Genomic DNA, 63164 nt, shown 5'->3' with positions numbered 1-63164 from the left:
GTGATGGGCTCCTGTGATATGTGTCGCGGAGGTGGGGATTTTTGGGGGGGCTCCCACCACCAGCTGATGTATGACAGGAGGTGGAAAGCACACATTCAATCAAAGAGATTAACCATTAGCAAAGACTTCTCCACAGACAGCAAAGACATGGAGATGGATATACTTTTACTACTATTAAAGTCATCTGCTGCACCCTGGGTCACTTTGAGCAATGCAAATACAAGTGACATCACCAATGCTCGTTCATGCACTTGCACTGTCTGAGCTCAAGCAAGGCAATTTGTTCCAAATTTGCTCTTTCCAGTGTATTAATACAGGATATTTACTGTTATTAGTATAAAATGTGTTGCAGATTTTTTTTTTCATACCACTGAACTGAAAATAAAATCCAGTTGCCTTCAAATTTAGCACTTACAGTAATAAATACAATGACCTGGAAAATTGAGAACCTGACATATATATATATCATATATATATCACCCATTTATTATTTCTATCTATTTTAGATAACAGCTTTAACCAGTTTTTTCTTAATGAATGTTTTAATTTTAGTTAGTTAATAATTCATCCATCCACTAACCATCACTTTTTTTTTGGCTAACCAGCTACTTTACCAGCTAATTTTCACAGCTTTTTCAGGATTTATCTATTACTTTTAGTTCTTTCAAACATTAAAGATAGCTATACTAGCTAACCTCAATCATTTATCATGGTAGCCTACTTTTTAAAGCTAACAATGTAAAATAGCACATTTCAACTGCACCATTCCATCCATCCATCCATCCATCCATCCATCCATCAATTATCGTTCATTTCAGCTGTTTAACCATTATATAGCTAACCTCAACCTCACCTTTAGGCCTATCTATTAAGCTTGGAAGCTAACTAGGTATTTTAGTAAATGTCATCTGTAAATTTGCTTTATGTTTAGCTAATTATCTGACTTTTTTTTTGTTTTAGTTAGTTTTTTAGTTTAGTTTTAATTAGTAGCTCCAGTCATTTGAATACTTATGTTTGAACAATCTGTCCTTTACATTAACCTACTTTAAGGTAGCTGTTTGCGAGCTTTGAACACAGGGTGGTTTGCAGGTGTTACCACTGGCTCAATATATTCTGTAGATAGTCATATGTACAGTATTTTAAACTTAGTTGTGCTACTCTTCAATCTTTCCAAGAACCCCTCGGCTACTGAACTGGGGATTCACTCCACTAAATGACTGCTACAATCTAGTCACACAGATAAGACCACCTCTGCCCTCTTGTCAGGGCAGGATCCACGCTCCCAGACGAGAATCGAGCCAGTGTCCCTCAGCTGGCCACCACCCAACAATCTCCCCTCGCACCGTGGCCTTGGCTTTGGGTGTGTCTGCACTCGCACGGGACAGCACAGAATAGACTATTGTTGATCGCACAAGACAGAGAGCCAGAGAGCCAGGGGAAGAAGGAGGGGTGGTGGTGGGGGACTTGACTGGAGATGGTGGTGGTGGTGCTGGTGGGGGGTACATTAGCTTTTAACAAGCGAGCGAAAAAGCACATGGACAATGAAGCATGGCTCACCTCCCACATGCATGCATGTGCACTGATGCAAAATGGTTTTTATGAACACACACATGCAGACTCCTAAGTCTTCCTTCCTTTGTTTCCAGACACATCTTTGCTTTGGCATCAACATGCAGTACAAGATACTCAAACACCAGGCATTTGTTACATCCAGAAGTTTATATTGCCATTGAAAACTTTGTATCAAGCTTGCTTGTAGATAGCTTTTGACATAGTACGAGTCACCAAACAAACATCAGAGATGCATCTCGACATTTTGATAATAAAGCTTATTTGCTTTCTTGCCAACAAGTAGATGAGAAGATGAGCACTGCTGTCATGTTCATATGATAAATATGAAGCTGCTGCCAGTTAACTTTGCTCAGCATAAACACTGGCAGCTTTGCAGTGACAAGACTGCTGTGCCTGGCCAAGGAATAGTCCTGGATTACTGCCAGAATGCTGAACAACCAAATAGCCTACCCTTAATGTTTCCGCCCACAACACATATTGATTAGGGAATCATCTTCCCAGCAGTTATTTTAATGGACAGCACTATGCATACTTGAGGTTTAGTGATGTGCCCAAAAGCTTTCTAAAATGTATTCACCAATATCTAACAAAATGTTGTGGTCTAGAATGTGCATTGTGAAGAATCCATAGATTTTTTCCATTAAATGATTGTAATCCTCATACCACACGTAACCTAATCACCAGATGAGATTCCACTGAATAACCCAACTAATGGCGTGACACCAAACAAGTTAATATCTCATTATCACTGATATAAAATGCAGCAACAGGTTGTATCTTGTCATCTTCATGTTTTTGGACACATAGTTTCTCAAATAGCTGCCATCATTTTGAATGGTTGTTAATGATTCTTATTGTGTAGCTGTGTAGCTATTGAACCCTATTAGACCTCTGGTGCACAAGGGGAAGGAGGAAATTTAGAGCTTGTTTGAGTCTAAATTTTCGCTCACCCTGCCTTATTGACTTGAGCATTATTTACTGACTTCTCCTCTACCTTTGGACAAACCCAAGAGGTTAAAGCAAAACTTCGCATTTACGAGTCACTCACCCTAAACAAAACACACTTTAAGTTTTGATTAACTTTGTTTTTGTGACTTTCAAGAACACCGTTGCATATTTAAACCTCAAACTCCCTTGCATACCTTTCCCTACCACATTTGTTCCTACCATTTTCAAAGCACATCATCGATTTTTATATTGATTTTTAGCTTCTGGGCAACCTTCCATTTTCTGGAAGATAGAAACTCAATCTGAGATGGTGTGCCCGGGCAATTTGAAGTTAATGAGCTAAAACGTGCAAAACAAGTATGTGGTCCTTTATATTCTTTATTTTCTTTCTCTCTTTGCTATGCACCTGCATGAATACATAGATGCTTGCAACACAGAGATGTACTCTGAAGTGAGAGAGCAGATGAGAAAAGGTAAAGAATTTCTTTGTCTCTTATAACCACAGGTGACTGTTTGCCGTTAACACCAGCAAACAGTCATTAGCACTTATGTGGCTCCAATTGTCTGTCTGGTCGAGATTACTGCTTTTGACTACATGGCAAAAAACAGATCCTCATATGGTAGAAAGTATCACCGTCATAGCAACAAAAACAACCCTCCCCAATTACAGATTCTCATCCAGTCTGGAGAAGATATTCACATGTAACCCACTGCGGCAGAACTATATTTGGGCTTTAGAAGTTTTGGAGACGTGAGAAACTACTGTCTTAGTAGAAATGGCTTCTATTACTAAGGTTCTCTGTTTTTAATCATGCTGTTTTTAGATGTTGGCAACAATTTCTTTTAGCTTTGTTTGTCCCCAGAGGTTTGCATCGCTTTGGAGCTTTAGTGAACATTTTCCAGACTTATAAAAAAAAAAGTAATTGGGCAGAGGTCAGGTTTATTGGCATTGGACCGTGAATTCAAAATAAAATAAAACTTTTTCTCTCTTCGTGGTATGTCACGTTGGTTGGACTGGTGACAATAAAATATAATTCACGGAATATATTATTTTTTGTTCAATGTTCACATTTTATACAGCATTAATGGTGACCAGTGTTGTATAAAATGACTAAACCGATACATTAGTCACTTTATACGACAGTGACATGAGCCACCCTCTGAGGTCACATGCTGATGCTCCAAATGACCAGTTGCCCACCCGCCGTATTTTAACAAAGCCGGTCTCGGACACAACTTCATTGGTCACTTTAAACTGTAACAAAATCAATAAATCAGCTCTGAGGTCAGGGAGGGGCTTGAGAAAACTCCCAATTGTCTGAATTCCCTCTCTCCTTGCTAACCTTTTGCATGATGTGAGGCGAGCTTGCCAGGTCCATTCTCTCCTCTCTAATGTCTTGACCTTTCTGTCTTGTTGGATGATCTCAGAGCGAGAACGAGAGAGAGAGAGAGGGAGAGGGGTACAGCTGGTGTGCCACGACACAAAATACATGCAGGGATTATGTAAGGCCTGTGACATTTTGTTGTGGCCTGTGACCTGCTCCGCTCCTTTACAGCTTTGAGGATCAGTCAGACGTTGGCTCAGACGGACCCTCGAGGTCGGCGCCACTCGTGGGCTGAATTGATGTCTTGATGCTGCGGCAGTAGAGTTACAGTCGAGAGGTTCGTCATGGACTCGTTCGGTGTGATGTTACACCACAAAGATGTCATTATCAGTGCCTCACAATACTCACAATGGCAAATTAGCATCGCTCCTCATCACTCAGAACTGTGTTTCGCTCATTGTTGCTTCCCTTCATGTATGAGCTTCACTGTGCAGAGTGATGAATGTGCGGATACTTGAATTGGACCCCAATCGTGGTCCAATATGTGACTTTCTCATGACTTCAAACCCCTAATACACTCGCATCAAGAATAAACTATTCAGTGAAGAAGGAAACAGAAACATCTTGTGTCCAGTGGTTAAACCTTTGCAAGGAAACATATTTGGATATGCATATTATCAATTTAGACTTTACTAACATAGTTATTTGTAAAATGAGAACTGATCAAACACTGTATTTTGAGGACTGACAGATTTCACCCTACCACATGCAGGGAGGATGTGACTGTATCCCTGTAACTTATGAGCTATAATGAGAACTTCACTTCATGCTACAGAGGAATAATTTCAGGATAAGTCATTGTGTGCATTTACATGTGCATCAGTATCCTGGTTTGGACCCTCATCCTGTTTTTGATTATATTCAGGATACATGAGACATGAAAATCCTGGGATTCATATCCCTGTATACATGATCATAACAGTATCCAGGTTTCTGATTCCTCACCATCTCAGTCACTATGAGAGATGTTTCACACACCTGGATAAGGTGTGTACATGCAACAGTATTCTGGTTTCTATGAGACAAATTAAGGCGGAATATCCACGTTTCTCAAAACTGGAAAAAATGTGTCTACAAACACATGAAAAACATAACTAACTAACATAGCTAACATAACTATGAAAATGGGGAAAACAAAATTGGCATCACCACCAACAATTAATTGTTATTGAATCGATCATTATTCTGTCCATATAGTGTAAGTTATTGTAAAACAATAATGCAGTTTTACTATTAAGAAATAGTGTATTCCTGGCCTATCCTGTCATACTTTAACATTCCAGTAAAAAGTCTAAATAAAAACTTAAGCTGTACTTGTATGCGGTGCTCTCAATGTATTTTGTCTAAGAGTACATTCCCTATCATAGTTGGACATGAGCAGATGTCCACTGAACTGGCAGCTCACCAGAGATCTCTGATGAACCTGAAGTCCAATCCAAGGCTGGGCCAGGCCATGGGAAACTTGACGTCAAAGAAGTTCACCCTCCAAAATAAGTAACCTTTTTTCCCCTCTCCTCTCCGGTCTGCCCTGCATTTTCATATTTCACTGGTATTTCCGGATGGCTCCCACATTTGCAAAATAAAGGCCATCAGAGTAATCATTATAATGTTGAACAATAATAACTGGGGGAACTGAATGAAAGCCTGGAGAGGCTTGTTGACCTTTCAGAGCTAAACTGGTCCTGGCTTCTGTCTGTGCACTGCTGAGCCCATTGTGTTCCCAGACCTTATCATTGTGTTGCAGTTTCCTCTCCCCCGCTGCGTGTGTGCACATGTGCATGTGTTAGAGTGAGTGTATGATTTGATGCATGTGCGCGTGTCTTGCCCTTGTGTTTATACTATATTTGTGTGTGTGTCTTTTAGTGAACCGGCAAACTACAAAGGTAGAGAGGCTTGAAGAGTGTTACATGTCGTTTCACACTGAACAGACCTCTCTCTCCAGGATACACACACACACAAACATATACCCAGTGTTGCTAATTTCACACAGTTGGATCAAACGTTTACCTTTTCTTCATGCTTAAGCTCTTTCGTTTATGATCACATGATAACGCCATATTGTGATGTCATTTAACAAGATGTAACCACTACTTGATGTCACACTAGGTACACCTTAAGTGTATTTTTCATGGCCTCCATATTCCTTTTCTGCATTTCCCTATCCCACAGAAGAGAAAAGTGTAAGCAAGATGTTATTTCATTCAATCATGAATATGGTCTTTCTCAGATATGTCAACATAGTGTCACAGCAACAGTCACACAGAAAACAGATGACACAGAATGGGAGGAATTCTCTTCCCTTGGCATCACATCTCAGTCAGTGCTCTTTCTAAATCCCACAGAAAAAAAAAGACTTTTAACAGTGAGGCTCATTCATAAAAGTTAATAGCTGCTGATGGCTGCAGTTATCAAAGTTTTACCACAGCTCAGAGCGAGCGTCAATGAGTGACGGATTCTGCTTTCATGCGTAGCACTCGGCACATCCGTGTGTATACACTCTTCTACATACATACAGAAAAAGAGAAGGACTGAAAGAGATAAAAACAAAACAAAAAATGCTTAAAAGAAAGAAGCACTGCCTCCACCTGTTGCAGACCCCCACCCTCCTCCCCCTCCCCGACCTTCTCCACTGACTGGTGTAGGAGCGAGACATCCTATGATGTCACGGTCGGCTCTGTTCTCCCAGACAATACACCCACACCTCCGGGGCTTCCCCTGCCCCGGCAACAGGGGGAGCTGTTGTGTCCTGGTGGTATGTGTGCTATGACTCATCGCCTCCTTTCTCCCACGCAGAACACACACGCAGTCGTTCACACACACACATACTTAAAAGACATACACAGCAGCTGTCAGCCTGAGCTCCATAGTGACACACACATACACACACACAGTGCATCATTAGGTATACAGTGCAGTGGCTGGGCAAAAAGGGACAGGGGCCGCATGTAGGATGTGGGGGAGGACCGATGGAGATGTTGCCAGGGGCAACTGATATCCCAACACAGCTCTGACCCCGGTAACGCCTGTGGCTTATTGAATCAATGCTAGTATTGATACACAATGGAGAGAGTGAGACAACAGAGGGGGGAAATGCGAGAAGGACAGAGAAGGACAGTGTGTATGTGTTTGTTTAGTTGCTAACTTTGTGAGTTTGTTTAATGCTCATCATGCAGCTGCTGAGAGTTTGACATCTGGATATGTATGTGGTGACGTGTGCACACAGTATGTGTGTTTCCCATACAAATGCATTCTCTAACCTTGTCTGAATGTGTGTGTGTGAGTGTGTGAGTGGATTGGATTGTACTGGACATATGTGCCAGTAGCCTACTGTAAACTAAATGAATTAATGTATTTTGCCTGTGAAGATTCTCAGTCATCGAGGTCGTCAAGTTCAGTCGCCTCTGATTCAACTTTTCTTCATAACAACGCTAGATAACAACACAGTAGTTTATTTTCACACATATGGAGGAAAAAAACTTGTAAAAACATCACTGATAACACATTTTATCACATTATAGTTATTATAAACATGATGGCTGACTGGCACCACATTTAGCAGACAATGAGACATCCATTTGGAGTCATGCAAAACCAAAACCAACAGCTGAAAGATGCTAAAATACTACATAGTGCTGATGAAAATTGCTTACTACTTCTCAATCCATCTCACTTTACATATTGTTAATGTTGTTCTTTCTGAACAGTAAAAGTATTGATAATAATCCTTACAAATCACACTTTTAAAAAAATATAGCACTGGAAGCATAAATACAAAGCCAGGTTTTTTCTTGCATTTCTTACAGTGAAATGGTGGTAAAACTTCACTTTAAAATACTGTATGCTATAAAGCCAAGTGTAAATAACTGTGCAGTTTCTGAACAATCATAACCTCTAGTTTGGATACGTATTTCATAACTACATTAATTATCTTTGCAAACCCAAACCTCCATCCACAGGAATAGTTTATAGCTATACTATGTAGTGTATTGTATGGTATAGTTCATACACCTTTGGACCCCGCAGTACTGTTCACTCTTGTATCCACTTGTTGATAATAATAGAACAGAGGGAGCCATTTTATTGTGTCCAGTCTGTTAATACAGTTATACGTCCATATGTCCTCACATCCTGACATTGGTTGAGGATAAAGCTGCTTCATGCAGTTGGATACTGCCAAGATCTATAGCTGATCTGGTGATGTTGGGGCTGATAAGGGAGAACCTACAACAAACTACCTCTGGCCATCAAAGCTATCCTTCTATTGTTCCCCCACGCACAGGAAGCAAGGTTTGTTGTGTTATTGTTGGATGAGGGAGAAAAAGTGAAGTAGTTGTGTGTGTGTGTGTGAGTGTGTGAGTGTGCACGCTAGTATGACGTCCTGTGTGTGTGTGTGATTCAAAATATTGTGTGTGTTTTTTGTGCAACTTTGTATTATTGTTTATGTTTAACATGCGAACAGTTAGTCACAGGTGTGTACCATATTGATCCGTGCGTGTTGCGGGCAGAGGAAACCATTAGTATACCGTACCTGAGTCAGAACGGAAGAGGAGCTTAAGCGGCCCTCTGCTCAGCGGAACACGGGGCCGTGCAGGAAAACACCTGGGAGCTTGGGGAGAACAAACAAACGCAGAGGAGGGAAGAGGAAGACGAGGGAGAGGAGAGGCAGGATGAGGAGGGGGAATTAAACAGAGAGAGAGAGAGTTAGAGTGAGAGAGGTAGAGCAGCTGCTGTTGTAGCCATGTGGAGTCCAGGAAGAGGGCAGGGGAAGACAGCTCCGGTTTATACGTACGTCAGTGCAGCATCAGTATAATGGAGCTGCCAGAGAATAAGAATAATAAAGGACTCTGTGGTTCAGATGAATACAACTTCAGAGTTTTTTCAGAAGGAATTGATATCAGATTATCTGCTCCCACATGTTTTCAGTCTTTGTGCTAAGTTAAGATAAAGATGATTGGTTTTTTATATCTTATCATTTTGAGATACCTATTACAGTGTACACTGTAGTCTTGAAGCAGAACCAATCTTACTCCCAGTCAGTGCTCCAAGGTCAAATCTACAACAGTGTTTCCATATGACTCTGCATACTGTATGAGGTGTTCAGGTACAGTACTGTGTTGTAAGTCAGGCCTGTTTTCGAGCATTTGGAATGCCACACATTATCACAGTAGACTTGAAGTATAGGGTTAACCCTAACCCTAACCCTCAATATAAACTGTATATTGTGAGCATCTATGCAGCCGGAATAGACAACTGGACTGATTAAAATAGCACGTCAGGTCAGTCAGATGCGTGTGATAGGACGACTGAAAAACGCAGCTGAAATGTTTTCAGTGTAGGCATGCCATTGTGCCCTGTAAGTCATTCGCCTGATTGTGGGAGAGACCTTAACCAAATGCTGAAATGCAATGGGCTGACAGCTGTTATCTTCTGTTCAGACAACAACAACAACAAACAAGCAGACTGTGACAAAGTAATTCAGGCCCCTTGCAAACCGGCCCCTTCCAAAGAAACAAGGCCTGGCACACAATTGTATTCAATTGTAGTCCAGACATCACATCCTTGACACAGTTCCCTGGCTGCCATGCAGCTTAAATGGGCCACTCCAAAGTTTCTTCCCACTCTGTCTCTGCACATGGCATTGTTTCCAGACACAATTTTCATTGTATCTGGAGTAGGAGGGGTTGGAAATCACTGCTACAGCAGACGCCTAGCGGTTTTGTACTCCACGACCCTCACTGGCAGCAGAGAGTCAGTTGCAGGTCTTCTTGCCTGCATGTCCCCCTTCCTCTCCACCCCTCCCTCCGCAGTCTTCTGGGAGGTAAAGCCTGGATTTCCCCGTTTCCACTCTCCCTACCTCTTTAACAACTAACACCTCTCACCCTCTCATTTAGAACCACTCCTCTCATTTCCTCTCCTCCCCTTTTAAACCATTATGTCCTTTTATTTAACAAGCTTTCTCCTCCCCTTTATCTCCGTGTCTACCTGGAACCTGATCATGATCCTGTACCAGGGCCATCATATACTGGATGTTTTTATTTTATTTTTAGTTTTTATTGTACCAAACATTCAGGCCATTTTTTCACTGCAGTTTTGTGCCTAGCTTTGTTTTATAGTTGCGATTTTTGTCACATTTTCATACGTGTGTGTGTCTGTGCATATATAGTGCATAGATAAAGATCCTGACATTGTTTGCTCTTTTCTGTCTCTTCTCTCGTCTTACCATCTCCAAATCCATCAGATGAGTAATTATCACTATCATGTAATAAGCAGGTATAGCAGAGATATTTAAGACATTTTCGGATGAAGTTTTGTATTTGCTCAGTGTTCCCCCTGCACCAGGTCTGTGCTGCCTGGGCCTGTCTGATTGTTCACCTTGATTACAGGGTCCTCCCCTCAGCCAACATATTAAAACTTCCTAAGTGTGTGTGAGATAGGGTGCAGAGTTTATGGAACAGATTCATTGATGGCCCTAGTGTTTTATCAGCATGAGTGTGCGACTGTGCGTGTGTCTCTGTGCATGTGCAGTATGCGAGTGCGTACCTGTATACAGTCTGTGCATGTTTGCATATATTGTGCATGCGGTTGTGAACGCAGGTGTGCTCTGTATTAAAGCCTTCCAAGAATCAGTGAGGAGGACTTGACATCTGTGTAATTTATGGCACTCTAAGGATTTTCAACTCTTGGTGAGCAGCTGCATGGCAAAGCAACAAAGAGAAGCGCTACCAAATTACAAAGGTGTCAAGCCTGGGTGGGTCACATGAATTATCTTGACCTTATATTTTATGTCTTTTTCAGTGGATCTTTAGAGTCTCTATTTTCTGCTTAATAGGCCTAATACAGAGCCATATATTACACTGAAGTGCTTATATAAGATAGTAGGCTACTGCTGACTAAGCCTGTATGTAGACTTAAAGCAGCTGCTTAAACCCCTGCAGAGTTGTTGTTCTGTAGTGCTGTGCAATTATTTAATGCCTGATATTGCAATGAGGGCATAAATAAATAAAAACATATCTAATGGTGACATGTAATGTCTGTTTATTTCAGACAGTCATGCTGATGTGTTAAAAAATATATAAAAATATTAAGGCAGACCTGAGAGCTTAACACAGTACAAATAAAGAAATCACATGCAAATGTACAAAACACACAGCTTCAGAAAACACCCTCACCCCGTATGATGCCGTTGAGGACTCATAGCACACACACACACACAACTCAACAATTTCAAATTTGTCAGCTCGGTGCGTCACAGTACAGTGTCATTCTTTTGTACCAGGATGTGAACATGTGTAATTTACTGGCAGCCAAGACAAGGAGGAAAGTGAGTATCTGAAATCTACATTGAGAGGCTCTGTGGAGTAAGCGCAGGATCAATTGATAAAGTCACACTACACACATGCAGCACACACACACACACACACACACACACACACACACACACACACACACACACACACACACACACACACACACACACACACACACACACACACACACACACACGCGCGTTTCTGAGAGGAATACCAGATGACGGACAATGACACACTTACCACAACATCATCAGGAAGCAACCTTGTAAACAGGAACGACTGGGAGGCGGCTCAGCCTTTTTGCTGCAGAAGAGAAACAGAGTTCACGGAGGCATTTTTAGATTGACCGTTACAAATACACCTGTAATCCCGTCCCCTGTCCACCCTCTCTGATTCTACTTCCCTTTCTATTTTTGATGTGATGAATCTTTCCTCCCCTACAAGTTTGACTCTTACTCTATTGTTAACACTGCCTTTGCTGTCCAGACTGTCTGCACACTAATATTGTGAAGTCCTTTCAAATGCGCCTGTTGAATGTAAACCAAATTGCCCTCCAAGGGACAAATCAATAAAGTGAAGTGAAGTGAAGCAGACATGTTAATGTATAATACCAAATTCATCCTGAATAATTTGTATTGTTTGTTGTTGAAACAAATTAGACAGCTACTACACAACCTACAAAGAGCAAACTCAAATTAGATAAGGTAGGATAATAAAGATATGGATAGGTAGGGTCCCTACTCAATTCGGACTGATCCGATTGAATTGTGCCATGAGAAAATATATGACCTCTATTCAAAACATTGTGTTTCATGCCTAACCCAAAAATCCGTAACCAGAAAGACTACAGGTTGCGTAGGTGACGTCACACACCACATGCCGCCCTTTCCCGTGTCAGCTATACTCCACTGCCTGTTAGTCCGTAGAGCAGTCTTCACAAGATAAATTCTTCCGTTGCCGTTTTACAACAAACTGCTGATTTTTTGGCATGAAATGTGATGTTTTAAATAGGTAAAATAAAATAAAATTTTGACTCCCATTCACCTACATGGAGATTGTTTTCCTAATTTTCCCTGCCGAGCTTCTCTTTCGCTTCCGATATCCAATATTAAAGGGACAACGAGGAGTTTGTATTTGGTTATGAAAAAAGTCTCATATTAATGTGGATGAATCTATGCTACTGTTACGGGTCCCAAGGATGAGGACCGTGGTGACAAATATGTTACCTGTAAAAGCAGGTGAAGAGCGGAGTAATGAAGACACCATGCGTCTCTGTTTTCCTCCAGAATGTGTCTGAGTCTGATTTATTTTACACAAAATAAAAGCTATGTAAACACTAAACATGAGTCTTCACTATACAATTCAGCTGGTTCTTTGTTCACATCATTCACATTCAACTATTCCACAACCTCAGTGAAATATGTTCTCTTTAAGCAGTTTCAGTTTCTCTAATCATCACATTTCTTTTCATACACAGTTATATTCAATAAACAGTATCAGTAAATACATCACATGTTTGTCAAATTCAGTATTTTACCGGTAGACATCACTATTCACAGTGTATCATGAAAATCCAGCATGTTGGAATAACCCTTTAATTGCATCTGTTAGCTACACAGAAGTGCTCATAGTGCTTGTGCTACACTAGCTAATAAACTCAGTCACTGTTAAATATTAACTGTAAACATTCACATCTCAACAAAAATATACTTTAATTGGAATGATACAAACATAACCCGTGTTTTTCACAGTGTATAAAGTGCCCAGACTCTCATTACGAGTGCTTGACCTGAACGGGCTCGGCTCGTTAATGGCGGCTGTGCGGCGCATTTCTCCCGTTTTCTAGCGCATTTTACCCGTAAATAACTCAAACAAACCGTCTTAAACTCTCTTGTTTACATTAGCATGGATAAAAGGCAACAACATAAAACAACATTTTCCGGTTCTCAAACCGTTTACCGACCTGTAAAAGCAGGTGAAGAGCGGAGTAATGAAGACACCATGCGTCTCTGTTTTCCTCCAGAATGTGTCTGAGGTAGCAGCGGAAGGTGGGGCTCCTTTACCGTACCCCCCGAACACCTGGAGCAACCACAAACGTTCCGCCCCACTGCTTTTCTAAATAAAATGACTCCTTTCATATGGTTCTCTATTTTTTTTAAATAAAATAAATGAAAATAAATACATATATTAATGAAAAGTGTCCCATACATACATAGGTTTTTTACAAAATAATATTAATGTGGCCATTCCCTCTTAGGGGTGCCACACGCTCCCCGACAACAAAAGTGGCTCCTGACACTTTAAACAAATTTTCACTTAAAGTCACTGTATTCTTACCAAACCTCAAACAGATAATACTCAAAATTCTCAGGTCAAATCAAAACTTAAAAGCACTTAGGAATGTTTGGTTCTCGGGTATGTCAGTAACCAACGTATTTTATAGCTTATGTATGTGTCATATGTGCGTTATTACAGCTATTTCTTCCTAATAGCTACATATGGGATAAAGGAAAGATAGATATGGAAACTGGACAAAAGGTGGACCTTGGAATGAAGGTAAGTATGACTGTGGATGCCACAGGTCAGCAGAAGGCACAAGGTAAGTATCTACAGTATTTATAGTGGGCCTTGACTGGTATGTTGGATGACCTAAGGATGAATAGGTAAACATTTGGCCTGGACGCCTCTGTCGAGTGGACCGCCTCAGTGGGGTAGGTGGGCTAGACTGAGAGTCTGATATCTGCTCCTCACTACACCCGTGCTGAGGGGACTCAGGCTCGGCATCTGACTGAGGTAAGTTAAGCGCTGCTGGACTATCAGTCCTCTCTAAGTCATCTTGGTGAGTCTCAACTTCATCCCTCAATTGCCACTCATCTTGGCCTGCCTCCTCCACCACCACATCATCCACTAGTAGTGTGGGACCAGTCTCAGGTGCCACCTGACCCTCCCTTCCTACTTGACCTCCCTCATGGACCCCAGCCATATCTGGCAGATCCTCAACAATGTCTACGGCCTCCATTACAGGCGTCCTTCGCCCAGACTCATCATGACTCCTCAAACCCTGGACAGGTCTTTCTTCAAACTGAACCTGTGTCTGTCTCACGGGTTGCCTCCCGCTCTGGCTAACGGCTAGCTTCTCAGGAGCAACTGCTGTTCTGGGTTCAGCCCAGGTTGGTGGTATTCTCAGCCAATAGCCACTACCTGAGTCATCATCTGAATCAGAGGTCTCAGAATTTCCTGTCTGGTTGTCACGGTTCTTAACCCTCACTCGATCATTTGCCTGTCTACGCGTTGGTTTTGAGGTTGGCTTAGTTGATTGTTGTGGGAACTCCACTGGCAAATCATTGACCAACAGGAGCAGGTTTCGGTGCAAGGTTCTGGTCCTTCCCGGTCCATTACCCTCTGGGTGGACGACATACACTGGGTTATCTGAAACCTGTTCCCTGACCACATATATCCTGTTCTCCCAGTAGGAGCGTAATTTGCCAGGTCCGCCCCGCTCTCCTAGGTTCCTAACCAACACTCTATCCCCTGGTTTCAGTACTACTCCCCTCACCTTCTGATCATAGTGAGACTTTCCCTTAGCACTAGCTGAGAGGCTATTTTTGTTAGCAACCTGATAGGCCTCTGTCATTCTTTTTCGCCATTTTTCAGCGTACCCCTTGTGCGACACAGGGTCAGTCTGCTCAGCTAAACCAAACAAGAGATCTACCGGAAGGCGGGGGTGACAACCAAAAAGCAAGAAATGTGGCGAGTAACCGGTGGACTCATGACGAGTACAGTTATACGCGTGTATAACTTGCGGAAGATGATCTTTCCATGTTTCTTTTTCTTTGTCTGTCAGGGTACGCAACATCTGTAGCAAAGTGCGGTTAAAGCGTTCTGCGGGGTTTCCCTGGGGGTGGTATGGGGATGTTCGAGAATGACCAACCCCCGAGAGCTGCCCGAGAGTCCGGAAGAGCTCGTTCTCGAATTCTCGCCCCTGATCGTGATGGAGCTTGTTGGGGAACCCGAAGCGAGGTATGAAATCATTATAGATTCGCTCTGCTGCTGTACGACCGGATTTGTTCTTGGTCGGGTAGGCTTGGGCGAACCGCGTAAAGTGGTCGACCATAACCAAAATGTATTCGTACCCCCCTTTACTTTTCTCGAGATGCAGGTAGTCGATACAGACAAGTTCGAGTGGCGAGTTGGACTTCAAACTACTCATGGGTGCACGCACATGAACTGTTGGTTTTTTTTGTTTAATGCAACAGCATTTCTTAGTCACGTAGTCCTCGATGCACCTCTTCATGTGAGGCCAATAGAACCTCTCTCTCGCGAGATGAAGTACCCTCTCAGTACCGACATGGCCCATCTGATCATGAAGATGTTTTAAGACCATAGGCTGGTACAGGAGAGGTAAGACTAGTTGTTTCCTTTCCGGTGTTCGTCGGTACAAGATCCCGTTCTCAAGGTGTAGTCGATCCCACTCGCGCTGGAGTTTACAAGCGGATCCTCTCAACGACTTCCTGATACTTTCAGTGAGTCTGACATTAGACTCTTTAAGTCTGATGACTTCCTTCATTGTGGGGTCATCCCTTTGCGCCTGCATCAGATCATCAGGTTTGATTTCCTGGAGGGGTGCACTAGGCTGCAATACGACGTCCTGAGAGGAAGCCAAAAGGACAGCCACCCAAGCGACCTCTTTCTGCTGGGCTACTCGTGTTCCCTCCCAAGCCGCGCTTACCACCTCCTGCGATAGCTCTTCTGTGCACACTGACGTGAAGTTGTTAACGTCGAGAGGAACACGTGACAGTGTATCTGCATCTATGTTAGTTTTCCCTGGTCGGTACTTAATGCTAAATCGAAAATCCGACAGTTCCCCAACCCAACGATGACTGACCGCGTTTAGTTTAGCTGTGCTCATGATGTATGTAAGTGGGTTGTTGTCAGTGTAAATTGTGAAATGTGGTGCATAGAAAAGATAGTCTCTAAACTTTTCACAAACTGCCCACTTAAGAGCCAGGAACTCTAACTTGCCACTGTGCAGGTGGTAGTTTCGTTCAGCAGGTGACAGGGTCCGTGATCCATAACCAATAACACGCAACTTCCCGTCCTGTTGTTGGTAGAGAACAGCGCCAAGTCCCTGCTCGGACGCATCAGTGTGCAAGACGAACGGCTGGTCAAAGTCCGGATATGCTAGAACTGGAGGATTGGTTAGCATGTCGATCAGTTGCTCAAGTATCCTCTGATGTTCAGGAGTCCAGTCTATGGGCGCCCTAGATGGCATTTGGGGCCCTTTGTTTTTACTCTGACGGCCATGAGCTGACTGCTCTGAAGACTTGCCCTGAAGTAACACGTACAGTGGCTGAGCTATTCTTGAGAAGTTCTGTATGTACGAACGATAGTAGCTAAGGAAGCCAAGGACACGCCTAAGATCACCTACAGTCTGTGGTGTTTTGGCCTTCAGAGCCCAGACGGCCTCGAGATCTTTTGGGTCAACTCTGACGCCCTCAGCACTAACCAGGCGCCCCACGTAACGAACTTCAGCTTTAAATAGCTCACACTTTTCAGGCCGAAGCTTCACGCCCTGAGCTTGTAAGGCCTGAAGCACTTTGCGAACCACCTCGACATGAGCCTCAAAAGACTGTGAGTAGCAAAGAATGTCATCAAGGTATGGTATGCAACAGTCATCCCTCAGAGAACATAGGATCTCTTCCATACTTCTCTGGAAGGCGGCGGGTGCGTTAGTGAGACCGAACGGGATTCTCACCCATTCGTATAGGCCCCAAGGTGTGGTGAAGGCGGTGAGATGACGGGAGCCTTCATCCACAAACCCTTGGTGGTAGGCCTTACCTTGGTCGAGGATACTGAACCAAGAGTATCCACCTAAGGTGTCGAGCAGGTCTCGTATCCGAGGTAGTGGGTGTCGGTCCGGCACCGTTTTCTGGTTCAATAGACGATAGTCTATGCAGAGACGAAGTGAACCGTCTTTCTTTCGCACACACACAATGGGGGCAGCATAAGAGGACTTGGATTTTACTATCCATCCTTTCACCAGGAGGTCTTGAACATATTCTTTAACCTCCCGTAGCAGTGGCTTCGGTATGGAAGTGTATGCTCTCTGCACTGGTATGTCATCTCTTAAATTTATCACCATTTTCAAATCGGGGTTACAACCAATGTCATTTCCGTCTCTCGCGAAAGCCCTGCACTCATCAAACAACATTTTCTTGACAATCTCTTGTTGTTTCTCCTCCAAGTGATCAAGGTTCACCGGCGGATGCCACGAAGGTGGAGGAGGTTCAGCTGGCTCAACTGATACCTCGCGAACTGTCACGGTAGGTTGAGGTTCGTTTGGGGCTTCAGCCTCCACAATACGTTCAACCGGCTGCAAGGTGCCTAGGGCCGTCTTCCTTGTCACGGTAATGTCATGTTTGGTGTCGTTACTTATAGCAATTGAGACGTAGGGCTTAGCTGGATTTTGTATTTTAACTAACCCTGTCAAAACATCTAACTGCTCTAGGGCCTGGCTGCCCTCATCAGCCTCAAACAACACTAGACAATCGGACGGGTTCATGGTTGATGGAACCCGGCACCTTACCCAGGTGACCTGTCCAGCAGGGATAACCACGTCCCTGTCACCTGTTCTTAAGCGCCCTTGTGTCGTGTTTGGCTCTACCGTCTGGATGAAGCTTACCATCACTTCAGCTTTCTCAGGGGGAAGACAGATGGCATTACAAAGCAAGGTGACAAGAGTAGGTATCAACCGCTCTGGTTGTCCCTCAATGATCTGTTCCAGAACGTTGAAACCAATCAATGGTTTGTCCATGGGCAAAGTGCTGACAAGAACCGGAGTACTGATGGAGAGGCTGGGGTCCTCACCCCCAGGTAAGTTGATCATGATGGGGATCCAGCCGTCAAATGGTATGGTTTCCCCATTGACTGCGCACACTTTCAACTCATCCATTTCCTCGACGATTTCTGACAGAGGTCGCATGACTAAGTCGGGTAAGTATTTGTCTTTCCAATGTCGACTTATGATACTAACTTGAGCACCTGTGTCAAGTAATGCTTTCACTGCTAAGCCATTCAAGTTACATTGTATGAGAGCTTTCTTTCCGATTAGCTTAGCAACTGCTCCGCGCTTAGTGTGGAGTGACATAACACTAGACGTAGCAAGTGGCTCACCCTGCTGATGGTTAGCTACTTCTGGTGTGAATGACAAGGGGGAACCTGATTTGCTGTTGTTAAGGCTAGGTTGGGTCATTACCTCCCTTAAGTGCTCACTCTGGGGCTCTTTTCCCGACTCGGTCACTGGTTGCCCCGCTGCAGAGACCGGTTCGCGTTTCCCTGGTTCTTAGGTTTTTTCACGCAGCCAACAGCCCTGTGACCTTCTTCCCCACAGATGAAACAATGGCAACAATCTGAGCGGTTCTGTTCAACACAATTTGGACATCCAAAGGTTCTGTATTTTCTGTTTCCTGACCTGTTTTGTGAATATGGGTTCACTGGATCTAATGGTCGCGATAGGGTCTGCTGTCTCATTGCTTCCACCAAACCAGTGAGCTCATTAACTTTAGCTGTGAGTTCTTTAATTGGGTCAGTCTTTGTTGTGTGAACTGGTCTGTCTTGCTTACTGTACTCCTGGACGGTGCTAAGCTCAGACTGAGCACTGTGTGCGCTAGTTGTGTTCTGTCTACGTGATGAACCTATTCTCTTTTGCCTCTCGCTTTCCTCGCTCGTGATTTTCATTATGTGGCGCAAGATTGTTTCGTCACTCACATCTCCACCTGACAACAGAGGTTTTAACTCTCGTCGAATGTCACTGTGCTTATACCCTAGCCCCTGGTAGACTGAGTGTAAGAAAACATCCTGAACAGTTGCTGGACTGTACTTTATGCCTGCATCTGACAGTTTGGATGTGAAGAGGACCCGCTGCTTCAACCCTATCACACGGTAAAGAAACTGCTGCGGTGTCTCACTCTCGTCTTGTCTAGCACACATTAGCTCTTGAAATAACTCAGTGCTATTTTTCTCCCTCAGGTGGGCCTGGAGGAACCCCTTCAGTTCTATTAAGGTGAGATCGTCTTTGTTGATTAGCATATCTTTAAAAGTTCCAGGCTTTATTATTCTGAGCACACCGCGAACTATTTCTGCGTCAGGGAAGCCTTCTCTAATCCCCTCATCCATCTGTTTGCAAATATTGTTGTAGCTAATGTCTGATGAATGATCCCCAACTTGACCCCCTTGCACTTTAAACTCTCTTCTCTGGAGATAAGAGAGGTCTCTCAGAGAGATTGTCCCCTCACGGGTGGGCTGGGCCCTTGGCTGCCCGTGTGGATTGGGTCGAAATGGGTCACTTTGGGTTTGGTTAGCTTGAACTGGTAACCCTGTGGCGTGTTGTGGTGACTGTTCAGTAGGTACCATTATGCTCTGCCTAAGTCTCTTACCAAGCTCCTCATAGCTACTTAACATTTCCCGTAGTTCAGTATTAGTGATATCAGAGACAGTTTTGGCTGATGTTCTCACAGAGCTAACTGTGGAAGCATCACTGGACTTGTTATCAGTAATAGAGCTGGCTGGGCCAGCCTGACTAGCTGCACCTACAACTGGTGGCTGGTTAACCATGTTAGCTGTAGTGGTCACAGGAACAGTCTGTATAGGGCTAACACCCATGTCACCTGAAGAGTGAGCTGTTTGCACAGTTTGTGTAACTGTCTGTGTAGCATATGAATCTACAGCCTCAGTATCATCACTTGTATGTTGTGCGTGTCGATTCTTAATCACCTCATCAATGTAGTCCTTTAACATTAACAAGTTCACCATCCCACCATCCTCTGACTCAAGCAATGGCTTACTGTACATAAAAGAACTGATGTGTTCGAAGCAGTCCTCCTCGTCTTCCGCGTTGAGCTCTGGCTGATCCGGCCCTTCTGGACCCACGTTCTTGGCGACCTCGTAGAGTTCCTCCGCCGACAGGGTGAGCAGGCTTTTCCTAATGTCCCACACTAGGCTCTTCCTCCCACTCTCGGCCATGGCTGTAGCTCCTCACGGTCCCTCTCGATGGGTCACTCAGCGCGACGATGGATCAGACTCTGCTCCAGCTCACTGCTCGCTCACGCAGCATCAGCTCCAGTCCTGGTCCCAGATGTCATCAGTGGATCAGCCCCGCACCGGAAGGTGGCGCCGATCCCGGACGAGCCCCCAAGATTTGTTACGGGTCCCAAGGATGAGGACCGTGGTGACAAATATGTTACCTGTAAAAGCAGGTGAAGAGCGGAGTAATGAAGACACCATGCGTCTCTGTTTTCCTCCAGAATGTGTCTGAGTCTGATTTATTTTACACAAAATAAAAGCTATGTAAACACTAAACATGAGTCTTCACTATACAATTCAGCTGGTTCTTTGTTCACATCATTCACATTCAACTATTCCACAACCTCAGTGAAATATGTTCTCTTTAAGCAGTTTCAGTTTCTCTAATCATCACATTTCTTTTCATACACAGTTATATTCAATAAACAGTATCAGTAAATACATCACATGTTTGTCAAATTCAGTATTTTACCGGTAGACATCACTATTCACAGTGTATCATGAAAATCCAGCATGTTGGAATAACCCTTTAATTGCATCTGTTAGCTACACAGAAGTGCTCATAGTGCTTGTGCTACACTAGCTAATAAACTCAGTCACTGTTAAATATTAACTGTAAACATTCACATCTCAACAAAAATATACTTTAATTGGAATGATACAAACATAACCCGTGTTTTTCACAGTGTATAAAGTGCCCAGACTCTCATTACGAGTGCTTGACCTGAACGGGCTCGGCTCGTTAATGGCGGCTGTGCGGCGCATTTCTCCCGTTTTCTAGCGCATTTTACCCGTAAATAACTCAAACAAACCGTCTTAAACTCTCTTGTTTACATTAGCATGGATAAAAGGCAACAACATAAAACAACATTTTCCGGTTCTCAAACCGTTTACCGACCTGTAAAAGCAGGTGAAGAGCGGAGTAATGAAGACACCATGCGTCTCTGTTTTCCTCCAGAATGTGTCTGAGGTAGCAGCGGAAGGTGGGGCTCCTTTACCGTACCCCCCGAACACCTGGAGCAACCACAAACGTTCCGCCCCACTGCTTTTCTAAATAAAATGACTCCTTTCATATGGTTCTCTATTTTTTTTAAATAAAATAAATGAAAATAAATACATATATTAATGAAAAGTGTCCCATACATACATAGGTTTTTTACAAAATAATATTAATGTGGCCATTCCCTCTTAGGGGTGCCACACTACCCACACTTGTTAATGAGTCCATTTTCGATAAATATATCGTTTTGTCTTCATCGTTATTTTGTTATTATTATTAGTGGTGGAAATGCTGGGCGACGCTGCCCGGCGGGTCATGGGAATAACACTGCCGAATCGCCATTTATGGTTGGAACTACGACGGTGTCTGATCGTCTTCGAACCTCTGACTTTCATTCTTGATGAATGAAAACATTCTTGGCAAGACGTGCGTCTTGTGCCGGTCCAAGAATTTCACCGTGCACGCGGAGGCTCATGGGAAATGTAGTGTGAAAACACTTCCCTTTAATAGAAATAAAACTAATTCAACTAATTTTAAACAAGAATAGCTTATATCATATTGTTATAGGCTATAGCTAGTATTAGCATTAAAAACACATACAAGGCAAGAGCAAAAATCTGTCCAAGTCCAGCCTAAAACACAATTTCTCTATACTCACAAAGAGCTGTCTCTGGTGGAAAGCATAATCCATGTAAACTCTTCTATCTTCTACTGAAGATAGCATGCTAACCAGTTAACCCCAACCCATCTTATCACTTCCTGATCTTCCCCACTCATTGTAGCCCCAATTTTGTTTTGCAGACATCCTCCATCCTCCTCAGACATCATATTGTCACCTCTTAAAGGCAACTATTGGCCAAAGGTTTTGTCAAGTAGCAATCACCACCACTTATTCCTGTTAAGAAACCACAGTCAGTGTGGCAGAGAAAACTAAGAAATCATTTCGGAATAGGCTGTGGTTACTCCTGAGTTAAAGGAGAATTCCGGTCATTTTGACCCCTAAATCGTTGTCCTGATGGTCACCCAGCGTTGGGGGGAGTGCGACTAAAATTGATGCAGGCAAACCGCAGTTACACAACGCTAACCTATGGGGGCAATTCTTTCAACCACAACAAACACTCAAAAAACAATCAAATATCTATGGTACATGACTCGAATCCTTACGAGACACCATTGAACTCATATAGTGTACAGTACAGTATAAACAGTACAAACCTTGTGTTTGCATGTAATCACCTCAGATAGCCTAACTCTGAAACATCCTGGGAAGACATTACTATCTGATCGCAGAGCGCCTGCTCTCCCCGCCACACTTTTTCCTTGTTATGATGATTTCTTTACAAAAATAAACGGTCGAGCAGTGCAGTGGTAATGTCCATAATATCTCCGACCGTGCAGTTATATGAATTCTACAGCCATTCACAGTACAGTAGGCCTGCTGCGTGGTGTTCATTATAGTTTAGTACAGTAGAGAGCAGGGAAGTCCCTTGTGAGCCAGGATAGGGAGGGGAGGCTGGCAGAGGAATGCTGCTGTACACAGCCTCTTGGAGCTGAACAAAACCAGGCATTCCTCATGGAGGTGTTTATACTCTGCAGTGTGGTGTGGCCCATCCTCACTGCATCTGTTACTGTCTTCATAATGCCATCGTCAGCAGCGTGCTCTTCCAACAGAAATAAAACAAAAGTTACAAAAGGAATGTTGACACATGGTTTGGTTTGGCTCCCCTTTGGCACACCTTGAAGAAATAATAACGTTTCACTGTTACTTTTTCATAATTAACGATCTGTTTTTTTTCTATATCCATTTTGTTAAATATAAACCTGTTAGTGGATAACAGCGATTTACAACAGGTTTTTTTATGTGCTGTGGTCATCCCACAATCATTATTATTATTAATCATTATTAATATGAGTAGTTTTAATCAATCAATGCAATGTTTTCTGCAATGAATCTTTTCCTTTCTTTGCTCCAGCTTGAAATAGCAGGACAAGTTTGAGCTATTTTCTTTGAACAGTCCAGCCAGAAAACATGTCCTGACTAATGCTAATACTTTGGTTCATCTTTGACATCCAATAAAAGTCAGTGATGTGTCTAACAGACCAGGCTACATGTTAATACTTTATGAGGTAGACTAGGAGACAGACTGCATTAGTTTTATGGCCTACCCTAACATTTTGCACGTCTATACTATATTGGAAAGAATGAGTTAAAAAGGAAAGAAAAAAGAGTTTTACCACTGAGGACATGATGGTCCAAAGTTATGCCGCAAAACTGCTGACATACCTGCTGATGAACTAGCAGGCACTGATGATACAGGCTGACGTTAGAGTTGAGGATGTGACCTGGAAGAGCCCATGTCAGCTGTGAGAACTACAGTATACAGTATGCCAGTAGATTAGCAGCAGCAGCAGGGCTACAAACATCAGAGTGACTGCTGTTGGCTCCGGTCCAGAGGCTCTTGGAGCCTTTGGAGAGGGAAACTGACTGACTCTGTAGTTCCTCCTTAACATAATGCCTTCTATCACACATGTATCCTAATATCTTTCTGCCCTTAGTTTGCTACTTTATTTACTTTTTTCTCTTGGAGTGCGAGTCTATTCTGCTGCTTTGCACATCTCAGTGTCTGTCTGTCTGTCTGTCTGTCTGTCTGTCTGTCTCTCTGCCTTTTCTATATCTTCCCCGCTCTCAGTCCTTGTTTCAATAGAGTGCATTCCAGCAATTCTTCGCTGTCAGTCTCTCTCTCATTCAGACTCATTCGTTAGCTGCTGTTGACGGATCCTTGCTGAGACATGAAGACTTTGAGCTGCTACAACTCCGTCAAACTGGCCACAACCACACACAGCTCATTCCTGTTGGATCGATGGTATAAAACACCTGCAACCATGATATTATGATACATGTATAATCTGACTTACAGAGACTTTTATGCCACTCTGTGCACAGAGAACATTCAGTGTAGTGTTTGCCGTTTTTTGTTCTCATGCTTTTGTTGAACATGAATAACAACCACTGATTTCTGCACCTGAATTTTACCCATTTTGTTTTTGTTTCATCCGATTCAGTCACATTCCTACCTCCGGGACTGGGAAACCTGAGAGCAGGGGTGAGCGGTCATACTCGAGGCTTGAGGGGCCAACTAATGGCTTCCCATTAGTCCATTTGGTCTACACGATCCTCTATTATCTCTGAGACACGCGCTGGAGAGAGTCTATCCCCACGACTAATCGAGGGTCAATTGTCTCTCCCCTTGACACTGATGCATGTGACAGCAGTCAAATGTGCACCTCTATACATACACACACATACATAAGCAGGCTACCGTGCACACGTGGTCCTTTGTACAACACAAAAACAGTAGATTCATGTTTTTTATCTAGAAAAGCTGACCGCAGCGGGAGGACCCAACTATGCGATTACTGCGTCAAATTAACCACTGACACTTTTCAGCCAACTTCGGAAAAATGCATGAAATCAAATGGCATCATTGTTCAGATCGAGGATTAGTTCACGGTGCTGTGACCTTCTCCGGATCTTCTGAAAAGCTCTTCAATATTTGAGCGAGTGCTGTCATTTCTCATTCAGTTGTTAAGCATAGAGGGCTCTCTGTGCTCCATTCATGGTTGAACATGGTTGTCAGCTTGGGACACTGAGCATGTGTGTGTGTGTGTGTGTCTGTGCGTGTGTGAGCCAATATGTGAGGGGGTGCGATTCCGTTGAACACAAAAGTGTGCTTTAACATGTGTCAGCGCTCTTCATGTGCAGTTTCACTGAGTTCATGTTTGCATGTAAGACTTTAATTTTCCTCAGATGAAGACACTTAAATACACCTGTGAGTTTAGGTACAGATGCATATACAATAGTTTTATGAATGTTTTGTATCAAGTTGTCATCTGTGATGGATGGCCACCTCTCAGAGGGGTTGTGGTGAGACGTTACAGTCACAGGTGTGTGTGTGTGTACGTGTGTGAGAGAGAAAGTCCGCTAACGTGTGGTATGAATACAGGTCTCTGTGGGAAAATCCCTACCTCTAGTCAAGAACCTGCTCCTCCCTCCTCATCCTCCTCTTCCTTCTCCTCCTCCTCCTTTTTCCCGTTCTGCTTAGAAACCAAAGGTTTGAGAGCCACAACCTGAGCATAAAATGAAATATGTTTTGACGTGTACAGACATAAAATTATAACTGATGGGAAGAACTCACAAATGCTTGTTTGTAACTGTGTTTTACACCAAAATGATGCCACCCAAAAGTTACATTCAGCATGGTTTAGAGATTACACAATCTGTAACTAATCAGGCTGACATTTTACTGCTCATGAGAAAAAAAACTGTTGAAAACCATTAAATTAAATATGAGAAGTATTTCCGCTCAAGTACAAAAAAACATTATTTGTCATCTGTGGGACATTGTATTGAAAAAGATTTGCAACATAAGTAAAATTTTACATCCACAGTGTAGTATAGTATAAAGTACAGTGTAAGTAAGGACATAATCAGTCACTCCAGTACGCATCACCACTGTTTCCCTTGCTTTGCATTGCACCGGTATCCTAAGTCACATGTGTTATCCCATAGTGCAAATGGCCTTGGCCAAACGTGCGAAAATGAAACGCAGTGTAAATATAGCTCCGTAGCTCATGCTGTTTCCTCCATTGACTCTTGTTAGAAAAACAATGGTATCCTATTATTCACTGGGCCATGATTGAACTGGAAGAAAAGACTTCACCAACCGAAGGGACATTCTTCACAGCTACAGTACAGTGCTGTCTGAGAAACTACGAGGATCTCATAGATTGCCTTCAATCAGAAACATTGTTTTCTTTAAATCAGTTTTGTTCTTCACCTTACTTCACCTTTCGAACACTTTTTTTCCCAGGATAAAAAACGTTCTTGCTCTTTTCCCTTGTCATGTCATATTTTAAGTTCACCAGGTTGGCTGGCTGACTATTTTTGGGCCTGGTTCGGGTGAGTTTGCACATGCAGAGTCACCGTGGGGCATTGTTCAAAAATGTTCCCTAAACACAAGTGACCGTCAAAGGTCAGGAGTCTGAGAATAACCCCTGTGATATTTAGAAACACCTTTCATTTCCTGATAGTCTGGCTAGCCGTGATACTGAGGTAACAAGAGGAGTCAGTTGGCATGGCAACTATCCTTGTGACCTCTCCAGGAATGGTAGCTACATAAAGGCCAGTTATGCAATTGGCAGAATTAGCTTGAAGCATCTTTTGATTTACATAAACTCAATGAACGAAAACAGTGGGTGCAAGTTTATTCAACATTTTAAACTTTTAAAACTTTAGTCTTCATAACTCACTGAGTGACATTTCTTACATTTCTTAAATGTTATTGCAAATGTGAATTAGAATTTGTTCACAGAATATAACAACAACTTGTTCAAACTAAAATAAGTATAAAATGGAAGAGTTGTGCACAAACAATGGAAGATGTGTAAACATCCTTTACTGCACAAATGGAAATGATGGTAGCCTGCACCGTGAATTCAAAATTTTGCTCAAGTGAAATATTAATTGTGTAGAAATTGGCCCATATATTAAATTTTACCACTAGGTTGTTAATACTGATGCACAATTGTGTAAAATTATTTGAACTTTAAAGTTTTCCACTGCTATCTTTTGCCCATAACGTTGGAGTAATTTCATTCTCAAACTCCTTTTTTATTACTATTATAAAGATGAATTGTGGTATAATTTTCACAGTGATATGTTTTGAAGAGATTGATCAATAATGTTTTGAGAAGATGTACACCTCATCTATCAAGAATCAATCATTTCATGAGAAGAAGTAAAAAAAAGAAAAATCTTATTCCAACTTTATGGGCAACAGTGAATAAGTTTGTCTTAATTCAAAGTAAGAGCAATTTTCCCTCTGAAACACTCTGTAAAGTGGCATAACAAAGAGATATTATAGTACCATGAAGCCTAAAGTTAAAGTTACTAGGTACAATACCCCACTGCTCATAAACACTGTCACTATAAGTGTTTTACACACTTCTATGTGTGTTGGAAAATGTCAAACCAGATCAACAAAATTCAAATCGTCCAAAAAAAAAAAAAAAAAAAAAACACAGGACTTGGCCCAGCCTCAGGAATATCTGCATAAATGATTCAGGACAGAGGAAATATTGCTCAGAGCGGCAGCTGCGAGGCGGTTGTTTGTGGACTAATGTACGCAGATTATCACCCATTCCTCAGGCAGGGGGCGGGAGAGAGATACTGACAGACCAACAGCACACTATTGGAAATCTGCTCTTCCCCTCACCACCACCATCACCACCACCATCACCACTGCCGCTGCGTAATCAGGCAGGTCCAGGGCTGAGGCGCACCGAGCCACACAGCGCTCTGCTTATTGATAAGACTCCTTGGAAGAAGAGGACCGCAAACCACCGTCCTGATCTGCGACATTATGTCACACGCTCAGCCCGTGAACTGGACTTTGGGGACGCATCACGGTTAAAGAGACACTTAGCAGCTGGGAAAAGTCAAGTCAAGTGGAATTTAAGTTTATTATACACTAAAGAAAACGGGACACCCTTGGAATAATTCAAACTTTACTTACTTGCCGAGTCTCCTGGATAGTTTTGTGAAGTTTGGACCTTTGCTGCTTAGAAATGTCGTAAAGTCTTTTGTTCATTTAATTTGTCGTTATCATTTTTTTTTTTTTGCGCTTTTCGCCGTACACGCACACTTTTATGCGCAAGGTGAAGTGAACAGAGAGGACTGAGCATCACGCAGAAGGAAAAGTTGCAGCTTTCGTGTTTTTAACACGGTGGGTGACGCTGAGCGCTTTCCTCCCTCTTCTCCTTCTCCCTCCTCTCCTTCGGATATCTCAGCTGGAGACACCACAGTGCGGACACGCCGTCTACGCGCGCGCAGTCCCGCAGGACGAGCCGCTGTCCCCCCGCGCGCAGTGCTGAGGAGAGAGGGACTCTCGCGCGCCTCCATAAATGCCCGGTCCGTCGAAGAGGCTCGAGGCTGGGCAGCAAGATGAGCTCGTGGGTACAGCTGCTGCTCGTGTTGCTGGCGGCATGTCTGCGGTTTGGCGTAGCCGAGGTGAGTTAGCATCAATCACAGTATGGTCAACTTTTACAGTCACTTTGGCTTCTTAAACAATTATAGCTTACATTATATCCTGCTAATAGGTCAAGCCCCAATTAAGTTTTATTGATAATTATACACGAGCACTGTAGCATATGAAATAGCCATAATTGTAGATAGGCCATTCACTATAAAGGGAAAGAGTTTTGATATTCAATATCCTGTCCTTTTACTCTAGCAACTATTCCCTGAGAATTCCATTAAAAATAATATATTTGGTTTCATATGTTAATTTAAAACGTCTGTTGTATTTATTTATTTTTTATAGTGTAACTGCAAATAGGCTAACATCATCCAGAGCATAGCCACTATAGACTTTGTGTTCCTAACAATCTCAACAAAAAAATACAGAGGCCTACATGATCATGATTTTTTTTTATTTTTTTTATATAACATTGGAATTGGTGCACCTGCTTCAGTCTAGTCTCATAATAAAAGCCAGTCTTCCCCTCATTGAGTCTGAGAGGGGTGGTGAGATCCTCACAGAAAATAACTGTTATTCCTCCCATTAACTGGTGTTATGAATGGATGCCCAGAGGCAGACACATGCAGAGGTCTTCCTCTGTGGGTGATGAGGCAGGAAACAGAAACTGCCATGAAAGGCTCCTCTGCAGCTGGATGCTCCACGTGGTTAAGCGATGCATTCATGGATGCTCTTCCAGATGTTGAGTGAGGCCATTTAAATCAGTCATTGAGCACCATCACACTGCAACATCATGCCATGGAGGCCCCATGTTTGTTACAGTGGATGAGCAAGTGACACTGATGCCCAGGGTGAACTGGATCTGAGGGACAAAACAACATGACACATTGTGTTGTTGTGTGAAACGTTCATCATGCGTCAACACAATGTGAATCAAGTGTCTTGTTGATTTTGTGGGTGAAAATTTACTTTACTCTTTTAGCTGTGTTACAGCCATGGGGCATTGTGGGGCAGTTGTGTTTCCCTCCTCTCCTATCCTGGTTCTACATTTAGGCTTTTGAGATCTGTCACGTGGATGTTATCTTGGGGACAATGGGCCTCATTCACCAATATCTTCTTAAGAACCTTCTTAGATTCTTTCTTAAGTTGTTCTTAAGAAGTTCCTTAAGAAAACCCTACGTCAGATTCATCAACGCGTTCGTAAGCCTCAGAATTGTTCGCAGCTGTGTTCTTATGTCATCTCCTCATAAGTTGAGGGCGTGTGCCAGGTGAGTCTAATTAACATAGGATTAGCATAGGTAACAGCCCCATCAATGCCCGTAAAAGGGCATGAGACTGCAGGGCCGTGTGCAAACAGTACCCACAGGAGAAGGTGAAGTAAGAAAGAAAGTTGAAATGCTCAAATGAAAATCTAGGAGGGAGCACCAGACTCCAAACGTAAAAAGAACTTAAGTAGTGAAGTGGCGCTACTGCGGCAGGAATGAAACAAAGAAACAAACAAAAGGCTTATATTTAGTTTATATTTTTATATTTATATTTAGGCTATATTTAGTAGCGTCAGCAGTGGATGCAGCTCTTCGGGTTGTTATCAGAGAGACCACATTCTCACGTGTGCCATCCTAAATATCATCATATTATCACATAATTAAAAAAAAAAAAAAAAAAACTGTTGTGTGTAGTGTGAACACTTACAGTAAGTGCACTGTTGCAGCCCGCAATTAGGAAAAAAAATCATATCGGCAGCTGTATGCCCCCCCCCCCCCCCCCCCCCCAAAAAAAAAAGAAAAAAGCAACTGATATGAAATAAGTGTCTATAATGTTTTTTAAGAGACTGCAATGGTTTGTCAATTATTATTATTAATATATATGATTATTAAAAACATCATAAAAGATAAGAAAATAATTCTTATTCAAATCAAATGATATCATACAACTGCAGAACAAAAGAAAACGCTATAATCGGTTATTTTTGCAGAAGTCTCAGCACCTAAAAGTGCGTAAGTATACTCCTGACTGTTCTTAGATTTTGTTCTTAGTTCAGAACAAATTCTGGATAAGAAAACATTCATGAATGCCACAATCTTCGTAAAAACTTTGTAAGTAGGACTTAAGAACAAATTTGTTCTTAAGAACGGTTCGTGAATGAGGCCCAATGTCCTTAGTCCTTGCTGCACTCCCCAACTAACACCTCATGCACTACTTCCACATCACAGATCTGTCTGAATAAGGGTCTCTTAGAAATGTTTTTAGGGTGAACAGGCAGTAGTGAAGTATAAATGCGGATAGATGCACAAAGTCAGACTGTCTGCTTGCCAAAAGTCTTGTCTAGGTCAAGTGATGCTTGATGATAAGTGATGTGAATTTGAAATTACTTGAGTCTTGGCCTCTTTTTTTGACAAGGTTAAAAACACAGATGAAATCTGAATGGAGGCAGAAAGAAAGATAAAATCAGATTCAATGTGTGTCTGAACCCACTTCTATAAACGTCATATCCTTTTTTCGCTGATATGAAGTCCATAGAAGTAGGTTGCAGAGTCATGCCCAGTGAAATGATTTAATCTTTCTTTCTGCCTCCATTCAGATTGAATCTCTGTTTCTGACCCTGGCAATTCATCCCCACAATGAAACAGCAGTGTCAACGGCTTGTAAAACTAAATGGAGTTTAAACACACACAGTTAACAGGGCAGTTGTGGGGAAGTGGACATTTAACAAGTCAAAAAAGAGGGCACAACCCTTTTAAGGAGATGGGGTGTGATTTGTCCTAAGGACCGAGGGCTGCACATGTTGGAAACTATTACAGTAGCCATCAATGAATCAAAACACAGAACTTATGTAGGTTGGTTATGTAGGTTATGTAGTATTAATATCATCTCCCTACATTATAAAAAACAGTGTTACTCGAGGTTTTCTCCCTCCTTTCACTCCCAAAACCAACTGAACGGTATAGAATGTAGCCTACTGTATGTAGTCTACCATCACCATGACGACTTCACTTAAAGGTAGATTTTGTAAAACATAGCTATGATGGATGACTTTAAATTCCTGTCGTCAGCCTGTCTTTTCATTTTATGGCCTCTGTAGACCACATGTAACAGAAAACTCAAATTGACAGGGCACGTGTTTCAGAGGGAGAGTTTTACACAGGCTTTGAGGTATACAAGCAGGAATTCCCCCATGTCTAATTATAAAGTTATAGTCATGGAGTCTGTAGGTTCAATCATTTCCCTTATAAAAATGAACGTTATCATGAGAGAATGGGTTTAAATCACATCTCGTCTTGAGTGTGAATGATAATTTAAAAGACTGCTCAAATCTGAAGTGCTACCTATAATGAATGTATACATTCAGCCATAGACCACCAAAGATCCCACACAAACTTCTAATTATCTTTAATTGTACCCGGCGCCTTTCTAACTCAAACCTTAATTATGACAAAGGAATTAATTAGAGTCACATTTATTCACACATTTCAGCATTACGCACGTGTAGAAATAGTTTTCAGAGACTACATGTGAAGTCTCACTCATGTGCTGTGGCTACCACTGCTGCTGCTGCTGCGCCGACAGCAAACTCGACCCTCTAATTATCTACGATTAGATGTTCCCTCTCCTCCCCTGCCCACTGCAGCCGATGCCTGTACCTGGCATTCCTCAACATGTCCAATAGGCCTGCAGGGGATGGAGGCTTGCTTCAGGTGATAAGTCCTGGATTATGTCAAAATTTGGGGTTTTGGAACATGTAAAATGGCAAAGAGAATACCATAAGGTTGTTATCGCAGGAAGCTGTTCCGTTATGCCGTACAGTTTTTAAGAAGTGGTACAGCAGAAAGCCTCGTGTGTTGCTGTAGATAAACACATGGCCAACATCATAGTAACATCATAATAGCTAATCCAACAGCTGTTGTTGTATCTGTTTCATCATCAGAGGCACATAAAGTCCAACTGCTCCAGATGCAGGTGAAAGATGAGACAGACTTTGCTCAGACTCGCAGCACATGGAAATGTTAGCAGTAGACTCATTCGCTTCACCTTTTATTTTTCTCATGTTGTGGTTAGTTAATCAGCTCTTTTCAAAACCACAGAGACACTCCTGTACTTGACAGGAAGTACGGCATTACACTTTCCAGATCTGAAAATATCCCACCTTTGATAAATTTGTGTGAAAATAATTACCTTCTCAATAGAGACATTTTATTTTATGTGGTCTTTTTCTTACTGGATATTAACTTAACATTTTTAGCTTTTGGAACGTGGTTCTAGAAAACATGCAATTTCAGGACATCTCCTTGGTCTTTTGTAAAAAGTGATAGACAGTTTTCATTATTTTCAGCCCTATTGAAACACAATGATCAACAATCATCAGTCAGTCAGTGCATAATAGTCAGTTCCAGTCTTACTTTCTAGTCTAGATCTCAGTTACAGGACATATCTTTTTATTTTATTATCCCGGCACCTTAAACGTATCAAAGTGCATGTCCCCTCATAGCTACACACTGAACATTAACCAATGTGACTTTATCTATTCTGTCTGTGCGGTTTGAATCTGTTTACATCTGTTTTGTTTATCAAAACCAAAGTGTTTATTTAATATTTCCTGCTTAGACACAAATCGTCATGACAGCAGGCACCACGGCGAACAAAGGCACACATCCTATAATTAACATCAGACACAATTAGCCACGCAGGCAGGTTCGCCCCGTCGACAGAGAGAGAGGAAATAATCATGATGACTCCTCAGGGGCATCGGCGGTCCTGCAGTGGAGATGTGAGTGTAATACAGCAGGCATTTCCCTGCTGGATACTTTGACTGTATGGAAGGCCAACCAACAATGGGGGAAAGTCAGTGGCATACAGTATGGGCAGGGTGAGAAGAATACATGTTCATGCATGGATGGCTACTTCCTTTGGCTAAAACCTGCTTCCCGCCATGATTCATTATATTCTGCAGATCCTGAATGGAGCTGTACCCGGGACTGGACTTTCAATATTAGAATAATGCGTGTTTAAAATGGCCAGGCCAGATTGCTTCCCTTTGAGGTCATCTTCATCGCTTCGTCTCACAGCGAGGCGGCAAAGCAAATGAAGCACATCCACCACATTTTAACCGATGTGAGGAAGTGTGCCGACCCACGTCTGATCCTCGTCTATTTCAACCCGTCTTTTATTCATCTATTATTCCTCTTTTTTCTCCTCCTTTTTTTCAGATGCACCTCTCTTTCTCTTCTCCTCTCTATATCACTCCTTCCCCCACTTCCTGACTCCTTCCTGGCTCCTTTGACCCCTAAATGTTAGCAGATGAGAGGACACAACGCCAATAGTCATTCACCCCGCTCTTAGTGACCATTGTGTGTCTGCTTTGGTTAATACCCCCCAGCTCTCCTGCCCATTAATGACTGGGGGGGTTAAACCCACAGTCTGTCCATACAAGGACAATGTAGAGCTGCTGCTTGGTTTTTGTTGCGGTGGTATGGAAATATTTAGTTAAATGTTGATTGTTGAAGTTATAGTAGTTGTTGTTAATATCAACAAATTCCATAATCGAAAACTGAATTTCCCTCTTGACTGTGGAGCCGGAGCCTGATTCTTGTCTCGACACCATAAAACCTCACTGTCCTCCAAAAACTATCAATAATTAATTCCCTGATTTGAATCGACCAGTTAGAAAGAGCAGGTTTTGATATTGATTTAATTATTTCGACATATTTTTGTGGCGCATCAGAAGAAGTTCAGGTCCAGGTCCCCAAAAATGTTTATAAGCAGCACTCGTGACACTGATGGATTGCAAGAAATATAAAAACTGTATAAAAAAAGTAGCCTCAATATACATTTTACAGGTACATGTATGAAGCGAGCTATAAATTTATAATGACTCTGTGTTAGAACAACCAGCAAGGAGAACATTAAGAGTACATGCACATGGGGTGGTGTGTAGCTCAGTTGGTAGAGCACACGCCCCATGTATTGAGGCTACAGTCCTCACTGCAGGCGGCCCCGGCTCGAATCCCGCGTCGAGCGGCCCTATCCTGCGTGTCATTCCCCCTCCTCTGCCTCCCATTTCCTGTCTCTCTCTCAACTGTCCTGTCCATTAAAGGTGAAAAAGCCCCAAAAATATACTTAAAAAAAAAAAAGAGTACATGCACATGCTGACTAAATATTGTCAGGCTACGTTTCAAATGATAATCTATGTGTGAGGCAAATGATGCAGTGAGGTGAATGTTTGCCCCGTGAACCATGTCTGTTCGTGACTGACCGAATCGGTCGACTAAAACTCCAATCATCCACTAAAACTCCTCTCATGGACTACCGGTAATGTCTGGTCGACTATTAGGGGTCGGCTCTTGACGAGTTCCTGTTTTGTTTACTTTTCAATCACTTATTGTGCCCCAGTCATGCAACTACACATACTGAAACTCTTGTGACATGGTTGCGGAGAAGTGCGGTAGTGTTATTCCATTTCCTCAGAGGAACTGTTTGGAAAACTCTGTAATGCCTGTTGCAGGATGCAGAGGGGTGGGAAATTCTCAAATAGCTATTCTTATAGTCTTGTCTGCGGCTGAAAAAATGTCTAAATTCTTATGTGTCATCTTCTTTTCCTCTTTTCCCATCGTCACGCTCTAAGACAGTCATGAGTAATGTGTTTATGATATCTTGTGTGTTTCAGGGGGACCCTCTGCCTGCAGCCCTGGTGGAGCTGGTTAGAAACAGCCCCATCTCCTCCATAGAGGACCTTCAGCTGCTGCTGCTCTCTGACTCCGTAGGTAAAGATCAAAGCGCTCTACTATTATTTTTATGTACACTAACTAACTGCAGTAACTGTTGGGGTGTTATTATGGATTATTATGGATCCTCATGAAGTTGTACTCTTTTCACATTCATACTTTAACCTCAAAATTAAACCAGTTTTGGGTCTAAACCAAACTGAACAGGTTTTTGGTGTTTCTGCCCCTAATACTATTGTGATCTTTCATTTTCTTTATCTGTCACACATTTATTTGAAATGAATAATGTTTTGATTGCATTGTCTATTAACTGGAAACTGAAAAAGGGAATACAAGGAAGTGATTTGCATCAATCTAAAAACAAGTTGTTACTTCTTAAACAGCAGTGTACACATACAGCACATATTGTTCCCAGTCAACAAGATACATTTCATGAACATGTGTTCTCTTAAATGAAGACTTAGTCATTTGTAATTTCAGATCCTACTTAATTGGGAAAAGTGTAGACAGGATTACACCAAATAATGCTTATAAAATGCATGTGGCCAATGCAAAATCAAACTGAAACTGAACGTCAATTAGTGGTTACTTTTCCACTCTAATTGCGACTTGTAAACATGATCAGATCAAAGTCGAAATTACAACAATACTTACTTTAACTAGCTCTGAGTCTCTGTTTCGCTCTCTAAATTGCATATACTCACATGCACACTCACATCAGTCACATGTGACATTAACTACCCCCACACCCTCTTTGTTTCTCCCTCCTTCTCTTTCTGTCCTTACACACCCACATGTAAGGACTCGGGCTCATGTTTTATCTGCACACATGCAGAGGGCGCCAGAATCCTTTAGAATAAAATATTACACCACGTGCCAAAAACGGACTGTGCATAAATCAGCTGCTGTGTTTAGTCAAATGCTGTGTTTGTTTATTGTTTTGTCTCAGATGAGGAGGACGGGACTTCTGCAGCCAATGGAGGTCACAGACTACCAAGGAGCCTTGGTGAGCCGAGCCCCCCTCCTTCCTTTTGTTCCTCTACAGTGTTGCTCAGAACACTGCTTTTTTGTTACACTCACAATGTAAATTTATTATGTAGACATCGCGTTTTTCTCCTCTCACGAGGCTTCTTTAGATCTTTAAAAAAAAAGGCTGTCTCATGGCATGGCTGATAGGACATACATCAGTTTGCGAGGACACATGTGCGCCTTTAACTCAAAAATAGGTTAATATAATGTTGTAGTGCTGGCATGGAGAATTCCTGATTTTCCTCATGAATGGTATAGTACTCCATCCTCATTAGTGTAGGGCAGCGGGTGAGCTCAGTCAGCCGTCTTTAGAGTTGATTTATGTGACAAGTATGGCTTTAGTGACACGGTGAAATCCTCCCCATTAACCTTTTTTGAGGATATTGTGATAAAGCAGATGTCTAAATCAGTAGACATCAATCTATAACAGTCTGGATGACTTTGTTGGATTCCCTCTGGTATGAAGAACCACTAATTGTCCCACATTAATCCTGGTGTAAAGTATGCCCACTATCTTGTATGTGTACAAGTCAACCCCAGTGCGACTTACTGACCAGTGAACATTTCTGCCCTACAAAGGCAAAGTGCAGTATCTGTAAAAAAAATATTTGTGTTTTTCATTGTCAGGTTTAAGCATCCAATTATGAATAACTACCAAGTCTATAATTGATTAGATAAAGGTGGACTGAATTAAATCTATTTTGTAGTTTGTCTTTCTGACCCATTCTGACCGTTTTATGGGCTATTTTGTGACCAATTTTGACAGTTTTATGGCAGATACTGCACTTTTGCCTTGGTTTTGCAGATACTGCACTTTGCCTTGGTTTCACAGTGGACGGACAGCAAAATAAAAAGCCCAATAATTCTGGAAATTTTTGCAATATCAATATCAGATTCTACCAGATTGAAGAGAATATGCCACACTTTTGATTCAATTGAAAAAATTGAAAAAAAATGCAGATACTGCACTTTGCCTTTGTAGGGCAGATTTGTGAAACACAGTGGAATAAAATTTCCTCATGTTTCCGACCAGACTCATTTCAGATGCAAGAGTTTTATTTTATAATCTTCCTTCCTGTTTCTCCGTCACAACAGCTAGAAACAGGCTGCACTGGACGCTCTGGCCACTCTTGTATATAACAATAAAATGAGCTTCAGTGCTGAGAACTCACACATGATCAAAGTATCTCATAAATAAACATTTAGTGTCAGACTTGATGAATGAGCAAGCTACAACTTGGGAGGGTTTAGATTTATTAAGGAGCCCTGAGTGCATTTTAATTGTTGTCGTTTCCTCATCAGTTTACCAAACACATTCTCAAAGGCAAGGTGGCTCTTAATGGTCAAATACAGTAAAAGGCACTTTAACATCGCAGTGTGTTTTGAATACTAACATTCATGGTAACACTAACACCAGTAGGCTACTACTGTACCAGTCATGCTCACACTCAGCCATGTCGTCCCTCAGACGCCCAGCCGGCGCAGCAGGCTCTGTGTAAAGTACGCACCGACGTGGTTGAGATCACCAGGGCGATGCTGGACCGTAGCAATGCTAACTTCATGTTATGGCCACCTTGCGTCGAGGTGCAGCGCTGCTCTGGCTGCTGCAACACCAACAGTCTGCAGTGTGCCCCCGTTGTCACGCACACCAGATACTTACAGGTAAAACAAATACATACACAGAAATATACAGACAGACTATGAATCACGGCACACACATTTACTGTAGATGAAAGAAAAAACAGAGCCTGCAGTGTGTTTTTGTCACAACTTTTTTCCCCTGTGACTCCCTCCTTATCCAGGTCATGAAGATTGAATATGTAAATAAAAGACCCACTTATGCTAAAGCGGTGGTGTCGGTGGTGGATCACGTGGAGTGTCGATGTCAGCCTGCACCACGTCCCCCGGTGTCCAAGAAAAAGTCGTCTCGCAGACAACACGGCCACCTGCATCGAAACCAGACCCTCAGCCAAGAGCACGGACAGGTCAGTGACAACACTACTGTGGATGTTCTCTGTTGTTTGGGTGATGTTACAACCACATTAGATTCTCATCTTAGATGTGCAAAAATATTAGATAAGATAAAACTTTATTTTGTTTAACAAAATTTAACAGTCAAGGTCATATTTAATTATAAAGCTATACAGCGGAACGGTTGTTTATTTAAACCAAATATGGGTACAGATGTATAAGTTTTTGCCTAACCAAATGTAATCGTTTATTATAAATTTATCTGGCAACAAAATGTCTAAATGCGCCTCACTGCTTCCCCAACATTGATGTTTCACAATAAAACAAATCAAGGACGTTTCCTGGGGGAAAGTTTTATCTGTCACACCTGCCAGAAGAGTTACTGTATATGGTTCTCAATATTTTATTTTTCTTAAATGTGGTCATAACAGAGTGAGTTTATTTTAGTAATGGTGTGAATTTTTAAAATCAGATAGTAAATACACAGAAATATCAGGCTGTAAACTGTGCCTGTCACACATAACCTGTGGAAATGTTCACTCATCAGCAATGACTGTGTGGACAAAACTGAAGAAAAGCATGCTCAGCTAAACTGAATTCAGTTATGTTGAATTTTATTATCACCAAAGGTCAAGATGCACTCCAAGGACGAGCTCCATCAGTGGGATGAGCTGAAACAGAACCAGAGAGCCCGCCTGGAGGATCTCCTGGAGCAGCACTGGGGCCCCAGAGGAGACACCTTCACTCAGCCTGGAGAAGGCTACAGTCTGGCCGGGGAGGACGCGTCTCGGTCTGGAGAGGCCGTTCACTTCGCCCCACACTGGGCACAGAACTCCAGCAGCTTCCTTGGGACTGAGGACCAGTCTGAGAATCCAGACAATATGGAGGGTAAGGATGGGAGGATCTCAGATGGTAACAAGACTGTTTCCTCAGAGGCTGATGTTGGTGTTGAGGAAAAGAACAAGGTGGCAGAAGGTGGGAATGGGTTTCCGCTCAACATTACTGAAGGGAAAGTTGATGAGGGAAATGGGGGAAAGGACAAAGCTACACCAACGCACAGCCCGCCATTGCAAGAAGACAAATCTAAATTAACAAAGAGTCACACAAGTGACGTCTCCAAACCTGCTACCCAGAGTCCTCAAGCCAAATTCAGTCCTACTGAGGACACCATTAATGAGAGAGTTGGGAGCAGGGTCCGACCGACCAAAGAGCCAAATCCGGACCCCCGAGAGCTGTCGAGACGGAGAGAGAACGAGACTCCAGACGAAGAGAGGATATTACAAATTCAAGAGGCGAAACTGGAGGAGGAGAGAAAGGAGCTTCTACTCCTCCACAAGAGGTTGGATCAGGAGAAGGAGATTCTGAGGCAGCAGCAGCTGAAACGAGAAGAGGAGGAGAGGCAGAAAGAAAGAGGGACAGACGGTCGACATCACCCACATGGTAGACATCACCATCTGCAAACAACAACACAAAAACCAGGTAATTACATGTATTTAAGACTCTGTAGTGATCAAAGCACAGATATGAAAACCAGTCAGACTGAAATGTTAATGGCTTTGCCTGTTTTGATAGTTTTCTGTCTTTCTTTCTGTTTAATTTGACCTGTTAAATGTGAATTCTTCTCCTGCAGAGACAACATCTACGACTACCACACGTCAGCCCTCCGCTCCAGCAGGCCCCAGACCTCCAGCTCGTCCGAACCAATCAAAGAGAAGGATGAGGAAGAATCGCAAACGGATCAGCAAGGCAGCTATGAGAGCAATGCTAATGTAGAACTAAAACAAACCCAGGTGAGGTCACATACTGTATCTGTTAGACAAAAAATAAAACTGTGGAAACTACATGTGAAATTCAAACTATGCTTTTCTTTATTTTTCAGGGACACAACGTGAACTTGGTGTATTTTGTGGATAATCCAGAGGTGAAGCAGAGTGACTCCCTTCATATAAATATTTATTCATTCATTCAGTAACCTGCTCATCCTGTGAGATCTCCTCAGTAACACTACTAATAACTGTCTGGTGAACCTGTAATTACACCTGGATGGAGGAAGATGGGGGTGAGAAGAAAATGGAATATAAATAAAAGGTGGACCTTTTTTTTTTAAAGAGAATACTTCCCCACAACGACAGTTGCTGGTATGAAGTAACAAGTGGCATCTGAAGACTGAAAAATTGTGTGCAAGCACATTACATCTGGAGGACTGAAACTGCATCGCTGTAGAACTGTGGATAATAGTGCAATTTCAAAACTCGATGTGGAACCATGTTTTGATATCAACAGAGAGAAACTGCACTTACATATTGACAAAACCGAGTCCATACGGGGTTTAAATGATTTAAGTTTGTTGCTGAAAGACTCGATTTTGTGATAATGAGTCAGACTGGACTATGGAGTGCGTTTGGTGGAAAGATGGACAGAACTCTTCTGTGTCATGAAAGAATCTGTTGTATTGTAATTGGATATTTTAAGAGACAATCAGCGGTGGCAACTAATGCAGACTAAAATGACCAGTATTTCCATGTGTGATAAAACATTTTGAGGGCGAAGTGTAGACTATGTTGGGAAGATAAAGCTGTGTCAATATACCGTACAAAGGCCTGATATCATGTATTAGCTCATTAAAACAGTGATGGTCTCTCTCTAACCATATTTAATATTTAACTCATTGCAAACACTGGAATTACGCAGATGTGATCCGAGAACAAAAACAGGACATGTTGTGTTAGTGGGGGTTCCTCGTTCCGCGATCTCACACGATGAAAACAAAGAGGCGCTCGCTGAAAATGAGGCGATGGCGTCACACCTGTGAACTGACTGTGTGCTATGTTTCTTATTTATTTATCTCTACCATTACTGTGGATTAACTCTCCATGGAAATACTGCAAACAAGTTGTCGAGATACGTATACAATATTGTCTCTGTCATGATGACTGGGTGGTGCAATCAGGAAACAAAGTGAACAAGTTAAAGAAAGGAAAATATCAAAATCTTCTGTGACCTCCCAGTATCATGCAGTGGTGTAACTTCTGTGTCTCAAAAAAGTATGTGCATGTGTGTTTGTTTTGTATGCCGTAAGTGTGTGGTGTAGTGTGTGTACAGTATAGGCTGTTGCTCACACCACTTCTGTCATGCATCTCAGTACTCATGTAGCTGCATATATCTGTTTCTCTCTGTCTGTTTCTCTCGTTGATAGAGAAACATCTTTCCTCCATTCAATACAATCACATTTCTTTTCAACTCTGGGCAAAGAAGACAACCATCTACGTCATGTTTTCTACAACATCCCCTGTAGTTGTTGTGTAAATCTACAATGCATTTTATTGTGAATCATCATTTGCAGGAAACTCAGTGGGTCAAAAAGTGAACAACAGCTACCTGTAGTCACTTCTAAGGAAACGTAGATATTGTTTTTGTGAATTTCCTCTAGAAACATATGGAACCACTCTGGTGATGCTCTTTGGTTTTCAGTAATCCATAATCAACCAGACATCTTAAGTTATTGAAAAAAACGTGGCTTTTATGTCTTTCGTGTCAACTTACAACTGTTACTGATTTTGTCTGTTTTATTATGAAATATGATGGAAAAAAAGGAATGTTTGTGATAACGTTGCCACCTAATGCTATTTTCATATGAGTATAAGAAGCTAATGTGCTGAAATCTACCCGTTTTTGTGTTTTTATTCCAATGTTCTTCTAAAGGTCCATCTGTGGAGTTTCTTCCAATAGGCAGATGTTCTGTTATGAAATGTGCAGCTGTCACTGCAGCGACTCCAGCTGCTCAACAGGCGATGAGCAACAGACAAATGATGCAAAAACTGATTTTAAAGGCTAAAGGCTAATTCATGCATCCATGTGTCCGGGTGGGTCCATGTGATGCAAATTTTGTTTTCTGCGCGGGTGCATGTGGACCCTGTGCATTTGTCTGTTCTTGTGTTTCATTGTGAGTCTCATTGTGTCTTACTCTACTTTTAATGTTTACAAGCCAAATGCAGTACAACAAAGCAGCTGATCTTGTGGTCATGAGGTTGCCATCAAGTGTTTCAACATACACTGGTATAAATAGAAGTGTCATGATAATGCAGAAAGGATGATGCAAAGCTGATGTTTACCACATTTAGTGCCTCAGTCCTGCATGTTAGTATAGAATACATTTGCCAGACTAAAAACTGCGGCAGAGACTAATAATGCCGTTAGTTTAGTAAAAAAAAACAAAAAAAACAACAACAACAAAAACGGTATTGTACAAATTTAATTCATCACTTTTTCTTCTTTATTTTTTTTTACCATTGACAAAAATTTGTGACAATTGTTTGTTCATGCTGGGATGGATATGATCGTGTCTAACATATTTCAGGGTAATCCATCCAGTGGTTGTTAAAACATTTAACCAAAAGTCAAAAATGTCCCTTTATGGCACTAGAGTAAGAGTTAGGCTGTCACTAAGGTGATCTCTTTTTTCATGGCGGTCCATCCAACACTTGATATACTTAATAGGCCTACTTGATATTTCAGTGTGGTGGCTCAACCATTTGACAAAACAACATTGTCATTCAAAGAGCCATGTACAAGGCCTCCAGTTCACATGATGGCTCACATGAGGGTTCAAGGCTGTGCCCCAGATGACCCTTTTCATCTCAGATACTTAGGATTTAGCTGTTCTTATTTCCTTATGTACAGTACAGCATCTTATAACAAGAAAGCACCAAGCACAACAGAAGTTGAAAGGATAGTGTCACTTTTTGATGATGTCATGATATCTGACTTTGTGACCCCAGGTAGATTCATGTACTGAGCCTGTTTGTTATGTTGTGCTCACACAGTGGGCTCCAGAGACATGATATTGATTCCTTGGATTCACTGCCTCGTATTGAGTGTTTCTCCTTGTGATGTGCAGTGAGGTTTGTTCAATCTGACAATAGAGACAGAAAAAAATAGCGGGGGGGGGGGGGGGGGGGGGGGTGATGTAGGCGATGGTTTGTTTTTCACATTTACCCACTTGACTCTTGGCTGCAAAAACTTCCCAACTCAGCAGTCAGCCATAGCGATGTCTGTCAAGAAGCTGTCCGCTTTCCTGTCTAAATGGAATAATTCACTGGCTTTGGAGCACAGTGTTTGCTAATAAGCATCTTTAGAGGAGGCAGGTGTGACTGTCTTAATGCATTTTGGGCATAAGAGACATGTTGTTTTGCCAATAACTAGGTTTGATCTCATTTTAATGTCTCTTGTCTAGCATCTGTGATTTACCCTTAGTCTCCCTACATTCAAACTCCTTAAATCTAATGTGTATTCAGGTATTCATGCATTACTTCCCGTTGCCCCGCTGTCAATCTCACACAGACGTACTACTTCTAAACAGCAGACCATCTCCAAATTCAGCATCAAGGTGGGATGCCTGTTTTTTCTGTGGGTGTCCGGGCTGCTCCCCACCCCCCACGGACTTCAAACAAGAGCAGGGAAGAGATGTGCCGGGAGGCTTGTTGACTGTGACAAACACACACAGGCATGCTCGCGCTCATTCAAACACACACAGGGGTCAACCACCATGACAGAGTGGGAGTGTCTTTCAGGGACCAGGAACTGTGACTAAAGACACATAGCTGACTAACTGACCTTAAAGGCCCGTCAGTCAGTCAGTTAGCCAGTGTTACGTAACCAGCTAACAACCTGGAACAATATAATGACCCATCTCAAACAGCATCTGATGAACAAAGTTTTTTTTTTTTTTTTTTTTTTTAAGTGATTTAACTATTGGTCCCAATCAAAGCCAATCAATCATCTGTGCTGGTGTTTGGTGGTGATGTATTCCTCGGGTCCTCGACCTGAAATGAAGGAGCTGTGCAGACTGCAGGCACTAAATATTGAATTTACATGTAGTAATAATAATACAACTTGTTCAAACTCTAAAAACTCAATATTAAGGACAGTGATTGGCTTAAACTGTGTAATACAAACCTTTTTTATGTTTGCATATTTCTCTTTCCAAAACATGAATTGTAGGTAAGTTGGATCTTGCAAATTGCCTAAAGCTATGAGTTTAAATGTTGTGGCGAATGTGTTAATGTGACAAACTGATGGCTTATACAAGGTTTACCATGGTTTTTGTGCAATGCATGCTGGGACAAACTGAAAGTGGGATCACAGCTCAGGCATCTGGTAGCTTCATTAGTTGTGTGTGTGTGTGTGTGTGTGTGTGTGTGTGTGTGTGTGTGTGTGTGTGTGTGTGTGTGTGTGTGTGTGTGTTAGTTCATTTAACATAATGTGCGGCCAGGACAGGAAGACAGAAGTGCTTTTTCGCTGTTGGGAATGGCCACAATTTAACACAGTTAAAAGTTGGATTAATGAACACAGGCAATAACCTCCATACAAATATGGGGGTAATGCTACATGGCACACACTGTCAGATGATCTCATAGTGTTACACTCAGGTGTTCAACCAGAATGAGCCAGAAATAGCTGTGTAAACTATGAAAAAACAGAGAAAGAGGAGTTCGAATCCAGGTCACACACAGCTGGTCGATCACAGTGTGAAGTGGGTGCGAATGTTGGATTGCAGATTTCACAAAGTAACAAAAATTACTGGATGCGGCCCAGTTTCAACAGTGGAGGTGTGAGGGGCTGAGGTTTTTAGACTTCTGTGTCGGACACTGATTTCTTTAGTTATGTTTCACTGTGGGGACTAATCTTTTGGGGAGGAACGCATGTCCTTGTGGGGACATGGTGTTTTCTCCACCTTTCCACTACTCATCAAGTCATCATTAACCTTAGGGGTTAAGATCTGGTTTATGGCTATAGGTGGGGTCAAGACTGCAGCAAGCATTAAGCGGGTTTGGTAAAGGTTAGGGTAAGTGTCAAGAGAATTAATGAATGCATTGTCCTCCTAAGTGATATGAGTGTGTGTGTGTGTGTGTGTGTGTGTGTGTGTGTGTGTGTGTGTGTGTGTGTGTGTGTGTGTGTGTGTGTGTGTGTGTGTGTGTGTGTGTGTGTGTGTGTGTGTGTGTGTGTGTGTGTGTGTGTGTGTGTGTGTGTGTGTGAAACCAGGCATTTAGACATGTGGTGGACCTCTGGGAATGTGCATAGATGCAGAACAGGAGCAGCTTCAGTTTCAGTTTTCTAAGTTTTGGTTTTTAATCTAATCTCAATTTGATCATCCACACATACATTACTAAGCTCCCCAGGTCTTCCTCATCGACAAAAAACCCCAAAAGCCTATAGAATCAAAGAAAAAATGTGAATTGGGTAATTAGTCACAGCTTCTTTAAACAGGCATTCAAATTTTTAAGGAAGAAAACATCCAATAGAGAATGAATAAAGTCACATGTGGTCATTTAAATTAGTGTGCAGGTATTTTCCACCTTTGTCTTCCCTACTTTTACCATTATTGATCTCACAGGGATTAGTGATGCTGAATATGATCAGAGCAGCGTCCCTCTCTAACTTCAAAAATCGTTTGAAGACTCGTCTCTTTGAAGAGCAAAGAGATGATGAGTCTCCCTCTACTCACACCTTTAGCAACCCAATGTGACGGTACTACACATTTTTGGTGCACTAGAGTAGACTATTACACTATGGTCTCCTACTGCATTGAAGCTTTAGTGATGCCCCTCAGTGGTGACAAACTTTGTATAAAAGTGTCTGTCCAGTGAGTATAGGAAAATATAGTAGGTTAATTTAACAGAAATACAAAACAACAGGGTGTCATTACACTGCTCTGCTCTGACAAAAAGCATCTAATTATCAAACTGTCTTAGAAGGTAAGTCTCTGCCACGACTGTCTGAGTTTCAGTTTGGCCTGGATTCCCTGATGTGCAGTGGTTAGGAAACAGGAGGCCTTTGAACAGGAGGTTACACAAGCATCCGTGTGGCGCCACGCACCCCCTACACCTTCCAGCGCTTTTATTTTCCTGTTTTTATGTACGACAAAGGACAGGGACATGCTGTACACAGATGACCACACAGCCACCTCCTCATCAAGCACACACACAGACCAACACTGGTGTTCAATACACAACGTGAACTTTCGCTGCTCCTCTTTTCTTTTTTTTTTCCACTAATGAGGATCAATATGAATCTGTCACTCACTGATGGTGGGACTGAGGAATGTGACTGTGAAGCAGAACGACTGAAAAAGCCAGCATTGCTAGAAAAACACATCAAAACACCTTCCCCTCCCCTTCCACAATGTTGGTCAAGGCCAAAGAGACAGGAGTGCGAGCGTTTTCACGGGCATCGTGACTCAATCGGTGTGTGTCACGCCGCTCCTCAGCCTCATCAGACAGGAAGCTGTACCTAGCGATGGGCTGAAAACACAGGAAGTCGATATCAGCATGCCTGGAATTCCAGCATTGTGTTCTCCGACAAGAAAGACTTCTGCGTCCCTCAAGCACAACACTGTCATGATATAAATGTTTTACAGTAAAGTACTGTGGCCACGAATGTGCTTCCACAGCATATACTGTGAGTGCCACAACCTCACACCTGCCTCCAGAAACTCACAGACCCTGAATACGGTGAACAACCCTGCCAGGCTGGACAGATGTGCAGATAAACAGAGCAATAAATTAGATAATGATGCAAATGTGTGTTTGTAACCACTGAATACACAGCTCTGTATAGACACAGAGTGATATTCACCCTCTGATTTTGAGTGCAGCTGCCAAATTGCCATATAGAGATGTGTTACCTGAACATTTTTGCACCTGTTCACAGATGCAGACACACACTAGTGATGCATCCAGGGTAACAAATGGGTGAAAAACTATAGGCTACGAAACACTCAGACACCCAGAATCTGTGCCTGTGGATTAAAAAGAAAAAAGTTTGGTTAGCACCTTATGTTTGTCATGTTGTGACTTGCCAATATATATCAATGTATGAGTTGTATTTTCGATTTTGTGCATCAGAAAAAGAGAAGATTTTCTGAGTAATATTCTTTCTGACATAAGGAGATTTCAAAATCCCGTGAGAAGCTCCCACAAGTAACATTTAACTGCTTTTTTTTTTTCAAGTGAATGCAATAGCCTACGCTTCCGTAAAAAGAGATGCTAATGCTAAGTGTGACAAAATACCACAAAGGCAAATACTGTTACTTTATTGTATTGTATTTCATGAAAAGGACAAATATGCCATAGTTGTGTTAACTAACTACCATACCTTTTTACATCTTACTTTTTTTTTATTGCTTTACCAACACAAAGCAAATCCAAATTGCAGTTACAATTTGGAAACTGTAGGTGCAGTCTGTTTTTCATTGGTGCCCAGATTGCTGCTGTCATACTCTGTTACATAGAAACAAACATACACAAAAACAAAATTACTAGGCTATATTAAGAGAAAGCTAGCACAGCTAGCCTTAGAAACAAACAAAATAATAAAGCAACAAAAAATACTGTTATTTGTCGTCTGAATTGAGATTTTAGTTTTTCAGTTGGTAAAATATTCATTCATTAATAAACAGTTGGTATAATATAGGTTTACTAGCTACATAATTTGAAAACATTAGATCATGTAAGTAGCCTATATCACTCAAAAGGTATACCGTAGATTTTTTTTAATTAATAAAATTGTAAATACATTTCAATATAAACCAGCAATAGACATTATTTGTAGTTAGCAACTATCATCATATAAAAGAAATCATATAAAAAGTTTATTTTTTCACACTAGAAGATTGTTGACAGGGCAGAGTATCTACATGTAAATAATATTTGGACATTTTTCAGCTTTAAAGCAATCATAAAGCCTTTATAACCTTTGTATCGTATAACTGTTTATTTCTGTTCCCAGCTGCCTCTGTGCTAACCAGTGTAATTAATGTTTGTATGTATGAGGAAAAAGTGTGTAAGCCATTCAGAAAACATATTTACATAAAATGAATTAATCACACTACCACATATTGCAAATCAAAATTATTTAACTGAGCTTTCTGTCTCACTTAGTAATATCAATTTGTGACATCAGTTGGGTCTAATATCACATAGTTAAGACTTATCTTGAAGGTTCTTTTTACATATTTTCGCTACCTTGTCTTTATACATTTATTTCAAATATCTCTGCAGGCCTCAGTTAGCAGTGCAGTATAAGCACATCACAATAGTTGTACAAACAGACAGTATATATAGTTACAAGATACCAACTGACAAACATTTGTGCAAACATGCATATTGTACAACACTGCAGTGGGGAGGACACGTCAGCAAACGGACAAACTTTTCTCATGAAAAGCAGTTTACATAATTCCGGTTCTTATCTCAGCTGTGACAGAGACACGGAATTTGAGGAAGTAATAAAAAATAAAACATTTCAACAGAGCTGTGGTTTAGATTCTGCATGAAACACAGAAACTGTAGCGAGACGGTTGAATGACACACATTATGAGCTTCATGAAGATAACTTAATTGCAGGGCTGTTGTAATGCATCATATATATCCAGACTTAAGAATCCTCTTTATAAGAAAGTTACTTAATTCATGGCTAAGATAGGGAACAAAGTTAGTTTCTTGTGACATACAGACAGTATTTTGCACTCACAGGCTCGGCTCACTACTGCCCTCTATCGGTCGGACGCCCAACATGATCTCAGGTCAGATAAGAATAAAACATGCAAAACTGTTAATCTTCATACACATGATACTGTAGCATAGGTACTGTGGATAAAATTGAAAGCTTATGGTAAGAGAATAAATCAGTGCTTGATTAACTGTTTTATCTGCTGACAAAGCCTGATAAGTCCTGCTGGATGTGCTTGCCCCTGCATCATGCAGATTGCTTTGCTGCTCTCATTAGGGCGGTGGGAGGTGGCAGTAGCCTGAGGGGTGTATGGTGGCATTTCCGTGTGCCCAGGCGATGAAAGGTCCAGAGGTGTAAGGCGGAGGCTGGTCGCTGCTTGTGGCCACGCTGACGTCCGTCTTATCTGACCCCAGCGTGGTGGTATCTGGACTCTGTTGGTTCTGGTCGGCGCTCTCATCCCTCTGTGTGCTTGTGTTGGCACCGCTGCAAGACACAAGGTCCTGTGTGGACCTGCAGACGGTGCGGTTGGGTAGACACACGTAACCTTCTCCGAAAAGAGCAAAGTTCACAGGAGAAGGAGAGTCATCCGAGTGGCTTTTTTCTTCTTCCCTTTTCTCTTCGCGTTTGACTTCCTCTGAATTTTCACTGGGTTTTGATGTCTGTTAAAGAGACACAGTGATGTTCAGTATGAAATTGAATAGCTGGATATGAACTAATATTAATTATTAAAATGAACCTTTCTGTCATTTGCTAATGTATTAACTGCTATAGAGAATATAATCTGTCAAGCAGCACCTCTATAGATCACTCTCATGTTCGTTAATACTCAAGTGTCAAAACAACATATTGTGGTTTTATGGAGATCATCAGCCAAACTATTTCTTGGCCTGGAGTAGCGACTGCCTAACAATGCACCATAATCCCCATCAAACCACAATGTTTTGTTTTGACGTGTACGTTTCCTATTTCTGAATAAGCACTTTGCATTTATGTGTATACTGGAATGTATTTCAACAGATATAAAAACACCAAAACGGTTTAAAAGAAAATACTGAACACAGATTTTCATTTTTAGTGCTAATATTTAAGAAACTCTCTGCACCTACAGACTTGGTTGTAGCTGTAAATGGCTGACCTGACAGAAGATGTATGGTCCGCTGAAACTCAAGGAGGACATGCTGTTAACCTTATCAGTGGAGGCGAGCAAGTTATCACTACTCTCAATGCTCTCGTTCGACTCCAGACGCTTTCTGTCCATGTCTGTGGCGAGCCACTGTGAGCTGCAGGGAGATAGAGACATACAGTAATTCAGCCTCTCACACAGGTCAGTTATTACCACTGTACATGTCGTATTCTCTGTCAGGGATGGGAAAGTGTGTGGGAAACGTGTTACCATGAAGATATTGTGTCGTAGTTGTGCTCTTTGTAGATGGACGAGTCCTCACTCTGCAGGAAGGTCTGATTGGTGGAGGACTGCAATATGAGAAAATACACATCACAGTGACGCTCACACCACAAAGACAAAGTTAAAACAGTTTCATTAAATTCAAGTCTCACCTTGATCTCAGACAGGATTTTACTTTTGCCAGGAGAGGGGATTGAGTCCACCCACACGACTACACTCCTGTTTGTCCAAAATACAATACAGAGAGTTTTAATTAAGCATGACAAATGAACACACAAGACTTTCATTAAGCATACTTGTATTATGTTAGTACCCTACTGTATGGATGAGAGTTGGTGAAGTACCTTCGACAAGCTGGAATGGAGTAGTAGAGTGCGAAGAAGACTATGACCACAATCAGACTGATGACAACATATATGAAGGTGGCGAGGGGAAAGGGGGCTGTCAGAGAGCAGAGAACAGAGTAAGTGATGATGGTGATACTGATGAAGATCGTTCAAAAGCTAATTATGTTTACTTCTGAATTTAGTTATCTACAGAAAGAAACAAAACAATAAACCAATAAAAAACAGGTGACATGAAATGCACATCTCAGAGTCTGTGCACATGTGGTACCTCCATGTGAAGTCCACTCCACAGGGTCAGTCCATTTAGACGGGATCCCCTCGTATGTGGTACCATGTCCAGGGACGACCAGGGACCTGACTTTGACCCAGTACTGCTGGGATGGAGCCAGAGACGCAGCCGGGAAGTCCAAGGAGGAGGACCCCTCTGTGATGTTTATCGGGTTGGAACATCCCTGATAATTAAATGTAACTTAATATAAAGTCCATTAAATAGTCAGTTCTGTCTGTCGGCATAAAAAAAAGTGATACCTGAATAATAATAAACACTAACACAAACTAAGTCAAAAAATTCCTTACCTCTTCCCCTGTCTTGTAGTGGCAGACCTGATAATAAAGTGTCAGATGTTTTGATTTGATCGGTTCAGTCCATTCAACGACCCACTTTTGGTCTTCCTCCTTCACTGTTACATTGGTAGGTGGGTTGGGTTGGACTGTGGGCCAAGACAAACAACAGTTTAAATCAAATTAAGATGGTTCCTCCAAGAGGTTGTTAGAGTCACAAAATAGCTACATGAAATGTATGTTACCAAGGTCTTACTGAGTAATAAAATACTAATATACCAGAATAAAAACAAACCCTCTTATCTTTTTGTACGGAAGAAAACAGGCAGAAATGCAGTAGTGCCATTAAAACACTAGGTGGGGACACACATCACATCTCTGCTGTTTACACAGCTCCCAGCTTTGGGTGGTTTTGGCAGGACAGTTTATCTCTACTGCCTATGGTACTCAGAGCAACAACCCCCCCCCCGCCCCCAAACTCTCACACACCCGGCCCCACTGCTCCCCTCCTGTAATGTTGTGCCTTTTGTTTGGTGTCCACTCACTGTGTTTGCATGCCTTAAAAATCTTGGTTTTGTATGTTGGTCGGAGCTTCAGCTGCACATGTGCTGGATCTGTGACTGTCAGTGAGCAGCTGTACATCAGCACTGTCCCTTTGGAGTCGAATCTGACTGCGGCGTTCGTGCAGCAGCTCCCAAACCTGGAGGCAGCGATAAAGAGGATGAGGAGGAGAGGAATGGTCAGATAGAGGAGTGAATGACAAATGGATGGGTGCCTCGTGCAGCCGCAATCAGGTGGGGTTGTCAGCGTCACACTCGACTTACTCCGCAGCCGGGCTCTGTTGACAGTCCAGCTGGTAGGTAATGAACTGAGCCAGCTCTCTGCTCACCTCCCAGCTACACACCACCTCCGTCTCTCCATCCAGCACACAATGCAAACTGGAAAACTGCCCAGTGTCTAGGGGCAGACAGAGAGAGCGTGCGAGAGAGAAAGAGACAGCTATCAACAACAGCTGCAATGCTCCAGACTTTTTCGAGGCTTCCATAAAAAATGCACAGAGAGAGAAGATTAGAAATGTGAGGGAGGGAGATAAGGAGCGGGGTTTGTATCAGAAGCAAACTACTTGTGCACAATGATCCAGTACATTAAATATGCAAGCTAAATGGTTTTTCAGAAATGTCAAAGTTGAAGCCAATTTCAGCACACACGGGAAATGATCCACAATTTTGTTAAATGATTACATGGAGGTTTATAATTTAGTTAGTGATGCTCATTTCTTCTCTTTGACTCACTGTGGAATTCAGTCTTCCAGGACACCACAGGACTCCAGTTGCTCCACTGGCCCACGCTGGCCCGGGCCCGCACCTTGGCTTCATACCTTTGGCCCGGAAGCAACAATTGCTTCTCTAGTTTCATACTGGTGTTTGTGACACCCACAGTCTGCAGGGAGAATGAAAACAGATGTGTGTGAATCCTGGGTCACACAAAACATTTCATTCAAGGTCAAAGAAAAAATGCTCTGCTCCCAGTGTGTGTGATATCACAGAGCACAGTGGATTAGCAACAAGCTAAAAGTCAGGAATACATCCATTTTAGCCAGCGTTAGCATGCTGCTAAACTGGGTTGGAGAACATGGAAAACATAACATCTGTTGAACCAGCAAACTTCAAAAAATTTTTACACTGTTTGTTTGCTCTGGCGTCACTGATAATGAACAGTAGCCTACGATATGAATCAACAAAAGTAGCTAATTCTGGCTGTTTATCTGTAATTATGTGGTTAGCATAAAGGCTAATCAGGACTACCCTGATTCAGATTCACATTCACATTCAGAAAACCTTTATTGTCCCCTGCACATAAGAGTGGGAATTTTTCTTAAACGTGTGCATACGTGCGCATAAAAGAAACATAAAAACACAGTTTAGCATAACATAAATCAAACAACAAATAGATACAGAATGTACAGAATGATGTTTTAATGTTATTCCAAATCTGAGAAAGTAGGCTACAGCATAATTTCAATGCTATTTTACTGACTGATCTTCATTTTAGCCTCACCAGGCCTCACACTTGGTATGAGTAGGCCTATACAAATTTGAATAAGAATGGGCCCCATGGGTTCAGAGCTTTCACTGGTTTTCCTGTCAGAGGAACTACAGTAGGTTTATATCAGATGTGATTTATGCACCAGTAACTGCTTTGGTTACCACTGCTAAATATAATGTGATACAACAAGCTGTTTAAATGTCAGTTGGTTTTCGTAAACCTACAAGTGCACATAGTTCTCACGTAGGTCCATGTCAGCATATTTTTGATTTTGGAGAACTACTAGCCTACGTACACTGCCTCTATACGGTGATGTGTGCTAATGTGTCAATTGTTCATGAAAAACCTTACGATCCAGTTGTCCTGTGTGTCTGCTTTGTAGCTGAGCTGGTACGTGAGGTTTCTGTTCAGGGAGGAGGAGGCGGGGTAGGGACTGGACCAGCTGAGGAATTGGCCTCCATCTCCAACATCATGTCTGGACAGGCCCACTGGTGGGCGCGCTCTCACTGTACAACACAAACAACACAAACAACAACAACCCTGCATCATGAGCAATGGATTATTATTACCTTTTGATATATTTTTATTGTCATTATTTAAGCATTTCAGTTCCAACTGACAAATGTCATGTAAACTCACACTGCTGACAAAGGTCCAGAGGTTGTTGTGGGGCAGATGAGCAGATTGTCACGGTGTTGTTCGGGCTGAAGAAGGTGATGTGTTTCAAGGCAGCGTAAAATGAAGTAATGTTACATCTGCTTTGGACTATCCTGTACTCTCCTTCGATATGTGAACTTTCTTGCTTGCACTCCACCCTGCAAGGACATTGACACAGAGCTGAAGCACATATGCAAAACTCTGTTTCCAACATCACAGTCTTAGAATTAAACACTTGTGTCCCCGCTGATTTTCCCTTTAATTTTATTTATTTGAGTTTACTTTTTTCTTTGTGATTGTGATGACTTCATGATCCAAAGTTCCTTATTCGTGTGTTGCATGTTTCTATCTTCCTTCCATTCACAGCGGACGTGGGTCTTGTAGTCGTTATGGCACTGTAAAGACTCCAGTAATGGAGAATCTGGGTAGAGAGGGAGAAATGTCATTTGTAGATGACTGGTCAATGATTGTGTGAAAGTGCCACTGCTGATATTGTGCTGAACATCATGCTATATAGTAAAAGTAACAGTGCAGAGGTGTTAGATTTGCATGTGCCTAAAGTGAATCACTCGCTTTTGGTGCATGCAAACTGTAGTATATTTATTTATTTATTTCACAGTAGTTACTTTAGTTTCAGGCAATTCAATAATCAAAAACCTAGAAGATATTCTTGTCTACTTGAACTTGTTTAAAATGTCTTTGAACATGACAGGAGTTTATCAGGTTGCTGCAGTGAAATTATGAAACAGTTGAAACATGTTATTCTAAGAAAATCAATACGATGGAAAACATGGAATTTCAGGATTAAAAAAAATACACATCTCAAAGAAGTTATCTCATTTCAGATGATGCATGAATCAATGAGACCTGAGCCTGTTGCCTGCTGGTAAACATGACAAGATGGATCATTGTTTTCCTCACACCACCATCTACAGTAGGCTATCTGTAACTAATGTAACTCTAATTGTTTGTTGTCCAACACAAACCACATAAGGACCCTGGATCTGATCTGATACATGAAATATAGAAGCTGAGAACACCAGAGTCTTTTCAAGGCTTTGATTCATACCAGGTAAACACTGCAGAGACTTACCGTTCAGTGAGCTGCCGCTTTCATCGAGGTTGCAGGTTCCTGGGTCAGAGAGAAGAACCAGAGGAGGCAGCGCTGACCAGAGTACCAGGCAGAAGAGCAGCATCGTTCCAGAGGGCTGTGAGTCTAGTTTGTCTTTCTCAGAGGTGGTATCTCAGAGACACACTAAACTGTGCATATTCATGTTATCAACAAGTCTGTAGAGGAGAGATCACGTACAGAGAATGTAAGAGAGAGAGAGAGAGAGAAAGAGAGAGAGGGGTAGTTCATTTACTAGAAATAATGAAGAAATGAGTCATGACCAGCAGTCACTTCTGCTTTGAGTGTTGGCTTGTTGTGGGATGTCACCACACATCCGCTTGTTTCTTATCTTTCTCTCTCACATGTCATTAGCTCAGATAAAACACACACACACACACACACACACACTGGAGTGAAGATACTGATCAGTGGTTTTACATCTGCTTAGATATACATAACTAAAAATGTATGGGCTACCTTTAAAATTGCTGCTTATTAAGGTTTTTTTTTTCACCAACTTCCAACGAAGACGTTGTTTTTCCGTTTATATCAGCAGCATTACGCAAAACAAAACTGAACCAATACTGTATGCACCGAATTTGGATTTGCACCTGGATCAGGGAAGAACTTGTTGCATTTTGGGACACATCTGGATCATTTACTATGAATTCTCCTCTCGTTATTATTTTTTTCTCTGAGCTTTGGTGCATGTTGTTTGGCGGTGGCCTTGGGAGAGGACAGTGATCTCTGAGTGCTCTTTAGTTAAAATGGTTGTCAGTGTGTGAGAGACACGACTGTCCTCAAACCGTCCAACAGGCTGAGTATGCTGTAGATATACAGTAAGAAACACTAGGAGCAGAGTGGGAAAAAGCATCAGCCTAGGGGATTCAACCTTGAGTGGCCCACTAACACCCATCCAGAGCCTCGCCATCACATCCAACCTGTGTCATACGTCATAAGACTCAGACTGTCCTCTATAATTTTGAAGCTGTAGATCAGTGGATTAGTATTCCTCATGAAATAAGCAAAACATTTTATCCAGCTAAATGAAGGCTTCCCTCTGTCTGTTGTCTGCAGAGTCACTCGTTTTGATTTTTCTGGAATAGCTGCGATAAAGCTGACGTTTGCAGCTTGAAGGGAGACGTTAGGGTTGTGACAGTCTCACTGGGGTAAATTGTACACCCTCCCTCATTTGTGTTGTTGGGCTGATCCCAACAACCACATTTAACTCTCTCTTTCTCTGTTGGTAGTATTGCTTGTGAGTCTGTGTGTGTCACCTTTGAAAAATGTGGTCTCTGAGATACTTCCTACTGTAGCAGTTGCCGCCACACTATGACACTTTGTCAAGTGTCTGTTCCCACAATATCATCACAACCATGCCCAAGTTAAAAAGAAGTTTGAAGTTGGGTGTCAACCAACCCATGAGTAGCCACTGACTAGCCTATGGCTTACTGTATGATGCAGTAAGAGCACTGAGTCATGGCTGAGATGTCAACATGTTAAAGGGCGTTGTGCCTGGTGTGACCTTATCACGAAAAGCTGTTTAGTTACTCTTTTTCACATTGATCTACTGGCCTTACAAAGAACTACTAAAACCTGCATGATGAAAATACAAACGTTAAGAACAACACAAATCCCACACGATACTGTATTTGACTGATGCCCAACAACCAGCCTGGCTCACCGGGATTCCTGTGCATCCAGATTAGCCTATGTTTAACCAGTCTATGTGTTTAACGAACCCAGAAATACGAAAAAGTTAAAGCCCCTATAAAGAACTTTCATTTTTGTGTACTAACAGTATGTGCATTTTCAGTGAAAAAAAACAAACAAACAAACAAAAAAAGCGTTGTCCCAACTGTATTAATTATGTGCCATCTCCGGTCTGAGTACCGTAGATCGTTTCGTCTGTGGACTGACCCGACCACTACCTCCTGGTTTCACTATTTAGAAATATCTTATCTTCACACTGATTGGCTAATTTCTGTTGCAGGTCATACAGAGACATCAGCAGAAATGAGAGACTTTTGCATATCCAGTTAAAAGTTCCTTGTAGGGGCTTTAATGCAAAAACTTTAATGGGCCACAAAATTATTTCAAAATGAAATATTTTGTCTTGCAATAATGTGATCATTTTTTAAACAAATTTTATGAACAAACATGTAATGCAAATTCCCTCTTCATGAGGTTGTAAATGTAAATTCTTTCTCTTTGAACTATGACAATCTGCACCCAAAAATGCACATACCAATGTGTATGATTTCTGAATGGGAACAAAAATGCACTTGAAAATACACTTAAAATAGTTACAATTGGCTTCAAGTATTTTCAAAGCTAATCTTTCTTTTTCTTTTTTTGAAAGTGATAAATCATAATTACAGTCTGAAATTATTTGTGTGGTATGATTAAGTATTTCTGCAATAACTTCTAATTTCTATAGCACTATGGTATAAAGAGATCATATTAGAAAGGAAATTTAAGAAATCAAATGTGTAATTATTATGAAAAGAATATATATAATTTAATTATAGATCATATTTAGGCACAACTGCCAAACTTGGTTTTTGTAAAATACTTTTGACAGTTCAAATGAAGTGAGAAACATCCTATTTAAGTGTGTAAGTGACACAACGTCATTTCATAAAAAGAACAGTAAGACAATGGGGGGTTTTAGGGATCAGTCAGGCATAACACACGTTTTTAGCTACTGTTTACAGTAGCAGGTTTGGGGAAAACCCACCTGGAGGATGTGGGAATTCAACATCAAACCTGAAACCAAATAACCTTCTAAACCTGTTATTGTCTGTGGTGCAGCAGGTCGCACAGCACAGCACCGCACAGTACACAGCAGGTTTGACAGTGGTGCTGACATGAAACCGCCAGCCACATTAAATCAATGACAAAATGGAGATTAAACCAGACATAAACACAGACACTGAAAAAATAAATTGCACATACGGGCAAATGGCTCAAATCTGTATGAGACATCTGAGAAGTCATGGATAAATCCTTTCATTGTAAAAGTATATGTCTGTACAAGAGCACGAAATCCAAATTGGGGTGTGGAGTATTTCTCTGTTAAGCAGGTCTTGTCTGATTGAGAAAATTCACTGTAACTCAAGTCATGTGTGAGTCATCTGATTGAGTAGGATATCACATCCACAATCACCCAATCAACACATTTCATCATCATCTCTGAGGAAACCCTAACTCTGGTGGCGCTGAGGGTCAAAACACAACATTGCGGAACACACACACACAGAACGTCATTTCACAAAACCAATGTTTCTGCTGTGATCTGTGAAATGTGGTTGTGTTCTGTTTCCCTTGAGGCCCCAACAAACAATCCTGCCCTATAATAACAAATTAAAGCTGAAAACATACAGTAGATACCAATCTGTGAACTCAATCGTATTGTGATTTTTAAACATACACATACACCGTGGAACAAGATTGATTTAAAGAGAATAAATGTCAACAATATCACTCAACCTGTGTGTGAAGCCATCCACAACAACACAGTGTAGATCTCCCACTTACCTGCCACAGATAATGAAGACGGCTTTTTCCTCTCTCAGTCCGTCCGTCTCTCACCATCGCTTTCTTCTTGTCAACCAGCTCCTCATGAACGGTGTCGAGAAGTCTGTGGGAGTTTCCTCTGTAATGAGCTCAGTTTCCCCTTTCTGTCCACACTGACACAGTGTCATCTTTGCTTTACTTGCGTGATCAGCTGATTTTTTTTTTTTTTTTCCTTTGCAGGATCCAAAATGTTGTACTTTGTGTTTTGTACAGACAGTTTTGGAAACACATACTGGGACTGGGTCTGAAAACAGTGCCCCAGAAAAGCAGTTCTATTTCTGGGAACATAACATTTTAATTATTTGGCATGGAAAGTGAAAAAAGGAAATAACAAAGACTTTCTAGAGAGTTGTACAGTGAATGTGAAATGTAGAGTTTCCCTAAAACCGTTTTCACGGACTTGACTTTATGCTAAGCTTTTTTACTTTCCTTTAACTTTTCCTGTTTAAATGCAATAAATCAAACCAACTTTCCTTCCTGAGCTCACTGAGGATGCATCTTTTGGTTTCACCACACAGCCTACTCTAGATCTGCCAGCTACACACAGGTATCAGTGGTTAATCAACCGCATGTTTGGAGATAAAAGTACAGTTGCACGTTTCCTTTGTCTAGCTGCGCGGCGCCACATGCATCTGAAACCCCAACTTCGATATTACAGACGGATGTGATCATTCTTACTCATCTCCATATATTATTGTTCATAGCCACGTTCCCCTAAATGGTCTCACTTAAACTGATACTTCTGACACTTTTTCCTACATGCGACTTTGATCGCCCCACAGAAGTGCCTTACCTGTCTGCTCTTCAAAGTTCTTCATTCACTGTGAAGTTACAAGCTGCTACTTTCCACTTCTGCTGAGGGGGCACAGTTTCACAACTCTTTGACAGTAAAAGTAAAAATAGATTACAGGTCAGATTAGGTTAGATGAGATGAGATGAGATGAGATAAAATAAGATTAGATTAGATTAGATGTTGAAGGTGAAATATCTGTTATTGATATACAGGGTGAAGGTAAATATGTATGACTGACCCAGGTGATGGAAACAAAACTTTTCAAAAAATGTAATGAGGGAATGTTATCATTTGTAATCCACTGCCTTCAATGTATTTTACAGCTATCCAGTTTATATCTTTTTATATAGGCAGTGTCTGACACATCTGTCTAAGATGTATTGTTATAAGTTACAGTTAGCTCTACTTCTGGACTCATTATAATATAATATTGATATTATGTATAATTGTACACTAAAAAAAATGTATTTAGCATGATGTTCACTTTCATTTTTTGCTGAAAACGATTCTATAATTTTACTGACGTTTACTGAGATTTTAAAAGCCAATGTAGATCATTTTGAAAATCTGCAGTTAAATGTTGAAACATTTGATTTGAGTTGATTACATTTTACTAACAAAAACTGCAACTTTATTTAAGTGTTGATAAATTATGTTTAATCTGAAGAAAAGGGAGAGTGGGTGAATGTGCCTGTTCTCTGCTTTCTTGCTCTGACTGTGCAGGGACACAGCTTTGACTGTTCTGCTCTCCTGTTCAGAGAAAGCATGAACTTATGAGACACTGAGGTTTGGCAGATAAGATGCATAAATTTAGATATATGACGTTTTGCTCTTTTTCAGTGTCACAAGTGTTGCTGGTCAACTTTTAAAATGGCATTAAGTAAAACTAAATCTATATTTAAGCCCAAGTGTTACATTTACATTAAATTTCGACCTGACAAGACCCCAATTCACAGAAAGAAGCACAACTGACTCTGACTTGAATCTCACTGACAAAGGATTTTCAGATCTCCTTTTGCAGGGGCTATAATGGTTTTATTTGAAGTGAGTGTGTTCTCTAAGGTTCAGTTTTGTTTTCTGCTCGAGGACTTGTGGCCTTTTTCCAGTCCTCAAGCTGCACTGGCATGGAATATCAGCAGCAACACAAGCACACACACACACACACACACACACACACACACACACACACACACACACACACACACACACACACACACACACACACACACACACACACACACACACACACACACACACACACACACACACACACATCAAATTCATACTACAGCTACTGTAAGAGCCATATTTATATTGCTTACAATAGTTAGTAACTTTGTTTTTGCTTAAAGTTATATTATGAGTTACTGCCTCTGAAGATTCTCTTTGTGTCAAGCTTATTACCAAGAAGACTGCTTAATAGTAGTGGTAATGAGGAGTACTTTCAATATGATTTTGTATTCCTCTGCTTTCTGACAGAAGCAGCAGTTAACTTGTCTGGAGTCATGAGTCACATCACGGTCAGACAGTGGTCTCAGCTTGATGCTTTCGAGTCATGAGAAAGACAATGAAAAACAAAAAAAACCCCTACAGTAATCTATCTGACAAAGGGGAGGAGGAGGAGAGAGACAGAGGAAAAAATGAAAAGAACATTTTAAGGCCATGTAGCAACTTGCACGCAATGCAACAGTTGTTTACGACTGGGGGGAAGAAGAAAAAAAAGTTGAAAGGTCAAGGACACTTGTTGATGTGATCTGCTCATGGCTGATTCCTATAAAAGGCCAGTTCGTGTCAAGTCAGTTCCATTACTGACAGAAGTTGTGTTTCACACCACCAGATGACCCTCTGACTTCCTGCTCAAATATAATTTTACCACCCTAGTCTGAACAAAACTGATTGTGAAAGCAGATAGCCTATTATGGACCTCCGACCACTGTGTGATTTCAAAGATACATTGTCGCCTGTCTGACAATTCACACTGTTAGGACACATTAAACCCAAGCAACACTCAAAAACAATGCATTTACTGAAAAAAAACAACAACTCTTTGATGCTAAATGCATGAGGGGCCCAGTACAATGAGGAGATGTGTGTTTCTTGTAACAGCCTTGACAGTTTGTTGTCTTGTTTTTTAATTGCAATACAAACCCCAAACACATATTCAACTGCTGCTACTAAACTGTCAGTGTTAACACTTCAAATGTGGGTTAGGCCCCGGTCCTGACAAGTTGGGAAGACGAGAATAGCTCCTGTCTCTAGAGAGTTAAAGAAGAAGAAGAAGAAAAACTCCCTTTGATTCTCAGAAACAATAAGGAACTCGCCTGTGAAGTTGCTGATATCTACATGCTGAGGTTTTTATGTGTCAAGGGCATGGTCAAAGCAGCGGGCATGAGCTCATGGGTTAATGTCTTATTTTATTGAAGGAAGTGGTAACATAAGTAACTTAAATGTAAAAAAAATAAATAAAAATGTGTAGAGAGAGAGAACTTGAGCTAATAAACATCATAAAGGTGCAGTGACTAAGATGAGTCACATGAAAATGTGGTTCATGTGTGACAGACACAGAGGTCACTCCTCTGTCTGATACAGTAGATTTACAGTAAGTTGGTTTACACACTCTGCACAACTTCTCATCATTCAGCTCTTCGGCCGTCTGTATCTCTGAGACTGTATCATAATCATACAACATATAATGTAACAGTACAGTTATACATTACATTATTAATGCCGCTGGTCTTTTTTCCAAGCAGCTGAGCAATGCCATTACAACCTCAATTCTGCCACCTAGTGGTCATATTCTGAAACTGCTATTTGTTGTTCTTGGTTCATAATATGGGATGTGAAACCCTTCCTATAAATATACATTTTTTGAAGAAGTTGTTGATGGAAACATTTGTGTCAAGACTATTTCCCTGTTCTTTTTCAAAAGAAAGTTATCTTCTCATTATGCAAGACCATCCAGGGGTTCACATCTGTATGAATGACTGTATGTTTGCATTTAAATTGAACACAGTGCATCAGCTACCCACATCACAAACTCACACACAAAATACTTTTCAACTATTCTTACTGACTTCATTTCTTTTGTTTATATGTATATTTTGAATTCCAGACACCTTTACTCTACCAGCTTGTGGCAGCTTGTAAACCATACTATAAATTGGCAACAAATTGCTGCTCCTGTAGATGCTGTCTCTCAATAATAATGATGATATGTAATTTTGACAAATCCAAAATCAAATTAGCAGAATATGGAAGGACGTCAGTCGCTGTGTTTACATGCACAGTAAAAGTGGACGTGGTTTACTGTACTGTACATGGCTGAGTGAGAAAAGGCAGGAAACATTTATTTCCTTTTCTCCACTAACAGCTATACCACACATCCTGTTCAGCACTGCAGGCAAAGCTACGTCACACAGTTTGTCTTTTACAACATGCTGGAGAAATCCAATGCTTGAGGTAATGTTTGTGCACAGCTCCTAAATTTCCTTTGTTAAAAGGCATGTTGCTCTGCTCCTGCCCAGGGTTGTGAGTCCCACTGATAAGAATGATGCACTCTGATATACATCATATAAATCTGATTTCACAAGGACAAGCAAACCTTTTTGCATATTCAGAAATTTGAGGGGAATAACATGTATTTAAATGATTTACATGTGTTCAGAGAGTTTGAGTTCCACAGTGAAGATGGGCCAAGAAAAGAGACTGTGTCCTGCATCTGAAAGCTTGGTGGCCCAGAGAGCTAAATGCACTGAAACTTATAAGACGACACATGCAAACAGGCAAAATGCAAACAAGTAACAAACAGGTGAAAATGATCTCTTTGATATCACGTGCTGCAAATACTCAATACAATACAATGGAGGAGTTTTGAGGGCACATTTCATGGCTGTAATATGAGAACTAGTTCAATGCTTTTGATTTCAAAAGGCAGCATGTGTGTCCCAGCCTGGTTCATCACTCTTTAATGTCCCTTAGAAACACTGTTTGCAGCAGCCTGTTTGTACTATATATAGTCTACAGTGTTTGCAGTTGCATTGAGCTCAGAAATCACTGTTAAAGGGGATTTATTTTTTCTCAGTTTAATGAAAGCTTCTCAACAGG

The 63164-nt window shown here is 41.6% G+C and overlaps 2 protein-coding genes across 2 annotated transcripts; one reads left to right on the top strand and one right to left on the bottom strand.

Moving 5' to 3' along the window:
* Positions 1-27457: 27457 nt before the first annotated feature.
* Positions 27458-41661, top strand: pdgfbb (platelet-derived growth factor beta polypeptide b). Its single transcript, XM_083977463.1, has 8 exons — positions 27458-28365; positions 34995-35091; positions 36002-36058; positions 37550-37743; positions 37884-38066; positions 38682-39531; positions 39683-39842; positions 39932-41661. Exons 1-7 carry the CDS (start codon positions 28300-28302, stop codon positions 39823-39825), a joined length of 1590 nt encoding a protein of 529 aa, XP_083833589.1. The 5' UTR covers positions 27458-28299; the 3' UTR covers positions 39826-39842; positions 39932-41661.
* A 5778-nt stretch (positions 41662-47439) lies between these two features.
* csf2rb (colony stimulating factor 2 receptor subunit beta) lies at positions 47440-58388 on the bottom strand. The gene is made up of 15 exons (XM_083977460.1): positions 58229-58388; positions 54671-54864; positions 53860-53998; positions 53560-53735; positions 53272-53426; positions 52167-52314; positions 51699-51831; positions 51420-51574; positions 50890-51023; positions 50582-50765; positions 50311-50407; positions 50119-50185; positions 49955-50034; positions 49697-49841; positions 47440-49220 (listed from the first exon to the last, which is right to left on the bottom strand). The coding sequence occupies exons 2-15, from the start codon at positions 54771-54773 to the stop codon at positions 48834-48836; spliced, it is 2103 nt and encodes a 700-aa protein (XP_083833586.1). The 5' UTR covers positions 54774-54864; positions 58229-58388; the 3' UTR covers positions 47440-48833.
* Between the last annotated feature and the right edge of the window lie 4776 nt (positions 58389-63164).

The sequence above is a fragment of the Trachurus trachurus genome (assembly GCF_905171665.1).
Source record: "Trachurus trachurus genome assembly, chromosome: 8".
Lineage (NCBI taxonomy): Eukaryota > Metazoa > Chordata > Actinopteri > Carangiformes > Carangidae > Trachurus > Trachurus trachurus.
Note: the sequence above shows the minus strand (reverse complement) of the source record. Positions and strands in the feature narration are given on the sequence as shown.

Coding starts and splice junctions, on each gene's coding strand:
- pdgfbb (XM_083977463.1), top strand. CDS start 28,300: ATGAGCTCGTGGGTACAGCTGCTGCTCGTGTTGCTGGCGGCATGTCTG. Junction 36,059..37,549: donor CAGACTACCAAGGAGCCTTG/GTGAGCCGAGCC, acceptor GTCGTCCCTCAG/ACGCCCAGCCGGCGCAGCAG. Junction 38,067..38,681: donor TCAGCCAAGAGCACGGACAG/GTCAGTGACAAC, acceptor TTATCACCAAAG/GTCAAGATGCACTCCAAGGA.
- csf2rb (XM_083977460.1), bottom strand. CDS start 54,773: ATGCTGCTCTTCTGCCTGGTACTCTGGTCAGCGCTGCCTCCTCTGGTT. Junction 53,999..54,670: donor AAGCGGCAGCTCACTGAACG/GTAAGTCTCTGC, acceptor CTCTCTACCCAG/ATTCTCCATTACTGGAGTCT. Junction 51,575..51,698: donor CAACAGAGCCCGGCTGCGGA/GTAAGTCGAGTG, acceptor CGCTGCCTCCAG/GTTTGGGAGCTGCTGCACGA.